The sequence below is a fragment of the Lutra lutra genome, chromosome X (assembly GCF_902655055.1).
Source record: "Lutra lutra chromosome X, mLutLut1.2, whole genome shotgun sequence".
NCBI classification, from domain to species: Eukaryota; Metazoa; Chordata; class Mammalia; order Carnivora; family Mustelidae; genus Lutra; species Lutra lutra.
In genome coordinates this window covers 16,497,870-16,568,236 of record NC_062296.1, presented here as the reverse complement: position 1 = coordinate 16,568,236, position 70,367 = coordinate 16,497,870, and the positions used below count along the sequence as shown (strand labels likewise).

General features: G+C 48.5%; 2 protein-coding genes and 1 non-coding gene across 4 annotated transcripts; 2 read left to right on the top strand and 1 right to left on the bottom strand.

Moving 5' to 3' along the window:
- Positions 1-33,342: 33,342 nt before the first annotated feature.
- Positions 33,343-36,931, bottom strand: SMIM10L2B (small integral membrane protein 10 like 2B). Of its 2 annotated transcripts, none has more exons than XM_047716548.1 (2): positions 36,055-36,931; positions 33,343-35,232 (listed from the first exon to the last, which is right to left on the bottom strand). In XM_047716548.1, the coding sequence occupies exon 1, from the start codon at positions 36,690-36,692 to the stop codon at positions 36,456-36,458; it is 237 nt and encodes a 78-aa protein (XP_047572504.1). In that variant the 5' UTR covers positions 36,693-36,931; the 3' UTR covers positions 33,343-35,232; positions 36,055-36,455. The 2 variants fall into 2 exon arrangements, with proteins under 2 accessions (XP_047572504.1, XP_047572503.1); XM_047716547.1 differs by having other exon boundaries at positions 33,343-33,547; positions 36,471-36,931.
- A 7,209-nt stretch (positions 36,932-44,140) lies between these two features.
- Positions 44,141-62,783, top strand: CT55 (cancer/testis antigen 55). The gene is made up of 5 exons (XM_047716705.1): positions 44,141-44,301; positions 46,780-46,961; positions 54,243-54,387; positions 61,435-61,547; positions 62,505-62,783. The coding sequence occupies exons 1-5, from the start codon at positions 44,208-44,210 to the stop codon at positions 62,694-62,696; spliced, it is 726 nt and encodes a 241-aa protein (XP_047572661.1). The 5' UTR covers positions 44,141-44,207; the 3' UTR covers positions 62,697-62,783.
- LOC125092483 (U6 spliceosomal RNA) lies at positions 47,948-48,054 on the top strand. Its single transcript, XR_007124945.1, has one exon. It is a non-coding gene; the product is annotated as a U6 spliceosomal RNA (small nuclear RNA).
- Positions 62,784-70,367: the final 7,584 nt, after the last annotated feature.

Here is a 70,367-nt window from a genome sequence, read left to right as displayed (position 1 = left end):
CTGAGGACTCACGTGTATTGAGCTCCTACTGTGTATAAAGAAATGTTAGATGTGCCTTGTGCACTTGACTTTATTTCATTATCAACTTAAGAGGAAGTCCATGTTTCTGTCTACTCTTTTAGAATAGCAAAGTTAGAAGGAGAAACAGGGATTGACAAACAAAAGAATATACTCCAGGGGCAGCTGGGTGGCTCAGTGGGTGAAGCCTCTGCCTTCCACTCGGGTCATGATCTCAGGGTCTTGGGATCGAGCCCCACATCGGGCTTTTGCTCAGCAGGGAGCCTGCTTCTCTCTCTCTCTCTCTGTGTATGTGTGCCTGCCTCTCTGCCTACCAGTGATTTCTCTGTCACATAAATAAATAAAATCTTTTTTAAAAAAAGAATATACTCCAGGTATTTTAAGCAGGTGTATTTGAGTACTTAGAGCAAAAACTACAGGAAGGGCTGGAAAGCTATAGGAAGAGCTGTCAATATTATTTGTCATGGTCTTAAGACATGTATTAAGAGCATGTCATATTATTTGTCATGTATTAAGAGTATTAAAACTAGGGCCCACTGAAGCAGATGCTATTAACGTTCTGTCTCTCTCCCCCTTGGAACTCTCGACCACGTTCGTGCACATCAGCTTCTCTTGTGCTTTTCCACCCAATAGCCCGTATTTGTGGCTCCTCGTCTGCCACAGGCTACCAGCATCCCCTTTGTTAGCAAGCATAGAGAGCCGGAGGCTAGTGATTTCAGTTCTCCAGAGTGCAGCCTTTAGCTAACGACCGATAGATGTGTAGTTATAAAAAACCTGAGCTCTCAATGGGACAAGTCTGAGGTGTGACCCACATGGTCTGCAGAGTTCCTCTGTTGGATTTTGTCAAGTGACCCTCTGTGGGACTTTGCTTGATATCGAGATATTGCTTTGATTTCTTCCCTTACTCCCCATCAGTGTATTTTTGGGGGGGACCACTTCTTGATGCATTACTTTTGCATGAATTCTTGGTCAAAATCAGCTTACAGGGAATCCAATTTAAAAGCACTGCCAAGTTGTTTCCCAAAATATTTCTTGGGGCGCCTGGGTGGCTCAGTCGGTTAAGTGTCTGTCTTCGGCTTAGGTCATGATCCCAGAGTCCTGGGATCAAGCCCAGCATCAGGCTCCCTGCTCAGTGGGGACCCTGCTTCTCCCTCTCCCTCTGCCCCCACCATTCGTGCTCTCTCTATTGCTCTCACTCTTACTCTTGGCCTATCTCAAATAAATAAATAAAATCTTTAAAAAAAATAAAGTCATCTCTACCCCCAACATGGGGCTCAATCTCACAACCCCAAGATCAAGAGTGGTGTGCCCTACCACCTGAGTCAGCCAGGCATCCCCATCTATTGTTTTTAATCTTTAAATGAAATATGTGTACTATTCCTTGTGTATATTTGGTCACATATTTACCTCTTAAAAATTTTTAAGACTTTTTAAAAAAGATTTTATCCATTTATTTTACAGACAGAAATCACAAGTAGGCAGAGAGGCAGGCAGAGAGAGAGGAAGAAGCAGGCTCCCTGCTGAGTAGAGAGCCCGACACGGGGCTCGATCCCAGGACCCTGAGATCATGACCTGAGCCAAAGGCAGAGGCTTTAACCCACTGAGCCACCCAGGTGCCCCTAAAAATTATTTTTTTAAGATTTATTTTTTTATGTTGAGAGAGAGACAGAGAGAGCACAGGGTGGGGAAGGGGTGGAGAGATGGAGGGACATGGAGAAAGAATTTCAAGCAGGCTCCACACCCGGTGCAGAGCCTGATGTAGGGCTTGATCTCATGACCCTGAGATCCTGACCAGAGCCGAAATCAACAGTTGGAGTCTTAACTGACTGAGCCAGCCAGGTGCCCCCAAAGTCATTTTTGAGTCTCTCATTTATAGAATCGCCGAGATCTTTGATTTACCACATAGTAATCCTGTACGTGCCCAAGATGGTAGTGATGCAATGGTTCTTAGGAGACTATTCTAGTTTCATTTTCTGAGACTTTTTTCCTTCGTTCATGGGTATCAGTTCTGCAAGTTCTGATCCGGGTGCTTGAGCTCTGCACATGAGCCAGCAGTGAGTCTGTCACAATGGCCACCTGGCCAATGACAATTTATAAGACTATGACTTATTGAGGTACCTGGGTGGCTCATTGGGTTAAGCCTCTGCCTTCAGCTTAGGTCATGATCTCAGGGTCCTGGGATTGAGCCCAGCATCAGGCTCTCTGCTCAGCGGGGGGCCTGCTTCCCGCCCCACCCCACCCTCCCCCCACCCCCCACTCTGCCTACTTGTGATCTCTGTCAAATAAATAAATAAAATCTTTTTTTAAAAAACTACGATTTATTGTAATTGTTAGAAACACCCAGCTATCAGAGAGGTCAAAATGTGAAAAATTTGAGTCATAGAATTGATGAAAACAGTATTATTCTGTGGTCTTCCAGCTTCCATTTTGACTGTTCATAAATCAGCTATTGGCCTAATTTTGTGTTTCTTTGTTGGTTGTTTTGAAAATATTCTCTTTGTATTTGATGTTCTGCTTCTCTTCTATTTATCTAAATGGGCATTCCTTTTCTCATATTTGAAACAATTGAGATATAAATTACATCCAGTAAAGGATGAAAATCTCAAGTGTACAGCTAGATGAATTTTTACATTTGTACACATCAGGGTAACCACTGCCCACATCAATGTATAGACTATTTCTGACATTCAAAATGGTTTCTCATGTCCCCTTTCAGATGATGCCCCTCAAGGGTAAACTGTCTTCTGACTCCTATCACCAATGGTAAGTTTTACCTCTTTTCGAACTCCTCATAAATGAATTTATATAGTGTGTATTCTGTGTGTCTGTGAGATTCATCTGTACTGTGTATTTCAAGGATTCATTATTTATCAAAGTGTAGGCTGATGGTTCTATGGTGATATCTCATTGAATTTTTTATTTGCATTTCTATTATTACTAATGATATTGAGAACCTCTTTATTAAGATATTATTTATTTATTGGGGGGGGGCCACAAGCACGGGGAGCAGCAGGCAGAGGGAGAAGCAGGCTCCCTGCTGAGCAAGGAGTGCGACGGGGGACTCGATTCCAGGACTCTGGGATCATGACCTGAGCCAAAGGCAGATGCTTAACCAACTAAGCCACCCAGGCGTCCTGAGTACCTCTTTAAAAAAAAAAAAATTTAGGGCACCTGGGTAGCTCAGTTGTTAAGCGTCTGCCTTTGGCTCAGTTCATGATCCCAGAGTCCTGGGATCAAGTCCCACATTGGACTCCTTGTTCAGCAGGGAGCCTGCTTCTCCCTCTCCCTCTGCTGCTCTCCCTGCTTATGCCCTCTTGCTCTCTCTCTGTAAAATAAATAAATAAAATCTTAAAGAATAAATTAAAAAATTAAAAGATTTTATCTTATTTTTTTAAGGAATCTGTACACCCAGTGTGGGACTCAAACTCGAAACTCGAGATCAAGAGTCACTCGATCTACTGACTGAACCAGCCAGGCACCCCTCGAGTACCTCTTTCTATGTTTATGGGACATTTTGTTACCCTCTTTTATGAAATGTCCATTCAAAAATTTCACCTGTTCTTTAAATTGGTTTATCTTCTCAGTGATTGATGGCAGTTCTTCATATATTTTTGAGGTTAATACTCTAGCCAAAGACCACGAGGAACACACATAATTGAACAATTTGGGTGTGTTACTCATTGCAGCAAAAGGGGACACAAACCATAAAGAACCATGGGCTATCTCAGTAGGAAACTTACTGAATGAAGTATTTTAGCTTGTGTTAGGTGATTTGGGAGAGGGTTTTAAAAAAGTGGGGCTTTGTTCTGGATTGGATGCTATCAGGAAGTGGGGGAAATTCTATGATTGAGCATCTTAATAAATTTTATCAGTAAGGAGGATAGACTTGGAATTCGTGCTTTTTACGTCTTATTTAAGAAATCTTTGTCAAACCTAATATCATAAAGATATTCTCCTGTATTTTCCTCTAAAACCTTAATCGTTTTAACTTTCACTTTCATATTTTGTTTATAATCCATACTGAATTAATTTTTATATGTTGGGAGGTGGGGGCCAATGATTATTTCTATAATATGGATATCTAATTGACCTAGTAACATTTATTATTGAGAAGACCATTCTTTCCCTACTTAATTGAGGTGGTGTCTTTGTCATAAATCTGGTGATCATATAAGTGTGGATTTCTCTTTTTTAAATTATTTTTATTTTTAAAGATTTTATTTATTTATTCACCAGAGAGAAAGAGAACACTAGCAGGGGGAGCTGGAGAGGGAGAAACAGACTCTCCACTGAGCCCGGAACCTGACGTGGGGCTGGATCCGAGGACCCCCTGGGATCTGACCTGGGCTGAAGGCAGACCCTTCACCGACTGGGCCACCCAGGCGCCCCTATTTTTATTTTCTCTAAGATTTTTTATTTATTTGTTTGAGAGAGACAGAGAATGAGGGAAACCACAAGCAGGAGGGAGGGTCAGAGGGAGAGGGAGAAGTGGACTCCAGGCTGCGTAGGTTTCCTAATGCTGGGCTCGATCCCACATGACCTGAGCTGAAGGCAGACGCTTAAGCAGCTGAGCCATGCAAGCGCCCCTAAAGATTTTATTTTTAAGTAACCCCTATACCCACCATGCGACTCGAACTCACAACCCCAAGATCGATAATCATCTGCTCCACACACTAAGCCAGCCGGGCACCCAACTTTTGTGAATTTTAAAATTATCATCTACACTTTAAAACGAAGACAAGAGGGGGGAGAAGGACCAGTGGAAATGTATATATCTGTGCATATGCGTATTCATTTAACTACTGCTAATACTTACGTTGTTTCCAATGTTCGGTTACTACAAACAGGGCTACTGCTTACGGTCCTGTAGTTACTCAATTCTGGGGTGCCTCTTACCGAGCCAGTGACTGACGCTGCAGTCTAGCCCCCAACCCGGCCTATCAAGCCAAACAATGGGACTGCCTCCGTCCGCACTTACTGAGGGCGACTCTTTTTTTAAAGCATAAAAATACTATGCGTTTGCCCCGCGGTGCACGCATGAGGCTGCTTCCACCACCAGGGGGCACCTTTTATTAATGTCCACCAAGGAGCCATGCGGCTTAGTAGAGGCCTCAATCATATACACATTTTTTTTTTTAATGCTGCAGTCAACATCGTACTGAATTGCTGGTCGCTCGGGCCTGTATGTCATAAACTTTACAAGGGATTGCCACATTCATCGCCAATTTCGTTGTACACCGCCACAAGCATTTTATGAGAATTCTCATTGCCTCATATCCCTTCCACACTTGATGTCATTATGTTTACTTTTGCCAATCTAATAGCTTTGAAGTTGGACCCCATTTTTCCCCTGTTTCAGATCTGTCTGGGAGCTTCCTGGTTGGCGAACACGTGGCGATTTGGTGAGAATGCCACACTCTGAGAGGGCCTGGAAGTTCTTGGCCCCTTCCCACACACCTTGCCCTCTGCGTCTCTTCCCTCTGGCTGTTCCTGAGTTATAACGTTTGACAATAAACCAGTGATGTCATGCTCAGAAAAGGCCATGTGAGGACACAGCAAGATGGTGACCCTCTAGAAACCAGAGAGAGAGCCCTCAGGAGAAACTGAATCTGCCCTCCCCATGATCTGGAACTTTCAACCTCCACAACTGTGAGAAATAAATATCTGTTGTTTAAGTTAAAACACACACACATTCACAGACACACACACACACACACACACACACACACACACACACACACTCTGATTACCAATGCGATTGTGCACTTTTTCAAATGTGCCTCATTTGGAACTGATTGTCCATGAATCTTTTGGATATCCTTGCATTTGCCCTTGTGTAACTCCTCTCCCCCACCCTACTCTGTGTCCAGGAGGCTGACCTTTTGGGACTGCATGAATGACTCCCTTGTCCTCTGGCTTCTGTTGAGGTTGTTGAGTTGTTAAATTGTTGAGATCCTTGGGTTCTGGTTGAGTCTGGCCAATGAGAGAGCTTCGTTTCTATCAGATGGAGAGTGGGCTGTGGCTGAGTTTCTTAACCAAAGACCACAAATGCTCTCCAGCAATTCTCTTTATTTTCAAATGATTATTTATTGTATTGAAGGACGGTTGATACACAACGTTACATTAGTTCCAGGTGTACAACATAGTGACTGGACAAGTCTATACGTTCTGCTGTGCTCCCAACAATCTGTCCCCGTACAGCGCCATTACAATACCTCCGACTCTATTCCCTATGTCGTGCCTCTTGTCCCCATGACTTATTCATTCCTAGATTGGAAGCCTGTACCTCCCACTCCCCTTCACCCATGTTACCCATCCCCCACCCCCCTCTCCTCCGGCAACCATCAGTTTGTTCTCTGGATTTAGGGATTTCTGCCCTTTTTTTGTTTCTTTGTTCGTTCTTTGGATTCTGCGTATATGGGGGATTCTATGGCATTTGTCTTTCTCTGTCTGACTTATTTCACTCAGCATAATACCCTCCGGGTCCATCCACGTGGAGGCAGGGGTTCTAATAGTTATTGTGTTCCAGTAACTACTCCTGGCACTTATTCCTTCATGCTTTGCTGGGAGGTCCCAGCTCCCCACCATTGCTAGCCCCAGGGCGTCTCAGAATGTCTTGTTGGTGTCAGTTTTCGGCAGCCCTTGCTCCTACAATGGTGTAATAGTCACTTGTTCTCCTTGCTCCTGTGCTCTGGGCTGTCTGGGGAGTTAGGGGGTGTGCTTGGCTCTGGGCTGCAAATTGTGTGCATATTTGCTCCCCGTGAGTCACTGCGTAGTGCAGCGCAAGGGATCAGCGACTACCAGGGGTCAGCTCTTCTCACGGCACTCACAGAGGGCAAGAGGACCAGCCAAACCACACAAACATGTTGACATTCTCTGTTTCGCTCAGGTCTGCTCACATTGCACTGATAAAAACAAGTGCATGACAAAGCCTAGGTTTGGAGGAACAGGTAGGCACACTCCTTCTGGAGAGTGGGGGTGGGTAGTGCAAATTTGCAGAACAATGATACAATCACAATTTCCTCCAGCCATACCCACTGCCATCTCACAGTCCCCTCATTTACTTCTCCGCTCTGATCCACTTGCGTGTACCATGTTTCTCATTGGGACCCAGATTAACCCCCTTTCATCCTTGAAAGTTTCTGTAGGTTTTTCCATTTTTCAGGGACATGCAATACCTCTCTCCCATTTTAGTTCAGCCTTTTTGCTTTCCTTTTTTGGGTGGGTCCTTCTCCCCTACCCTATGCCCTACCCTATCTTTGGCACCAACCCTTTCCCACTTCTTGTGACTCACGCTAACAACTTAGCATGTTTATTGCTATAGTTTTCTTCATACCTAGCGAACTGTGTGTGTGTGTGTGTGTGTGTGTGTGTGCATTCATATGCCAGCTTTTTTAACATACAAAAACGTTTTGCAATTTTAACAAAAGAATAATGCAATTTTCCACCTATTCTGTTCCTTGCTTAAAACCTTGCAAGATCTCCCCAAATCATCTGGCATAGATCTTTCCTATTCTTTAAAATGCTGAATTATGGGGTACCTGGGTGGATCAGTGGGTTAAAGCCTCTGCCTTTGGCTCGGGTCATGGTCCCAGGGTCCTGGAATCGAGCCCTGCATCGGACTCTCTGCTCAGCGGAGAGCCTGCTTCCCCCCCCACTTCTCTCTGCCTACCTCTCTGCCTACTGGTGATCTCTGTCTGTCAAATAAATAAATAAATAAAATCTTTTTTAAAATGCTGAATTATGTTCCATCATGCTGGCCCCATTCTCCTATTGAGGAGTGAAGTCAGTGTTACTAAGCACTGCCCAGACCCCACCTTCAAGACCAAGGTTCTCCTTCCCCCGGCTGCTAGGGACCCAGGCTGCTGAGAGCCACAGCTCAATCACTTCCCAGGAATTACTGTGGGTTGAAGGGAGCTGCCTTGCCCAGGGGTACCCTGTGGCCTTCAGGTGAGACCTTATCTAATGACTAGACAGTGTAAGCGTACCAAGGCCTCGGCCTCAACTACTCAATCTGTAACTTTTCTGAACGGCTCTTCCAGCTTTAGATATATCCCCATAGAATCAGCCGAATCTTCTGTTTTAACAGCGGTGTCTCTTTGAATTCTCCCTCTGCTCAATCCTGCTTCCCTCCCTTCCTCACGAGTGTTATGAGATCTGTTTCTGAGGGTATTTCAAGTGTGTTTGGAGCTGGAAGTGGACCGAAGAGCAGATTATGAAATCGGATTTGGGAGCACAGTTACCTGCCTGCTAGGTCGGAGGCTCCATCACTGTCCATAGGTGAAGTGCTGCTAACCCACGATGTCAAAGTGATGCCACTGTCAAAAAACTGTCACTAGGGGTGACCACAGATGGGACACAGATGGAAGGAAATTTACTGGCAGGTGCAATGTCTCAGGGGTTGACTGATTCAGAGGAAGTAGTAACTGTTCACAATTGTTCAAAGACATGGTTGTAACAAGAGGCTGCTACAGCCCTGGAGAAAGACAAGGAAGTGCTGGGGTGGTTAACACCAGTCTAATCTTGGCTCCAAAGCCAAGGGTCCCACCTGTGGGCAGAAAGCAGTCTGAGGACTGGCCTGTAAGCATTAGTCCTCTTTGCAATGCTGCCCAGAATCCAGTTTGTTTTCTACAAGTCAGGCCAATGCATGCACAAGCGAAGCACAGCCCTTTCCTGCTCCCTTCCCACGTTCCGGAAAAATCACCCAAGTCAGAAATAAGAGGGTTGGTTCTATGAATCTTTAACATCATACCAGAGTGCTGCCTTGTAAGCCCACCTTTTCTCAGATGCTAACGGGATACCTAACTTTTCCAGCCACAGACAAGCAGGCTGAGGCTTTTCTCAGAACTGCGGATTTCAGGGGTTAGCAGGCCGACAACAGTAGGAGGTTATAACCATTTTCCTTTTCTGCAGCAAAAGAGAACTTGCAGTTCTATTGTCCTGTAGTTCATCAACCAGGTTTGTGCTAAATTCGCAATCACACTTCTGCATTCCCTTCTCTACTCACACAATCAAGGCTTTATAAATGTAAACGCTTTTTCTAAGGAACCTGTCACTCTGCTGATTCCCTGAATAATGCATTAAATAAAATTTGACGGGTGTTCAGCAACATATGTGTGGGATTCCTGATTTGTCACAGAAAGGTGTTGCACCTTCAAGCAGCTTTTTGGAAAGGAGGAAAGGTTTTCCAGAAGCCTCCCGGCTGCCTTTTCCTGATACCCCCTTGGCCAAACTCAGATGGAGGTCCACTTCCTGAGGGGCATGGAGCTGACTGGATTGGAAGGGTCAGCATGTGGGCCCCAACGACGGCGGATGGGGTGTGCTTCCCCAGGACCACCACACGACCCCCTGCTGTGTTTCACCTTGTCAGATTCAACCTCAGCCACAGAGCAGCTGGGGACACGCCTGCTCAACGACACCCACGGACCCCGTGCACCGGCCCCGGGAGGCAGGGGTGCCACATTCACCGAGACTCAATTTCTTTTTAATAGCGTCTGACATTTATTGAAAAGAAGGAAAAGACGTTTGTCCAGGTAGTGTAGAAGAGCTGGGCAGAGTGCAGGGCTTAACTACTGTGTGGAACAAAAGGCACACATCAGAGAGACAGCTGCGAACTGAGAAGAGAACTGGGTTCTGGGCAAAACGAACAGGTCCACGGGAGAAAGAAAATGAGCGGCTGGATCTGGCTGCCAGGCACCCCTGGGACCCGGCCGCCATCTGGCAGGAGCAGAAGAGGTCTCTGGGAGGAGGGGGCGACGGGTCCCGCCGCAGGTGAGAGGCCGGCCCGCCCCTCCGGGGGGTGGGGGCGCGGTGGGTGGCGAGCTGCTGGAGTCACTGTCCAGGGGCCGCGGCCGGCTCAAGACACTTCTTGGCTGAGCCCACATCGCTGGGGCCCCAGGCCGTCGAGGGCGCGCGGTGGACCGCGGTGGCAGCGCCGGTGTCCGGGCGGCGCGCTGCAGGCCTGGCGGTCAGTCTGGCGGAGGCGGCCCGCGGCGGCCGGGCTGTGGGTGGTCTGGACGGTGTGTAACGGGAGCCCGGCCCGCAGCTGGAGCGCGGGCTCGAGTCCAAGTGCGCACGGGAGGGGCCCGGCTGGCGGCCCAGGGCGGCGGCGCGCTCCGGAGCCAGGCCCAGAGGCAGCGGTGGGGACCTGGAGCGCTATTCCTGGAACAAAGGCAAGCACTACGCGGGAGGGGACAGCAGCGTGGGGGAGAACGCGGCCACTCGAGCGCGGCGAAGGTGGGGGGGCGGGAGGCGCGGCGGGGCGACGCCCGCTGCCATCTGGGCTGCGGCGGCGGTGGCGGGCGCGGCGGACCCTCCCCCGAGCACCGTCCCCAGGCCCGAGGGGCTCCCGGCCTAGAAGTCCTCGTCCTCCACCCAGCCAAACACCCGCTTCATCTCGGCCAGGAAGCCCCGGTAATCATTGAGGAGGGGGCTCTCCTTCCTGATGTAGGGGATCACCCACTGCAGGGCCGGCCCGGTCAGGCGGGTGATGAGGAACGTCACCTTCAGGGCGTCGCTGGAGAACAGGGTCTCGTCCACCAACATGTAGGCGCCCGTCTGCACGATGAACTCCGGCAGCCGGTCGGTGTCGCCGTCAAACGTCTCGGGGAAGGGAATCGGGTTCCTCCACCGCCGGGTCTGGGGCCTCAGGGGCAGGGCCAGGAGGGCCTTGATCAGCTGCACCCTGCCGTCCATCGCGCCGCGCTCGCGCTGTCTGGGCACCTCTGGGAAGGACTGGGTTGAGGTGGGCGGGGAGGCGTGGCGGGAAGTGCGTGTGCGCGGAGGCGTACCCTGAGTAGGGGGCGTGGCCCAACGCGGTCCCCGCCCACTTGTCCCGGTGGTCGCTAGGGCGCAGGCGCAACACAGGGTGGGCGCCCCAGGTCAGCGGCGGACGGGCGAGGGTCAGGTCCATTGGTCGCTCGAGGAGGCGGGGTCAGAACCGCGGGGCGGGGCCGACAGTCCCCAGGCGGGCCAGGGGCCGGGCCTTGGGCACAGCCCAAGACATCTGGCTCTATCTAGCTCAATCTGGATGTCTGTCCCTATTTGGTGTAGGAAGTCCTTAGGCATGTGGGCCTCAGTGGGGCCCCGTTTTGGGGGTTGAGAAGTCCTTCCTTCTCACGTTTATTGACCCTCAGGCTTAGCGTATGTTTGTGGACTCCTGCATCTGGACACTGCTTGAGGGAGGTTACTCCAGCACAATTTCCTGCTTAAGCATACATTTCTCAGCTAGAGAGATTTTGCACAAGAGGTTAACATGTGGTTGCCTTGCAGTGTAATGGGAAAGCCCCAAATATTAGCAAACATCATCCAGAGCTCCGTATTCAAAGAATAATGCTCTATGACCAGTTAATGTAAAGAGGGTTTAATAATAAGAAATCTCTTAATTTGAGGTGCTCGGATGGCTCAGTCAGTTAAGCCTCTGCCTTTCGCTCAGGTCATGATCTCAGGGTCCTGGGATTGAGCCGGAAGTCAGCCTCCCTGCCCAGTGGGGAACCTGCTTCTCCTGCTGCTGCACTTGTGCTCTCTCTCACTATCTGCTTGTGCTCTCTTTCTCGCTATCTCTGTTGCTATCTCTGTCTCTCTCTCAAATAAATAAATAAAATCCTTAAAAAAACAGAAAGAAGGAAATCTCTTAATTTGGTATATAGGAGATCAAAAGAGGATCATCACTATAGAAACCAAGAGACAAAACTAAGAGGTATTGAATGCTTTCCAAACATGATGTTGTACATTTCCACACTGAAAAATAAAGGAAAGGAATAACAGAGATTAATCTATTTTTAAAAAGACTTTATTCATTTGAGAGAGAGAGAACAGGAGCAGGGGTGGGGAGAGGAGCCCCATGCAGGACTTGATCCTCAGACCCTGAGATCCTGACCTGAGCCAAAGGCGGCCACTCAACCATTTGAGCCACCCAGGTGCCCCAAGATTAACCTATTGAAGGAGGGGACATTATTACAGTTTAAATCTGAATTCCTTTGTATGGCTGAGTACAAATTAATATAAATGCATCACAAGCTTTCAAATATGGAGAAAATTTCAGTTAGGTAGTGTTGTGTTGATGACTCAGTTCAGAAAAAGCAATTAAAAAGAAACAGTGCTTTGGAATATGCTTGAATAATTATAAAAGCCACTTAAAGAACATTTTTAAATGCTAAGAGGTCTACAAAAGAATATTCAAGCCGAAAAGCAGGCCCAGGTCTGATGCAGGATAGTACAGCATCTTAAAGATGTTAATTTTCTCTGCATGACCAAATTTGGACTGAGGTGGCACCCCAAGAGTGGCCTCAGGAGTGTTCGAGAAGGCGGAAGAATTGACCCAGCTGGAACTAGATGAACTATAGACCCCACTGCTGCCCCATACCAAGAAGGGGACAGCCAATTTGCCTCCATCTGCTTGAGCTGCAACAGTGCCTAGAGCCCCCATGACCTTTCAAGGGCAACATATCTGTTGTGGACCTAGCTAAGCCTGAATTACCCACAAGTTTTAAAAAAAAGGCTTTAAAATATATAAAACAACAGTTTTCTGACATTGGATGGCAAGCAGCCAGGGTAGTGTTCCCTAAGAGTGAAACAACACCTTGGATGAATCCTTGAATGAACCTTGGCTTCCTGTCGGGAGCAAACACCCAGGTTGCCTGTTTTATCTGTTTGTTTGTGTGTATACGTGTGTGTCTGAGGGGGACTGTTTGTTTATACCTGCTGATCCCACATGGAAAGCAGATGTGAGAAATCCCCATGTCTCCCATAGTTTTCTCTGGCTTCTTTCCCTGCAGATCTTATCTTTCTATCCATGGCATTTAATAACACACTCCCTCCCCACCACCCCCGAGGTAGGGTCTCTTTCCCCAGGCCCTGACTCGCCCATCCCCATCCAGGCCAGGACTTCTCCTTTGCACTTAGAATCTCTCTGGGGGAGTAACGGCAGGGGGATCCAATGCCAAGCACTCCCTGGTATGTGGATGGGAACAGCTCAGAGAATCTCTAACAGCTGAGGGAAGACACTTGGTGCGTGTCCACACAAAATGAACAAACCTGCAAAATTTTTAAAGAGAAAGGAAAAGAATTTTATTCAAGCCCAAGTTTTAGGACACCTGCCCTTCTTCACAAAGGACAGAGTGCTCCAGGGAAGGAACATTTGGTGCAGAGTTATATGTTTTTTTTTAAAATTTTTTAAAATTTATTTGTTTGACAGATTACAAGTAGGTAGAGAGGCAGGCAGAGAGAGAGAGAGGAGGAAGCAGGCTCCCTGCCGAGCAGGGATCCCGATTCAGGGCTCGATCCCAGGACCCTGGGACCATGACCTGAGCCGAAGGTAGAGGCTTTAACCCACTGAGCCACCCAGGAGTCCCTTATATGTGTTTTTTACATAAAGAGTTACAAGTCATCAGGAGGAAGGACTCGCCAGAAACTTATAGACTTTATCTTAAGGTTTTCAGGCTGTTTGATGGAATAGCTTATGGGACCAGGGAGGGATATTTTTGTTGTAGTTTTTCTTATCTTTGTGTTTGGAATACTCCTTTTTGTTTTTTTGTTTTGTTTTGTTTTGCTTTTTGCTTTGTTTTTATTTTTTTTTTAAAGATTTTATTTATTTATTTGACAGACAGAGATCACAAGTAGGCAGAGAGGCAGGCAGAGAGAGAGAGGAAGGGAAGCAGGCTCCCCGCTGAGCAGAGAGCCCGATGCAGGGCTCGATCCCAGGACCCTGGGATCATGACCTGAGCCGAAGGCAGCAGCTTTAACCCACTGAGCCACCCAGGCCCCCGTTTTTTTTTTTTGTTTGTTTGTTTGTTTTGTTGTTGTTGTTTTTTTTTTTAAGATTTGCTTTGTTTTTAAATGAGGCAGGCATACGATGTGTGCTCAGGGCAGAAATAGGTTTTCTGAGGTTTTGCCAAGTCATTTTGACCTTGGTAAATGTTCAAGTACAGCTTCCCTGGGAGCCCAGGAGCAGGACCCGCAAACATTAAAAGTTGCAAATTTCCTTTATCACTGGACAGCCGGTGGAGCCAGGCATCCAAACCACAACTGAGTTGTGACAAAGGGTCATTACAGGATCGCCCATCACTAGCTTGGAACGGCCATCTGTTGCCACCTGTGGCTGTGTCAGGGCCAAAATGGAGTCTTGTTGGTATTAATACCCTACATGTCACCGGCCATCTGCTCACGTAACCCCTAAGTCCCTTACAAACTGCTCACCACCCGGAAGAGGCTTTCTGAGACTCTCTGGGGAGAGGGACGCACACTGTGGGGACAGGGTACTGTCAGCGGTGAGGGCGAGTGTAGCTGGGGAGGAGTGGCTCCCAGCCCCATGGACAACCCATTCCTTGGCACAGAGAGGGTAACAATGGGGATATTTATCAATTGGGTTCCAGCTGCCATGGGAGACCGGGAAGGGAGGTGCGTTGCCCTCTGCATGCTGAGGAACCCCTCTCACAGGACAGGAGACGCTGCAGCCGGGGCCCCTCTTGACTGGACGCAAGAACACAGCTGCTCACACGCACAGCCCGAGATCCTTATGAAATCCCAGGGAGAGCCCCGTGCCCCACTGCCCCCCGGGGGTGGGGGCGCATCTTCAGGCAGAACAGATGGCCACAGTCTTGCTCTCCCTTCCCCTGGCGGTGGGGGGGGGGGGTGGTTTGCGGGTGGGATTTTAATGACGACAGCCATAAGGCTCTTTGACGAATGTTTGAATCACGATAAGCTGCACAGAGGACATGCAATTTTAGTTCATCGGAAATGTTATACAAGTAGTGGGGAATGTACTAATCTTTTTGAGGGACAATGCCACAGATAATGGTCACTGACCTGCCTCTCCGGATTCTGCCCTCACTAAGGCTTTCTAAGACCAGGTTGTGTAGCACACTGAGAAATGCTTCATATTTTTAAGGGACCAAGATTCTAATAGAGGCTTGAGCAGGAATTAACTGCAGGCTTGCTGCCTCCAGTTTTGACTCTCATGACTTCGGAATGGTGCTTGGGCAGAGCCAGGCTAGTCATGCTGCCCCTGCCTTATTCCAGCATGAACAGAAGATGCTCCATCGCTCCACAATATCTGAACACGTACTTGCAATTTTCATCAAGTGGCCACTTTTCATAGGAACTAGGTGTCAGATTATCTACTACCTTTCTTGCCTTAAAAGGGGAGAATTTGGGGCGCCTGGGTGGCTCAGTGGGTTAAAGCCTCTGCCTTCAGCTCAGGTCATGATCCCAGGGTCCTGGGATCGAGCCCTGCATCAGGCTCTCTGCTCAGCGGGGAGCCTGCTTCCCTCTCTCTCTCTCTGCCTGCTTGTGTTCTCTGTCTGTCAAATAAATAAATAAAATCTTAAAAAAAAAAAAAGGGGGAGAATTTCAGGTCTGGCCTGGAGCCCCTCACCCTGCCACCAACATCCCACCACCCGACCCCGAGACATTAGTGCCTCAAATTACAGAGCTCAGAGCCCTGCCTGGCCTGGTATACACACTTGATGGCAGAACCACATGCTTCTTGATCACGGTTGCATACATTGCAAATAGTAAAAACCTACAGGTGGGAGCTTCTTCAACAACAAATTTGATCAGAAGAACGCAAATGTTTTACAAAATCCAAGAAACCAAAGCAACGAACAAGTGTCACAAGGACAGTGACAAGGGTAGCTTGGGAGAAATCAACTGTAGGTCATCTAGGTAAAATTCTCAAAAGAAATTGCATTAAAGAGGAACACCTGGGTGACTCAGTGGGTTGATCATCTGCCTTTGGCTCAGGTCATGATCCCAGGACCCTGGAATTGAGTCCTGCATGCAGCTCCTTGCTTGGCAGGGAAGCTGCTTCTCCCTCTCCCTCCCGCTCTGCTGCTCCCCCTGCTCCTGCTCCCTTTCATTCTCTCTCTCCCTCTCCCTGACAAATAAATAAAAATCTTTTTAAAAACATTGTTTAAAAAAAAGAAATGACATTAAAGAGACTTAGCAGGAAATCACTCAGTCTTGGGAGTCTAGTTCAATACTTTAAGATTCAGGGATGCCTGGGTGGCTCAGTGGGTCAAGCATCTGCCTTCAGCTCAGGTCATGATCCCAGAGTCCTGGATCAAGTCCAACTTTGGGGGGTAGGGGGTTGCTCCTTGCTCAGCGGGGAGCCTGCTTCTCCTTCTGTCTGCTCTGCCTGTTCTGACTGCAGCTCTCCGTGCTTCTGCTCTCTCTTTGACAAATAAATAGGAATCTTTTAAAAATATTTTTAAAAATATTTAAAAAATAATCTAAGATTCATGGGACAAAGACTCCGATTGCCTCAACTAGGGTGAGGCAACCAGGATCAAACCAAGTCACTCTGGTCAGGGGACACTGTCACACAACCAAGAGAAGTGTGTATTTGCAGTGGACGGCCCTCAAAGAAAAGGTGCCTGCCAGATAGTCCCATCAGCCTATGGCCATTGCCTTCACCCTATAGGATACAAATACAGGACAGATAAGTTTTGACATCTTTCCATACATAAAATTCCAAAATCTTTTGTGTAAGCACAAATGCACATATTGGGTTTTTTTAAAGATTTTATTTATTTGACAAATAGAGATAGCAAGAGAGTGAGCACAAGCAGGGGGAGCATCAGGCAGAGGGAGAGGGAGAAGTAGGTTCCCCGTTGAGCAAGGAGCCAGATGTGGGTCTTGATTTCAGGACCCTGGGATCATGACCTGAGCTGAAGGCAGATGCTTAACCAACCCACTGAGCCACCCAGGCATCCCACAAATACACATATTGTAAACAATGAAAGCAACTGAAAGAGACAAAGCCAAAGGCACAGCCACCAAAGACAAATCACATCAAACCTATCAAGAGCTGTTTTAGCGGGTTTTCTTAAATAAATATTTCTTCATTTACTGCATTCCCTTAGCACTATTTTCAGGGACTTTAAATGGCTGGTTTGGAAATAATTGCCACCGATTTCCCTCGGGGACAGGCCTGTGGAGCTCCCTCAAGCCGCCATGCCCAAAGCAGACCTCTGACTTCACTATTCTGGCTCTTCCCTTGCAAAGATTTGGTAAAAGCAGGCACTGTGATGGAATGGCAAATTCTTCTGAGTTAAGGGACCAAGATCCCGCTACCAGTTTAAACAGGATTTAACTGTGTGCCCACTGTTTCCAGTTCTGGGCCTCCTGAATGTTTTTTGCTTTGTTTGTTTATTTGTTTTGCATTGAAGTGATCCTGTAATCCTGTGGCTAACTGACCAGATTTCAGTGGGAGTCTGGGCTCTGGTTCAATGCCATTGCCTGAAGTTAGATCTGAATTTACATGCATCTAATAACAGCTGAGCAGGGTAAACTGTGTGTGTGTGCATGTGTGTGTGTCCAATATATAACCTAGAATATACACTATCTCATTATAAAAAAGAACAAATAGATAGACTGAAAGCATTTGCACAGAACAGCATTCCTATTAAGATCTTAGAAAGAGTTATACTGTCCGAAGAGAGCAGCAGAGCTTGCTAAATTTGGTTTTGTTATGCCCGAGTTTTCGCATCCGAGAGACTACCAAGGAGCCCAGCACCAATGCAATCTCACGAGGGTTTATTTGACAAGCTTAAGCTTGGGCCCAAGTATACCCGACGCAGCGGAGTAGGGACTTGGACCCCGAACCAGATTACAGTCAGAGTTTTAAAAGGCAGAGTAGGGGTGGACTCGGCGATGGGTGAGGACAAGGGGGATGATGTTAGTCTCTAAGGAATTTTGGAAGCAAGGTCTCCAGGACCTAGAGGGGCTAGCTATTGTTGGGGGAAAGGTTATTTATTACTAGTAATAAAAATCTTCTCATGAGACCCTTTAGATGTACATCAGTGGTTCATATGCTTTGAAATGATTGCTGACACTATCTTGGAGGTTTAGAGATAAAGTTTCATACTTCTCCTATCAAGTGCCCTTGTTAGTGAAATTTGGGTTTAGAAGAAATTTAACTTTATTTCCATTTCCTTCTGCCTCAGCCTCCTTCAGTTTTATGGTGGGGAGGGCGACATTAGGGCTTGGGGAACTGAGTTATTTGCCTCTGGAAATTGTGCTATTGTTAAATCTCTAGGACATTTGTAAACCAAGGGAGACTCCTGTCTTGCAGAATTGTGATCTCTGCAAGTTAACTATTTGTTTTTCTTTTAGGGCAACCAGGGGTGGCTGAGGAATGTCACACATACTACCGAGGGGAGGGGAGCGGGTGGAGAGGGGGTGGAGGGTGCCAGCTTTTGCTTTGCCAAGATGGCTGTACTGATGTCAGGGCTAGACTCGAGGTGGGTACAGCCTTGTTTTCCTTAGCCTCCACAGTTTCACATGGCAGTTTCCTGATAAGGTCTGGCTGCACGGTCTGATTTACATGATTGGCTTCAGTACATCCTTGGACTTGAGTAATATGCACTTATTAAATCCACTACCCACTTTCATTCCATAATCAACACAAGCCTCCTCATTCCATGGTACTGTACTTACATTAAAAAAAATCCAGTTCTTTCATGGAGGGAAGATATTGGAGATTGGAGAGTGAGTTTTTTTTTAAGATTTTATTGATTTATTTGAGAGAGAGAGAGAGAGAATGGGCAGGAGGGAGGAGCAGGGGAAGAGGGAAAAGCCAGCTTCCTGTTCAGTAAGGAGTCCAACACCTGGCTCCCTCCCAGGACCCTGGGATCATGACCTGAGCAAAGGCAGATGCTTAACCTACTGAGCCACCGAGGTGCCCTGAGGGTGAGATTATTTAAGTATAATTAACATAAAACTTTATATTAATTTTAGATGTTTTCTTTTTCCAAGAATGTGGAGAACAAAGCGAAAAAACAAGGTAGATTTGACCATGAACTGAATCCAAGTAATGGCTGTGAATATGTTCATGCATGTGTGTGTGTGTGTGTTTAATGGTCCTAAGAATGGCTATATAAAAATACAAGAAAAATAAATTAAGACTCTAGAAGATTAATGATAAATAATGTGTTTCTTTTTGTTTTTTTTTTCAATATTTTATTTATTTATTTGACAGAGAGAGAGAGACAGCAAGAGAGGGAACACAAGCAGGGGGAGTGGAAGAGGGAGAAGCAGACTCCCCTCTGAGCAGGGAGCTTGATGCCGGGCTCCATCCCAAGACCCCAGGATCATGACCTGAGTGGAAGGCAGACGCTTAACCCACTGAGCCACCCAGGCTCCCCTAACTGTGTTTCTCAAGGAGCAGTTTGTAAATCTTCAGGAAGCAAGAAGAGAGTCTTTCAGGCAGAAGAGAGTCTGCCTGAAAATTGTCGTGACGCCAGCCACTCTGCCTGATTCATCTGGCCCCGCGTATACTTGCTCACGTAATATTAGTCCCAACTATGCCGTGGGAGCTGCCAATTTGGATGATTTTATATACAGCCTCAAAAACAAACTCCACTTCTGCCAAACCCAAGGGAAAACCACAGTTGTGTCTACATGACAAGTTAGAGTTCAGAAAATATCAGTCGGTTCAATTTTCCAAGGCTTGTCTGTGCGAGCAGAAGCAGGAATCAAAGAGGCCTCACTGGTCGGAGGGCTCTCTGGACCGGGCGGTGAACTGCGCTGCGCCAAATCAGTAGACATGATGACCTTAAGAGAGACCCAGAAAAAGGCTGCTTTGCATCAATTCAAGACAGAAAATAAAAGCCACACCCTGACATCCAGGAATCTGTTGTAAAATTTAATAATGATAATAATGATACAAGTTTTAGCCATTCCAATATACACTGCTAATAATCATCTGAAGTCAAGGGCCACCCGGGTGGCTCAGTGGGTTAAATGTCTGTTGATTTCGGCTCAGGTCATGATCTCAGGGTTGGGGGATTGAGCCCTGCATAGGGCTTATGCTGGGTGTGGAGCCTGCTTAAGATTCTCTCTCTTCCGCTGTCCCTCCTCCCCCCTTCTCTAAATAATAATAATAATAATTCAAATTTAATTTCCTCAAGATAATTAATCCCAGTTATGGCATTTCCAAGATTTTCTTTTTTTTAAGATTTTTTATTTATTCATTTGACAGAGAGAGAGAGAGATCACAAGTAGGCAGAGAGGCAGGCAGAGAGTGAGAGAGATGGGGGAAGCAGGCTCCCCGCTGAGCAGAGAGCCCGAAGTGGGGCTCCATCCCAGCACCCTGAGATCATGACCTGAGCCGAAAGCAGAGGCCCAGCCCACTGAGCCACCCAGGCACCCCAGATTTTTTTTCTTTCTAATGAGAATTATCTAAACTCATACTTTCATGTTCATCAGCGCAGTCTTGTATTTAATATTTTGCTCCTGGTTTATGGTGCTTTTTTTTTTTTTTAAAGATTTTACTTTTAAGTTATCTCTACACACAACATGGGGCTTGAACTCACAACCCTGAGATCAAGAATCACATGCTCCACTTACTGACCCAGCCAGGTGCCCCATACTTATTTTTTTAATCGAAATATAATTGAGGATTGGGGCGCCTGGGTGGCTCAGTCGGTTAAGCATCTGCCTTCAACTCAGGTCATGATCTCAGGGTCCTGGGATCAAGTCCCACGCCTGTCTCCCTGCTCAGAGGAGAGCCTGCTTCTCCCTCTCCTTGCTCCCCCTGCGTGTGCTCTTTCTCTCTCTGTCAAATAAATAAATAAAATATTTTTTTAAAAAAGAAATATAGGGGCGCCTGGGTGGCTCAGTGAGTTAAAGCCTCTGCCTTCGGAAAAAAAAAAAAAAAAGCCTCTGCCTTTGGCTCAGGTCATGATCCCAGGGTCCTGGGATCGAGCACCGCATCCGGCTCTCTGCTCATCGGGGAGCCTGCTTCCTCCTCTCTCTCTCTCTGCCTACTTGTGATCTCTGTCAAATAAATAAATAAAATTAAAAAAAATAAAAGAGAAATAAAAAGAAATATAATTGACACCCAATGTTATATTAGTTTCAAATGTACCACATATGGGTTTGATAATTCTATACATTACTTAAGGCTCATCACAAGTGTAGCTACCATGTGTCATCACAAAACATTATGAAAATATGATTGACTATCCCCTATGCTGTACTTTTCACTTCTGTGACTTATTTGTTTTATAACTGGAAGTTTGTGCCTCTTAATCCCCTTCTCTGCATTTGCCCATCACCAGTTTGTTCTCTGTATTTGAGCCTGTTTTTTTGGAATGCGCTGATCTGTACGATTACTTCTCATTTGCATGGTATTTAGTGCTGAGCAATGCTGCAAAGAACTGTGTTCATCTACATTGTAGGCTGCATCAACTGACAAATCAAAGTATTTGTTTAACTTTATCTCAACTGTCCACACCTCAGGAGGTTCCTCTGATAATATAGCTGCCTTATCAACAAATGCAACTAATTAAGACGGGAAAGATAAACAGATGGAGATCCCCTTTGGAAACGACTGAATTCAAATGGTGCCCTCCCCACCCCCCCACCCCGGCTCACTAAATATGGGGTAAAGAAAAATATATATGCTTATAAAATGCAAATATATATATATATATAGATAGATAGATATAGATATATATATATATACATGCTTAGGACTTAAAAAAAAAAGCCCTCTCATTCTCTTTTGTTTTCTTTCATTAACACAGTGTTCATTTTACATTTTTTTAAGATTTTATTTATTTATTTGACACAGAGAGATCACAAGTAGGCAGAGAGGCAGGCAGAGAGAGAGGAAGGGAAGCAGGCTCCCTGCTGAGCAGAGAGCCCGATGTGGGGCTTGATCCCAGGACCCTGAGATCATGACCTGAGCCAAAGGCAGAGGCTTAACCCCCTAAGACACCCAGGCGCCCCTCATTTTACATTTAAGACCTTAGATTTATTTATAAAAGCAACTTTGTGATGAATTCTCATCTATGAGGAATCTAAGACAACTATCTAGAAGAGAGTGCATGAGCCTGGAGGCCCCAAGAGGTGACACTGATGTGCGTGAGACCTTCTGACACTCTCCTTTAAATTGTCACTGCTAAGTTATTGTATTCTTTTCTCTTCTTTTCAAGATTTTGTTTAGTCATTCATTCATTCATTTGTTTATTTAGAGTGTGTGTGAGCAGAGGGGGAGGGCAGAGGGAGAGGGAAAGAGAATCTCAAGCAGACTCCCTGCTGAGTGCAGAGCCCAAATATTTATTTATTAATCTAAGAGAGAGAGAGAGAGATATCAATTGCAGGGGAGGGGCAGAGACAGAATCCTAAGCAGGCTCCATACCTAAGGCAGAGCCCAGTGTGGGACTTGATCTCATGACCCTGAGATCACGACCTGAGCCAAAATCAAGAGTTGGTCACTCAACGAACTGAGCCATCCAGGTAACCCTTAAGTTATTACATTTCTAAATACCTATTGTTTCCTTTTTTTTTCAGTTTGTGCCAACTAAAAAATAACCCCAAAACAATTGACCCATTTCTCCCACCCCAGTCCCCTGCTTCTGGCAACTACAAATCTGTTCACTGTATCCATGAGTTAAGTTTTGTGTGTATGCATATACAAATACATATACAACTACATATGTTATATATGCATATATATGTTATATATTTTTATACATATATATGTTTAGATTCCACATGTAAGAGAAATCACATGGTATTCGTCTTTTGCTCTTTGACTTTTTTCAGTCACCACAATGCCCTGGATGTAGGTTCATCCATGTTGTTGCAAATGACAGGATTTCCTTCCTTTTTATGGTTGCATAATATTCCTCTGTGTGTGTGTGTGTGTATGACGATTTCTTTATCCATTCATCTGTCAGTGAACACTTAGGTTGTTTCCGTATCTTGTCTATTTTATTTTATTTTTTTTAAAGATTTTATTTATTTATTTGACAGACAGAGATCACAAGTAGGCAGAGAGGCAGGCAGAGAGAGAGAGGTGGAAGCAGACTCCCCGCTGAGCAGAGAGCCCGATGTGGGGCTCAATCCCAGGACCGTGGGATCATGACCTGAGCTGAAGGCAGAGGCTTTAACCCACTGAGCCACCCAGGCGCCCCTATCTTGTCTATTTTAAATAATGGTGCAATGAACATGGGGTTGCATGTATTTTTTTTGAATTAGTGTTTTGTTTTCCCAGAAGTGGAATTGCTAGATCATATGGTCATTCTATTATTAATTTTTTGAGGAACCTCTGTACTGTTTTCCATAGTGGTTGCGATCTACATTCCAACCGACAGTGTGCAAGGGTTCCTTTTCTCCACATCCTGACCAACACTTGTTATTTCTAGGCTTTTTGATGCTAGCCCTTCTAACAGGTGTAAAGTGATATCTAATTGTGGTTTTGGTTTCCATTTCCCTGATGATAAAATGATGGATGGTATCTTTTCATGTACCTGTTGGCAATCTATACACCTTCTTTGCAAAAACATCTATTCAGATCATCTGACAATTTTTAAATCAGATTGTGGGGTTTTGTTTTTTTGTTTTGTTTTTTGGTTATTATTATTATTATTTTTTTTGCTATCGAGTTGTTTGAATTCTTTATATATATTTGGATATTCATCCCTTATGAGCCATATGATTTACAGATATTTTCTCCCATTTAGTAGGTTGCCTTTTCATTTCACTGATGGTTTCCTTTACTGTGCATATGCTTTTTAGTTTGATGTGGTCCCACTTGTTTATTTTTGCTCTTGTTGCTTTTACTTTTGGTGTCAGATACTCCTGTCTACTTACATGACCTTCTCTAGGACCATACTAGCCTTCCTCTTAGCAGGGTCAGGAAATTTCCCTCAATACCCTTTCAATCATCAAATATGCATCTGTGACCTTCCAGTAGTGACCCATAGGATCCTTTCTCACAGGGAGCTACTAATTTACCTGCTGCCTTCCTTTCCTTAATAAACTGGTAAACCTCTGGCATCACCAGTCAAGGAGGGCAGCTTAGGGCACCTGCTTTCTCAGGATGGGGCATTCAGTGTCCTAGTAGCAGGGTCTAGTGTTGATCCAAGGAAGGAAATGTAAAGGTAAGGAGAGCACAGGCTTCTCTTAGACGTATGCAGGGAGTTAGGGAGCTGTCTGGGTGGCTCAGCCAGTTGGCTGTCCAACTCTTGGTTTTGGCTCAGTTGATGATCTCATGGGTTGTGAGATTGAACCCCACGTCCAAGCTCAGCACTCGGCTGTGAATCTGCTTGACATTCTTTCCCCCTTCCTGACTCTCCCCTCTAATCCTCCCCACCCCCTCTCTTAAATAATTAATTAAAATTAAATTAAAATTACAAAGTCAGCCACATTCCTGGTGTTGGGGATGTCCGAACTATTTTACAAGCCAATAAAATGGATGAATGCAACAGATCTGAAGATTTTATACTTGGAGTCCCTCATAAGGCTTTTGGGTTCCCTTTTTGAAAGCTATTTTGTATACATACTCATATATAATGTATGAGATTCATTTAAAAATAATCCCATGGTAGGGGCGCCTGGGTGGCTCAGTGGGTTAAGCCGCTGCCTTCGGCTCAGGTCATGATCTCGGAGTCCTGGGATCGAGCCCCGCATCGGGCTCTCGGCTCTCTCGGGGAGCCTGCTTCCTCCTCTCTCTCTGCCTGCCTCTCTGCCTGCTTGTGATCTCTCTGCCTGCTTGTGATCTCTCTGTCAAAAAAAAAAAAAAATCCCATGGTAGAGGTACCTGGGTGGCTTTATCTGCCTTAGGCTCTGCCTTAGGCTCGGGTCATGATCTCTGGGTCCTGGGATCAAGCCCCACATCGGGCTCCCTGCTCAGTGGGGATTCTGCTTTTCCCTCTCCCACTGCCTGCTTCTCCCCCTCTTTGTGCTCTCTCTATCTCTCTGTCAAATAAATAAGTAAAATCTTTTAAAAATTAGAGATAAAAATAATTCTGTGGTAGGAGGAAAAGGAAAGGGGCAGAGATCAAGCCTCATCGACTAAGGGGTGATACTTACTATACAGAAATGATGGCAACGTGCCGCTTCTGGTATTATTTTTCAACTTTCCCATGTTTGGTCATTTCCATGATGTTTCTGCAATGCAGTCTGCCATGGAGAGCCACCGAAAATCTAGGTCCTCTTGAACGTCAAGTGCTTTACTAAGCTTGTCATTCTCTGGAGAGCAGGAAAACAAACCGAAGTGTACACTCTGTGCATTGGAAATTGGGCTCAGAGAAAAGGGATCAGAGACTCTGGAGAGGTGTGTCCCACTCCTAAATGCCGAGATTTCTTTTTTTTTTTTTAAGATTTTATTTATCTATTAGAGAGAGAGAGAGAGATCACAGGCAGAGAGGCAGGCAGAGAGAGCAGGAAGCAGGCCCCCCGCTGAGCAGAGAGCCTGATGCGGGGCTTGATCCTAGGACCCTGAGATCATGACCTGAGCAGAAGGCAGAGGCTTTACCCACTGAACCACCCAGGTGCCCCCTAAATGCTGAGATTTCTTGAAATGTGTTTGAGAGGAGAGTGGCAAGGCCATATTTGTGTTTTCCATGAATCATATTATTGGGGATGGGAATGAATTTGGCACTGGCACAGGGTGGGGCTGAAAACCTGGGAAGAGGTAGACAGTGACAGGAAACTTGCAGAGAAGCAACAGGGAAATAATCTGTATCTAAACCAAGGCAGGGCTGATGGGAATTGGAAAGTGGGGATGGATTCCCGAAGCCACGGGGAGTGGAGTCTTGCTACCTAGATACTTGAGGGAGAAGGATACAGTCGACTCAGGTCAGACATGACTCCTGATTTCTGGGTGGATAGCTGGTAAGCTAGGGAGCCAAGGAAGAAAAGAAGGGCATTTTTAGAAAAGACAATTGCCACTTGGAGCATTTTGAATTGGAACTTTTGAGTGTGCCATTAGCAGTTAGATCTGTGCCCCCCACCCCTCCACAAAAAAAAAAAAAAAAAAGGTCTGTGGTCCCAGCCTGCTTGGTTACCACAACTACGGCCTGGTCCTCGGCATTGCAGGGTAATGATTGCATTTTTACAAGAGTCAGGAGTTGAGGTAAACTCATCAGAGACTGATCTACAAACTAGCATGTCAATCACCTTTCATGATTGAGAACTACAATGGTCACGATAAACTACTAGCAGGAATTTAGAAAGCAGAAGTTATTCTTAAAGGAAGGGGTTCCCAGGACAGGTGTATTTTAACTGAGTAGTCAGGACATAAGGACCTCAGGAGCTCCTGGTCAGTCATATAGTCCTCTAAAGTTATATGAGGGTTTGGGGCACCGGAGGCCTCAGTCCTTAAGCAGCTGCCTTCGGCTTGGGTCATGATCCCAGCATCCTGGGATCCAGCCCCCTATCAGGCTCCCTGATCAGCAGGGAGCTTGCTACTTCCTCTCCCACTTCCCTTGCTTGTGTTCTCTCATTTTCACTGTCTCTCTCTGTCGCAAATAAATAAAATCTTAAAAAAAAAAAAAGTTATGTGAGGGTTCCAGAGAAAGGAATGTGGCTGACTTTGCAATTTTAATCCTATCTGCTGAAGAATTTGTTGTGCTCCTTGGAAGACCTCCTGATGGAAAAGCATAGAGAGGGATGAGTGGAGGCTGGAGGGCAGATCAGAACAGGGAGGGATGTGGCCAGGCTCTTGTGCTTCAGATCTCCCAGAGGCACTGCTGAGAGAGAGAGACAGACAGACAGCACCCAGAGGCTTGCTGCTGTGGCTGCTGGGGGCCAAGCGGTCAGGGATGCTAGGACGCAGGACGTTTCCAGCAAGGCCGGGCGCAGAGGAGACCTGGGAGCTTCTGGGACGGGAGCTGCAGGACAGCCATCAGAGTCACAGGCGGCTGTCTTTCCCAAAGGGGGACACGTGTGGACAGATAGAATGCCCTCTGCTTCAGGTTCTCCTACTCTCCTTTTCCATCCCTGCTGTCCGCCCCAGTCCTCCCACCCCGCAGCCCAGGGCTGGCCGAGGAAGAGGGGACAGACAAGGTGCGGACACGGCCAAGGAAAGGAGTCGTCTCCGGAACCAGAGCGCTAGGGACGTGCTCCCGGTGTGCAGGGCGCCCCAGCGGCTGTGACCTCCACGGCCCTTCCCCTGCGCCCGGCACCCCCGCAGCATGGCGGCATCTGCACCCCGTGACAGCCTGCCTGGAGGATGTGGCCCGTGCTCCTTTCACCGGCCACGAAGCTGGGGCTCAGGGAGCCCCCGGGCTCTTCCCACGGCCACTGGGAAGCGGTACCGCTGCCGGACCCAGCGACAGAGTCCATGGCCTTGACACTGACACGGGGCTTCCTTTTGGCTTCCCGGAGAAGGAACAGCTCGTATGACCGGCTACGAAGAAGGCTCCGAGCCGATGGAGACTAGTCCTCCCTCCCCAAGACCGCTTCCACGCGCCGGGCTCCGTGCCCAGTGTTTATTCCCTGACCTGCCTGACTTCCCTGATTGCTCACAGGACCTCGGAATTACTAATCCGTGTGCCCAGGAAGAAAGTGAAGGGCGGAGAGTACGAACGAGGGGCCTGGCACCCGCCTCGTAGCCCGAAGAGCCGGGGTTCCCACCCGGCGGCTCTCCCGCTCCCAAGCCGGCTGGAACCGCAAGGCGCCTCCTTTCAAGATGGGACTGACCGGCTCCCGGTGTTAGTGGTGTTCTGAACAGACCCTGGGGACACCGGGGCCCCCGCTCCCCACGCTGGGTCGGAAAATCACGGTGCTGGCATGCATGTCATCGGAGGCACATCGTCCGTTCCTGGGTTTTCTTTGCTCGAGATCTTGCGTCTCGGGTAACTCGAAAACCTACACATGTCAGCCTCGTGTTTTACCCATTTACAGGAAGCTAACACTGCCCAAGCGGGATGGCCGGCTCTTTGCTCGGGGCCCGGTCTGGCCTGTGCTACGAGAGCGGCGCCGCCTGCTGGCGACTCCCTCGAACTACAGCAGAAAGCCTGGACGGGGCGGGTCGGCTGGGGTGGAGCGGGGGTGGGCGGGGGCGGTGGCCCAGCCCTGCAGAGCAGGTTTTGATAAGGGGAAGGGAAGGAGGTCTTGGGGAGACTAAAAGGGGTGGGGATGTGGGTATCAAGGTGATCCTGCAGGGCATCTGCTTTAGCCGGTTCACTGTGATGCACGGGCTGATCGAGTCTGACTTTTTCTGAAATTTGACATCGGGGAGAAGCCGCCCGGAAGTTCAGCTGAGCGCGGCAGTCCCCTCAGGGGCGTAGGTGGTGGTTTCCTCTCTGACACGCATGGCACGGCTTTGAAGTAAGTGCTCTCTGTTATGTGAGTTTAGGGTCAAGTTGCATTTTTACGGGCGTGTTTTTCCAGTGATGCCGGAACTTTCTTGAAAATACGATCGTCCATGGGGCGCCTGGGTGGCTAAGTGGGTTAAGCCTCTGCCTTCGGCTCAGGTCGTGATCTCAGGGTCCTGGGATCGAGCCCCACATTGGGCTCTCTGCTCAGCAGGGAACCTGCTTCCTCTTCTCTCTCTCTCTGCCTGCATCTCTGCCTACTTGTGATCTCTGTCAAATAAATAAAATCTTTTTTTTTAATTTTATTTTTTATAAACATATATTTTTATCCCCAGGGCTACAGGTCTGCGAATCGCCAGGTTTACACACTTCACAGCACTCACCATAGCACATACCCTCCCCAATATCCATAACCCCACCCCCCCTCCCAACCACCCTCCCCCCATCAACCCTCAGTTTGTTTTGTGAGATTAAGAGTCACTTATGGTTTGTCTCCCTCCCAATCCCATCTTGTAAATAAATAAAATCTTAAAAAAAAAAAAAGAAGAAGAAGAAGAACAGCAAGTGATACGTTTAAAAAAAAAAAAGAAGAAAATACGATCGTCCCTCTATTGGACTGCCTGGGTGCTTCAGTCAAAAGCCCGTCCTCCACGCAGTTCCGAGCATATTCTGAGCTCTCGGTTCTGTCCATTGATCCCTATCTTTCCGCAGCAGCACAAGGCCCGGATGAAGGCTGTGAGTCTTGAAACCACGTACTGAAAATCCCAAAACTCGATTCACTTTCCAAATTGTTTGGCTCTCCTCAGCCCTCTGCATTTATATGCAAACGGTGGAATCACCTCGGTCATCTCTTTAAGAAGCCCTGCTATGACTTTTCCTTTCCAATCAGAATGCTTTTATTTGGGGGGGATGAAGAGCTTAGTGCACTGGCTTGGATCTCCCCTATAATGTGGAATAGAAATGGCAAAAGTGCACAGCCTGCATTGTTCCCGAGGGCAGAGAAAATCTTCATTCTTTCACTATTAAGTGCTATGTGCATGGTAAGATTGTGTAGACCCTCCTTACTAGGCTGAGAAAATTCCTTTCTATATACCAATTTTGCTGGAAATGATTATCGTGGACGGGTGTTGGATTTTGTCAAATCTCCCGGCACCTACTGTAAGGGTCAGGTTTTCCACCTTCTTTCTTTTATTTTTTTTAAATATTTTATTTATTTATTTGACAGAGTTCACAAGTAGGCAGAGAGGCAGGCAGAGAGAGAAAGAGAGGAGGAAGCAGGCTTCCTGCTAAGCAGAGAGCTCAATGCGGGGCTCGATCCCAGGTCCCTGGGATTATGACCTGAGCTGAAGGCAGAGGCTTTAACCCACTGAGCCACCCAGGTGCTCCCAGGTTTTCCCCCTTCTTATATTAATATGGAGTAAACCGTGAATTGACTTTAAGATGAAACCAATATTGCATTCCGGGAGAAATCCCACTTGGTCCCGGTACTTATCTCCAGGGTGTTTGGACCAAGCCTTTCCTGGTCTCCCCACTTGCCATTCACACAGCGTGTGGTCTCAAGGGCAGAGAAAAGAGAATCGCATGGTTGGGGGTGAAGAGCCACCAGCATGTTCTAGGGCCGCAGCCCTGCTCGAAAGCCTTCCATGACAGGCTCTCATCTTCCCAAGGGCCCCACTGAGGAGCCCCCTGTCCCCCTCAAGCGCACACAGGGGTACCGGCCCCAGCCCATTTCTCTATGGCCACCATATTGGCTGTCTCAGCTGGGAGCGGAGGAGACAGACCCTCCTTGCCCTCCACCTCTCAGTGGCCACGAGAGCCAGTCTGCTGCCTCCCCGCTGCCTGGATGGTGGCAGGGGCGGGCCCTACAGGAGGCGCGCTTAGAGGTCTGGAGCTTGGGGTCCCTGCGATGGCAGCAGTGATCCTTGTGGGTACAGAGGCTGAGGCACAGAAGCAGGAGGCACGGGCCCTGACAGGCTGCTGTGACCACAGAACATCCACAAGGCTGAGACTGTGAGAGAGGCAGGCCTTCTGCTTTATTTTGTGTGGCGGGCCACGTGGGTGCTGGTGACCTTGGGACCTTGCTCAGCCTTGGGACCAGGGCTGTGGCCTTCCTCCACGGGAAGGTGGACCCTCAGAGGGCAACAGCCTAAGGCAGCTCGATGCCCTGCCAGGGACTATCTCAGTCCTTCTGCCCCCCACTCAAGGATCTTCTCCAGAGGGGCTCCCCTAACCTGGTCCAGGCTACAAGGGTGGCTCCATCTCGTGGTTATGGGGGAGCCCTGTGCCCCAGTCCCCGACAGCTGGGTCTGCATTCCCCTAAGCCTCTGATTCTCCTGTCCCACCCCAGTGCTGACAATGCTGGCATAGAAGCCTGTGTGGGGAGGACTTTCCCTCCCCTGCATTTCCCCAGCAGCTCCAGCAGACTCCTTCCTGAGTCCCCATATGCTGGGTCTCCCTGATTAGAGGGTGCATATGACTTCGTTTCCCAAACACACATGTATTTGACGCCAAGTGGTCAAGTCCTAGGTCAGTTGCTGGAAGGAGGCCCGGGGCACATGGAAGTGGCTGCCCTTTGTATCCTGAAATCCTGCCCCAGAGTTGGGAACTGAAGGGGGCTGACTCAGGGGACACCAGGGCAGGCATCAGGATGTTAGGGGCACCCATGAACACCGAGAAGTTTTGCTGGGGTAGACGGCAGTCCTACCCTGACGCATGGATCCGATGAGCCGAGCCTGTGTCTCTGCCAAGCAGCGGACTCAGGGCCGGCCAAGCGTTACTGCCACATGGCCCTCAGAAAACCCCACAGGGAGGTGGCAGTGTTGTCATGTCCCCGTTACAGCCGGGGGCAGGAGACACATGCCCAGGGGTGAGGGGGCACCCAGTGGAGTCACCCAGACCCCGAGGCCCAGCAGCCATTGCCTGCTGTGGGCCTCCACCTCCTTCCGCAGGATGAGCACACGGCAGGCTCCAGAGCAGAAAAGAGTCCGCTCTGTGGTCGGCGTCATCCCCACAGCAACGGCCTTCCTGGTGCCTGAATCTGCCGGCAGCTCCTCTGCCCCAGAGTGTGAGGGCCGCAGAGGAGGCCGAGTCAAGGGCAGTGGGCCGTGGAGCACTGCTGCTTAGCCCTCTTCTCTCCCCTTCCTCCGCGGTGGAGTGGCGGGGGCAGCGCACAGAGGGGACATGGGAGGGGGGCTGCAAGCCTGCCCAGAAAGGGTGTGAAGGTGGCCCGTGGAAGCTGGGACCCTGAGAGGAGCGAACGGGAGTCTCTCACAAAGGCTGCCCACAGAGGGTCCTCAGCATGACGGCGCGAAGCAGCCCAGAGACCGGAGATACTGCAGGAGTGCTCCCCATGGGGGAAGCCAGCTGCAAACACGGACAGGTGGAGACAGAGGGGACTGTGGGATGAACCCTGTGCTCCGCATGGGAACCACACAGACCCTGTCCTCTCATGGTTGGTGACAGACATGGGAATAAGATCTTCTAAACTCTGAGCTCGAGTTTCTCCAGTAACGGGGGGCCACGGAACCTTGGAGGAATGGCGGAAGCAAAGGCAGTTCCCATTTGCAGCCAAGCAAACCAAAGAGCCGCACGTGGAACAGGACAAAGAGGGGCTGTGGATTGTGGGAAAGCCTGTGCACCAGGGAGACGACCTGTCCCAGCTGCGCGTGCAGCCACAGCAGGGAGCACTGGGGAGGAGGACACAAGACAACACGGAGGCCAAGCGCTGCAGACAGCCGGGAGGCAGGTGCACTGCGCCAGGAAACTGACCCACGAGCCTGTCTTGTCGGCGTTCGCGTGAGGACGTGTCCATGCACCCACCTGCCGGGGTCAGGGGTCTGCACGAGGCCCTCACTGGGGTCAGTCCCATGTGCTGTCCAGGTGGGCTCAGCCACACCACACTCTCTCAAGGCTGCGACCTGGGTGGGAACCGCTCCTTATGGGGGGTGAGGGGTGGAAGGTCGGCTCCAAGGACAGGGCAGGAGGTGAGGAGCCTCCGGTTGCTCGGGTCAAGCTCCTGGGTCATCCTGGGACCACAGCCTCACCATGACCTCCTCCAGACGTGGCCGTGGGAGTGATGGGGAGGACCCGGGAAGAAAGCCCCCAGCAGGGCCCCGGGGACTGGGCAGGCTCTCCACACCTGCCAGTTCCCTCTGCTTGCTTTCCTCTCCTCGTACACACGAGGCTGCTCCGCGTGAGGCCCGAATGGATGTTGAGCAGCCACCGGCTCCCTGAAGGCCCACGGCCACCCTGAAGTCTCCCTACTGGCGACACGAGAGTGCACATGGCCACGCAGCAGACCGAGGAAGAGCTGGGCTCAGAAGGCCACCCTGAGCCAGAGCGGAAGCTGCCTGCCTTCCTCCGTGGCAGGGAAGGGTGGTCCTCCCTCCCCAACGTGCCTGGGACCCCGAGCTCCGGTCTGACCCTCCCCTCTTGATGGCGCCAGGCTGCGTGACCCTTGGGCTGGGTTTGGGACCAACAGGGACTGAACAGAACCATCTGCACTAAGCAGAGGGAAGCTCAGGGCGTGGGAGGGACCGGGGTCCGTCCCTCCTGTGGTGACAGGTTTCCAAAGGCTCTGCCTTGTCAGGGTGCTTTGGCCCCTGGTAGTTCCCAGCAGGCAGAGCATCCCCAAGGCCCTTACCCCAGGCTGTGAACCTCCGGGGACCATGACCCTGCACCCTCAGGAGCCCTCCCCCGTGGGGATGGGATGGGGGCTTTCCTTCTTCTAGCTCACCCCTGGGGCCCCCCGGGCACCCTCCCCATGGCCAGGCTTCTCTGGGGACTCACTAGGCTGGGGCTCTGAAGGCACAGTTCGGGTCTCAGCCGGGGGCAAGGGCAGCAGGCTTCTGGTCCCCAAGATTTTATCTTTTCCAAAACTGGGCGCCCACCTCGCCAGCAGGGAAGCCAGGGGCACCTTGCCACCTGCTATGGCAGACGGACCTCCGGGTGACCCAAAATGATGTGCAGGCAGCTTCCTTCACCCCATCGCCCTGAGCCCACCCTCAAGCTTCCACTGTAGTAAGCACTTTCTGAGGCCCGGCTCTGAAACGGAGAGAACACCTAGGTCTCGGGTTATTCAAATAAAGGTTGAGAATGAGACAAATCGCCACCGTCTGGCCAGGCCCGTGCCACGGCCTTCTCCTCCGGGGGCCCTGGCCATGCAGGCAGTCCCCCAGTGTCTCTGGCAGGCCTCCATCCTGCAGCCCTCCCTGGCTCTCCCTCCCCTGCTCCTGGCCCCCCAGGGGACCCCACACCAGGAGAGGAGGCCTCCAATTTGACTGGATTTTATTGAACTCAGGGAAGGGTGTTTCTTTTTAACTTAGAGGGACAAGATTTGACAACAGCAGGAACGCGAGCGTTTCTCTGAGCAGCCCATGCTGACCAGGACAGTGAATCACACACAGGAAAGAGACAGTCATCTTCTTCAGCCCGTGTCTCCGATTTTGCAGAAGCTCTGCTGTCTGGAACACAGACTGCAAATAAATAAAGTGCATGGAGAGCCTGTTAGGCAGCCAGGGCCCAGTGCGGGCGGGGGCGAGGGTGGGCAGCTCAATAACTACTCAACGCCAAACCCTACTGAAGGCCAATCCTGTCCGAAGAGCAGGGGCAGGACCACAGGCCAAAGAAGTACAGCCCCTGCCCAGTCCCTCGGGGGCCGTGCTGAGACTTCCCAGGCCCCAGGGGCAGGTTGGCTTGGGCTGGGGTGCCCCGCAGGGCAGGCGTCTTGGGCCAGGGCCCTGGGGCTTCCCACTCTCTCTGTGGGGAAGAGGTGTCCCAGGCCCCAGGCAGCTCCAGCTGAGCCCCAAGGCCCCAGCCGGGGAGCGGGTCACCCCGAGGGTGAGACGAGGCCTTGCAAGGGCACATCTGTGGATCAGTCCTAGGGAGGCCCCGCAGGGCTCTCGCACGCTGTCCCCAGACATCTGTGGATGGAGTCGGCAGGCCGGCAGGCTCCCAGACGTGGTCCTGGGTGGAGAGGATTGGGGTACAGGAGGTGCCACCGGGACCCGGGACCACAGAACCCTTGGCACGAGGTGAGAGCCATCACACCCTGTCTGTGGGAAGCTGCAGGGCACACATGGAGGCCTCATCGGGCCTCGGTCCCCAGGGTGAGGCAGGCAGAGCTCTTCACTCAGGACCCGTCCTCTAGAGCGGCGACTAAGGAGGGCGGGAGGGTGACACAGGGCCACTCTGTCCCTGGGGCTGGACAGACTGCTTGGGTTTTCAGTCCCAGGAATTTGGAGCCTGGGGGCCGAGAGCAACCAGGGACAGAGTGGCTGGGGGACCGGGGTCTTTCCTGGCCCCCTCGGGTTCGTGGCTGGCCATCCTGGTGGGCCAAGGAGCCACACATCTGGGGCCTCAGGGCCAATCCAAGCCCCTCCAGAGGACGTTCTCCGGCAGGATCCCGGACTGGGGGGTGACGAGCCTGGGGACCCATCCCAGGTTTATCCCTTCACCCTCCTGGTTCCAGCCTGTGCCCAGGGGCCCCGCCACCACCCCAGCCCCACCCCGCCACCCAAACCGAGAGGCCCGTGCCACTCAGCTGCCAAGGAGCTCTTGGTCCAGCCTGGGGTGGTGGGGCAAGGGAGGCCAGGCTCTGTGGGTAAAGCCCTCCGCTCTGCGAGGCATTCTAGGACTCTCTCCTGTGTCCATCTCAGCTCTGACGGTCTTCCCTGTGGCCTCCCACACCACCCCAAGAAGAGCCAGTTCCCCACATTCCCTACCCTGGACCTCGTTCTCTCCCCCTAGGTCCCCCAGGGGGCCTTGAGCTCCCCTCCCCCACAGAGCCAGGTTTTCTCAAAGACAGGGCGCAGATTCAGCCCCACTCCTTCGTATCTGTAGGACAAGGACACATCTCTCCCAGTCCCAGAGCCAGCTCTTCCAATCATCAGGTGGGGAGCACAGAACACCCTCAAAGTGTCGCTAGGAGATGCAGTGCTGAGGTGACAGGGTCACGTCCTTCCCCATGCCAGAACGGGACCACCGGCTACCCCAGCACCCGGTGCCTCTGCCTGGAAGGTCCTTTCTCTCCTCCCGGGCTAGGCCCTTTGCCCAGCAGCTGCCCAGGCAGCACTGGGCCCAGGGGCCGCCCCTGGGCAGGGATTGCAGTCTCTCGACAAGGCCACGGAAGGGGTGGGTCACCACCTACGAACACTGGTTCCTGAAAGACAGAGAGATGGAGACTCCACAGTGGTCCCACGGAGTGTGGGGCGCCTTTCCCCAAGGGCTGCCTCCTCGAAAGCCGCTGCTCCACCTGCTCTCCACTCCCCAGCCTGCGAGCTGCCCTGGGCTCAAGGAGACCCCCATTTCCCCGGCTCCTCTGGGCACACAGGGACTGCTGGAGGCAGCCTTTGGTGGCACCGGGAGGGCAGACCTAGGGGCAGACCTAGGGGCCGGAGGGAGGGTGGCGGCAGGGATAGGGCAGAGCGGCCTTCCCACTCCTCTGGGTCTCCAAATGGCCAAGTGCCCAGCGCCAGAGGACGCCCCCAGAACGGGAGGGGAGCCCCAGGCACAGAAGGAGCAGGCCCCCAACACAGGGCCAGAGGCAGCTGCCCAGACCCCAGGGGCCTGAGGGTTTAGAAGAGGCACCCACCAGGGCTTTGGCCAAGAACACAACCCCCCTCCCTGTCTGGCTCCCCAAGGGGTTGAAGGGCGGCAGCATCTTTTCCTTCTGGAGCCTTCCCTGGCGCCTCCCCCAGCCCATTTCCCTCCATTCCCTGGGGTTCAGGTGGCAGCACCAGGGCCTCTGGGGAGAGCGCGGCGGGGATGGGCTGACGCTCCGAGATGCCCCGGCCGCCGCCGCCGCCGCCGCCGCCCCACCCCTGTCCGGGAATGAGGACCAGAGAGTATAGGGAGCCTGTGGCCTCCCGCCTGGGCAGCTCAGGGGCTGGCTTCCTGGGGACCCGTCCACACTGCCCCCTGCCACCGAGACGTCATGACAAGCGCCGCCGCCAGCCCGCGGGTCCAGCCTCTGGCCTCCTACCTTGTGGATCGGGGCCAGTCAAGTCCCTGCTGCAGAATTTTTCCTTGCGGCTTCCCCGGCTCTGGCCAACGGGAGGCAACAGGTCGGCCGCCCTCAAATCGTTTTTTGGTTTGTTTGGTTTTTTCCCCTCGAGCCCGACAGTAAGGGCCCGTTGGCAGAGTTTCTGTGCAATAGGTCACCGGCCACGCCGCGGGCGGGCGGCCGGTCGTGGCCGGGGCCCGGCCGGGTGGCTGGGCGGCCGGGTGACCAGCGCCCCCCCGCGGAGGTCTAGGGCCCGGGGGGCCCGGGCCGCCCCGCCTCCTGCCCCCGCCGCGTCCCGCCGGCCATCCTCCATGCCGGCGCCCCTGCCCGGCGCGGCCCGGCGCGCGGGACCCTCCGGCGGGGGCTGCGGCGGCGCCGGCTCACTCGATCCGCACCTGCAGGCGGACGTTGAGCATCACCGAGGCCACCACGTAGAAGTAGGGGAAGTTCATGCGCAGCCGCCAGGCCAGGTCGAAGAAGGTGATCAGCGTGCGCGTGAGCCCCTTGCAGAAGGCGCCGTACGAGCCGCGGGCCGCCGCCGACCGCGACAGCCGCACCGCCAGGCCCGACAGGGCCGCCGCCGCCGCCGCCGCCGACAGAGCCGCCGACGCCGCCATGGGTCCGGGCCGGCGCAGGCCCCGCCGACCCAGGGGAGAGCGTGCGGCCGGGCAGGTGGACGCGAGCCTGAGGCGCCCCGCCGGCCGCCGGTGCCCTCCCGCCCGCCCCCGGTCACTCCTTCCCTGGCTGGGTCGGGGATGCAGCCTCCGCGGCTGCCTCCACGCCTCCGCCGCCGCCCCTCCGGAGCAGCCTAGGGCGAGCCCCGCCCCTCGCCGGCTGCCGGGGCGGCCGCCGCCAGCGTAACCCCGCCCCTCGTGTGGCCACGCCCCCTCCCGGGCGCCCAAGGGCAGAGCCCGAGGGCAGGAAGGGGTTGGAAGGTGGTATCCCCAGGGATCGCTTTTGGGGCGTGTCCTTGAGAGGAGCGGTCGGAGGGGGCGTGGGGGACGGAGTGTCTGGACTGCCAGGCTCCTTCCTTGCAGATGGCCTACTGGGAAGGCCCCTCCTGTTTATGGTATCCCCCTTCCCCACTGTCTCCGCACAAAACCCGGCCAGGCAACCCATTGTACCTTTCTTTAATTCACAGATCTCTGCTAATTCAGCGGCACTGAAGAGTTTCAGGAAAGCAAGGGCGCGTTTTTTTCTTTTTGGTATATTTGGTGGTAATGTATATAATTATCCCATTGTTCTAATTTTACCTGTTAAGGAGGAAAACTTTCCCTCTATACTCTTAAGATTCTATTTGTACACACATCCTAGGTGTTTTTTTTAAAGATTTTATTTATTTATTTGACAGAGGGAGAGAGATCTCAAGTAGGCAGAGCAGCAGACAGAGAGGGAAAGCAGGCTCCCCGATGAGCGGAGAACCCGATATGGGGCTGGATCCTAGGACCCTGAGATCGTGACCCCAGCAGAAGGCAGAGGCTTAACCCACTGAGCCATCCAGGCGCCTCTACATCCTAGGTTTTGAAAGAAATCAACAACAGGCAGATTAACTGCGGAAAAGATATACACATCTATTAATTTTTGATATTACCTGCATGGAGACATCACAGGGAAAAAATAAGTGAACACCTAGAGAGGCAGTGAGATCTGAAAGCTTATATACCATCTTAATAGGGGAAGGGGAACAGAGATGTTGGCAATTTAGCGGAGACTAAATACCTTTAGGAAACACTAGTGTGTCCTTAGTTAGAATAGATAGGAGATATGATAGTTTGTGACAGAATTTGGATGTGGTGTGGAATTCTCATTTCCCGGCCTGTGGTCAGAATCAGTTTCCCCGGTTGATGAAATTTCTAAGGAGGGGTTTTACGACAATTGAGTTCCTTTTGGAAGATCTATCTTCAGGCCCATAAGGGGATGTTAATCTTAAAATAGTGTTTACCAGGAAAAATATGTTTATGTGGGAATAGGAGAGAATTACAATGAAGGTCAAGGAAACAAGGGCTTAATGGTAGGGAAATCTGGAGAACAAAAGAAAGGAAGGCTTTTTAAAAAAATATTTTATTTATTTATTTGAGACAGAGTGAGCAAGAGAGCACAGGAGCAGAGTCAGAGGGAGAGGAAGTAGCTGACTCCCCTGCTGAACAGGGAGCCGGACTTGGAGCTGTATCCCAAGATCCTGGGATCATGACCTGAGCTGAAGGCAGATGCTTAATTCACCAAGCCACCCAGGTGCCCCAAGAAGGCCCTTTTATAGAGGAAAGGGGGAGACTGGGATTGCTGTTGGAAACAAAAAGTCCGTTAGAGTAAGCTTGGAGTTCCCAGTATAGTAAGTAGCTTTTCATCGCCTTGAGTTATGACTGCCTCCCATTGGCTGGGCTGTTGGGGGAGAGGGAAGGGAAGACACCTTTATTTTTCCCGCTGGGATAGTAGTAGCTAATGCAGTGTCTTATTTGCAAGATATGTCTTTTCTGTTGGCGTCTGCAATGCATAAGGAATGGTAGGACCGAAGAGCTCCCCTTTCTGGTCTCCTGACTCTACTTAGTTTTTACTTATTTCTTTATTTTTAAGATTTTATTTATGCATTTGAGAGGGAGAGATAGAGCACCAGCAGGGAGAGCACCAGAGGGAGAGGGAGAAGCAGGCTCCCGGCTGAGCAGGGTGTCTGACATGGGGCTCAATCCCAGGACCCCAGGATCATGACCCAAGCCGAAGGTGGAGACCCAGCCACCTGAGCCACTCAGGCGCCCTTCCTGACTCCACTTCAGATGAGGTTATTAATTTTCACAGGGGCTTCAGAGAAAGCCTCTCCCTGTGTTTGTTGTTTTTCAAGTGCTTTTTTGGCTTGAAATAATATACCAAAGTGGCATATTTTGGCGTGGCATATCCTGAACTCCTTCAAACCACATAGTCATTTCTAAGGACTCCTCTTAACCCATTGTTGGCCCTGGACACTGTAAGGAGTCTTCTCATGTTTTTGTCGGCCTTTGTTCATAGCATTTCTTGCTGTTGTGCTTAGAAGCACTTCTATGGTTTCATCTAATCTTTATTCTAAGCCAAATCCAGCTCAAGCTTGATCATTTTTTTAAAGATTTTATTTATTTGACAGAGAAAGAGAGAGCACAAGCAGAAGGAGCAGCAGGCAGAAGGAGAGGGAGAAGCAGGCTCCCCACTGAGCTGGGAGCCCAGTGTGATGCAGGGCTCATTCCCAGGACCCTGGGATCATGACCCGAGTCGAAGGCAGACACTTCACCCACCGAGCCACCCAGGCGCCCCAAGCTTATCATTTTTAAGACCATTTAATAAATTGTGGAAATACGCAGGCTTGCTTATACATACAACTTTTAAAAAGCTGTCTGCAAGAAATAGATTCCTTTAACAGGGAGAGCTGGCTTGAGTATTTAGACTCTGAAAATGCACTTGAACATCTCGGGGGCCTCTCCAGAACTGTTTAAGGAACTCAGCAAAGTCATGTATACTGATCTGGCAATTCCTTCCGACTCGCTCAAGGGGAAAAAGGCAAACTGGAAGCATCAAAGAAACAGAAGGAGGTGGTGACACGCAGAACTAATCAGTGGTTCACTTTACCACCTGAACACAAATTCCATCTCTGTGCATACATCCTTCTGAAATGAAGCAGAAATAAAGCCATTCTCAGATGAAGGAAAATTAAGAGAAATTTTGACCAGTAAACATACCGTGAAAGAATGGCTAAGAGGGGGCGCCTGGGTGGCTCAGTCAGTTGAGCGACCGACTCTTGTTTTGGCTCAGGTCAGAGTCTCGGGGTCAAGAGACCAAGAGCTGCATATCAGGCTCTACACTCATCAGCTAGAGATTCTCTCCTCACCCTCTGGCCCCTGACGCTCCCCCACTGTGGGTGCACACTCTCTCAAAATAAGTAAATAAATCTTAAAAAAAAAATAGCTGGGGCGCCTGTGTAGCTCAGTGGGTTAAGCCTCTGCCTTCAGCTCAGGTCATGATCTCAGGTCCTGGGATCTGAGCCCACATCGGGCTCTCTGCTCAAAAGGGAGCCTGCTTCCCGCCCCCCTGCCCTGCCTGCCTCTCTGCCTACTTGTGATCTCTCTCTCTCTGTGTCAAATAAGTAAATAAAAATATCACAGCTAAGAGAAGTTTCCTAAACAGAACGGAAGTGATCACCCAAGGAGGATGGCACTAATTTAGGAAGGAAAAAGACTAATTGGAATGCATAAAAATAGGAGAAAATATAATAAACCAGCTTCCTCTTGAGTTTTTATAATGATTTTGATGGTTGAAGCAAAAATTATGTTATCTGATGTGGAGGAAATACTTGACATTTATATTTAAAAGTGTAAAGATTGGGGTGAGTGGGTGGCTCAGTGAGTTAAGCAATGGGCTCTTTGGTTTGGGCTCAGGTCATGAGATCTGGCCCTGCATTGGGCTCTGCCCTCTGCATGGAGCCTGATTAGGATCTCTCTCTGCCACTCCCTTATGAACGCTCTTTCAAATAAGCAAATAAATAAAATATTTTTAAAATGTGCACAGGGTTTATTTTTTATTTTTTTATTTTTATTTTTTTTAAAGATTTTATTTATTCATTTGACAGAGAGAGAGAGAGAGAGAGAGAGATCACAAGTAGGTGGAGAGGCAGGCAGAGAGAGAAGGGGAAGCACGCTCCCTGTTGAGCAGAGAGCCCGATGCGGGGCTCCATCCCAGGACCCTGAGATCATGACCTGAGCCATAGTCAGAGGCTTAACCCACTGAGCCACCCAGGCGCCCCTATTTTTTATTTTTTATTTTTTTAGATTTTATTTGACAGACAGAGATCACAAGTAGGCAGAGAGGCAGGCAGAGAGAGAGGGGGGTAAGCAGACTCCCCACTGAGCAGAGAGCCCAATGGGGGGCTCAATCCCATGACCCTGGGACCATGACCTGAGCTGAAGGCAGAGGCTTTAACCCACTGAGCCACCCAGGCACCCCTGTGCACAGGTTTTTTAAAAAAGTGAAAAGATTCAATAGACCTAAATGAAAGCAAGATTTCTACACTTCACTGGAAGTGGTTTAAATTGTCAGCGTTAGTGAGCTATGATCAGATATTATGTGTAAAACACACCATTTTCTTACTGCTGCTTTTTACCTTATTTTCTCCCTCTCATTCTTGGGAAAATAACACTCTTATCCAATCTATTGTAAAAACAGGAAAGCTTTCAGACTGCTGGATCTGTTCATGGTGTCAGAGACCCCTTGGTCTTACCCATCACCAATGTGTCCTTAGTCCCAAATGTTACTTCCAATTATACCCACAGGCTTATGGATGTTACCTATCAAGTTACACTATCATGGCCCACTGTCCCCATACCTTGTCTCCATCTTTCTTCAGCCATAACTGTCCTGGTTCAGTTAAATCCCTCCATCTTTGCCAATTGTATAATCTTCACCATGTCATGCATGCCCTTTTCCTTATCTAAGTGTGTCCTGTATCCCTGCACCCAGAGGAAATACAAATTAGCTAGTTCCTCTCTGCAGGATTTTTAGAAAGGACTCTTTGAGGATGGGATGGCCTTTCATAGGACGTCATCCCAACTCCTCTGATTCCCAGCTTGAAAGTGTCAATCAGGAAATTCTGACTCATGGATCTATCAATAACCAGACCCCAGACCCCAGCTAGAGTACTCTGAGCTCTGCCTGGTTTCATTTTTGTCTGGCTGTGGATGGCATACCCCATGGACATATAACTAGATAGTTGGGAACTGGAGGTCAATGTTTATTGGGTTGGTTAGCCATCCCTGTCCACATCCATAATAAAGCAGAAGCTTCCCATTGGCCCATCCCATTAAACCTCCACACTTGCCTTAAATGGACGCTTCCAAGAGATGTATGTGACTCTGGGTTCGCCTCTGTAGGGAGGGCCTTAGCTCCTTGGGTCAGAGTATGTGCCCATGAACACATGGTCAGAAATCTCTCCCTTCCATTAGGAGAGGTTGCTGACTCCACAGCCAAAGCAGTAGCAGCCCAGTGACAATCACTTGACTCACTGGCTAAAGCCCTTGACCGTCTACTTGTTGAACAAAGAGGTGCTTGTGCCATAGCCAATACCGCCCGCTACCCTTGCAGAAATCCCTCTGGAAAAGCACAAACCCAATTGTGTAAAACGAGAAAGGAAGATTATTGGCTACAGTGAATTTCACCTAAAAATCCATGGTCCTTTGATCTCTTCAGCTGGCTACCCACAGACTGGGGCTCTAGGTTTAGAACCATTGCTCAATCTGGATTTGTCAAGGTGATTTAATTCTGCTTTATTTTTAAGCTTTGTATATGAGCCTGATAAACCTCCGTAGAAACAACATGCCTAACAGGGTGATGCTAGCCCAACACTTTGAGACAATCTCCAAAGCCTAGAAACCTGATAAGATACACACATTAGTTTATTATTTTTTAAGATTTTATTTATTTATGTGAGAGAGAGACAGAGATAGCAACAGAAAGCACAAACCAGGGAGGAGAGGGAGAAGTAGACTTGCAGGCTTCCAGCTGAGCAGGGAGCCCTACATGGGGCTTGATCCCAGGACCCCAAGATCATGACCTTAATCTAAAGGCAGCCACCTAACCGACTGAACCACCCAGGCTCCCCAAAATAAACACTTTAGATGTGAATGCCTGAGAGCTCTCCCTCCCGCCCTTCCTTGTTACTAAGTGTGATCTCAATGGTTGCCCTCCGATGTTAGATATGGCAACGAGGGAAGGTCCTCCCTGTTACTGAGGGACAAAACCACTAAATGTGGCAAACCTGACTCTTGATCAGTGATGCTTTTGAGGGAAGATCTTGATCAAAGGGGAAATATAAAAATGAATAAAGGCAACCTCATTTAAGAAGAAGTGGGGAAGCCCTAAATGGGAGCCCTCACTCACTACCACTTCTCAGCAGCATTTTCGGCCCCCAACAGGCAGGAGCCTGCTTTACTATGGCAGCAGGAGGAAGGAAGATTTCCTCCGGGCTCAGCAACAGCCCCACCAATGAGAAACTGCCACCACTCAGCCAACCAGAGGCCATCACAACCTTGGATTCTCACTCTCCCCTAATGAGTTTCTTTCAAAACCACCCATCCCAACTTCCTCTCCTCTATCAAAGAAAGCTTTTTGTTGTACTCTGTACTGGCTTAAAGTTCACCGTGGTTCGTGTGCCCTGAATTGCAACTGGTCTGCTGTTCCCAAATAAACTCATTTTGCTGTTACAATATTTATTTTTTTTTTCAACTAACATTCTTAATGTAATGTCTGCCTGGTCCCCCAAAGAAAAGACTAGTGATGCGACCCAAACTCCCTGCCTCGTGCTCCATCACCCGGCCCTCCTGACTCAGCCATCCTCATCTCCATATTGTACTTAAAAGTGGCTGTCGGCCCCATAGTGAGTGTTTTGGCACCGTTGGCTCCCTTCCAAGGAGAGCAAGACACAGCCTATGGCTTGGGACCCATGCAGATGTGCAAGTTCGGCTTTTCCACCGTATCTGTGGTATCACTGAACACTGAACTGAAAGCCTTTGCTTAGAGCTGACCACTGACCTCCCCGTGGAATGCGTGCAGGGGTGAGGAGGTAGGGCTGACGGGGGGCTGGTGGTGCAGGGGGCTTAGAGGCCAAGGAAGAGAAAAGCCTTCATGCAGCGACGAATGGGGGCCCCACACCCGGGAGCCAGAGCCTGGGGGCCTGCCTCCAACTTTGGGGTAAGTTGCCTGGCCACCTTCCAAGACAGGCATCAGGCCCTCCCCGCAGCAGCGCACAGAGACCCTCTATTCTAAGAGGTGCAAAATAGGTCGCATTGGAGGTGATTCCTGGTGGGCCACCCCATTTCCGCCCTCGCCTGTGGTGGGAGGAGCCACGAAGTCCCGCCCATCGGCTCACAGCCTCTGGGTGGCTTCCACTGAGCACACTACGCCCCCATTGGCTGGGCGGTGGGCACGCGGCAGGTTGAGGCCCTCGGGTCTCTGCCCGCATCAAGGTTCGCGTAGACCCTCCGCTAGACATACGGTGGTGTGGAGGGCTGGGCGCGGTGTCTGACCAGCCGCTGTGATCAGAGTGCGACCGGGTGGCAGAGACTTCCACAGAAGCGAGCTTGGCGCTGTGTCTGAGGGGCCTGGGCTGCCCTGACGAAGCGACCATGCTTCGGTTTATTTCCAGAGTTCTTGCCTTCTTCCGGAGGAGGGTGGACTCGTCGGAGGCCGAGAGGGAGCAGCATATGAGGCTCTTGGAAGGTATTCATTTTCGTCTTCTCCCTCTCAGAGGCCTGCACCTAAGGGTGCTCCCCTCCCCTGATTCAGAGCCTCAGGCGCTCCGAAGGGGGCTGCATGGGCGTAGCAGCGCCTCCTTGTGGGAAGAGGCATCCCCGAGTTCCTGAGCATACCCAGAACCCTCCCGTCCAAAGTGATCGATGGTGGTGTAGACAGAGAAGGCCCCTGGGGAGCCGTGCCCCACCCTTGCACTTCCCCCCGTGCCTTTGGAACTTAACGTTGTGCATATGTTATGTAAGGTACAACCGATTCCTTTTCATATTTCCACTAGCAGTGGATCACCCAGATTAGAGGGTGCATTCAATTTCGTTTCTTAAACACGCATGTATTTGAAGCCAAGTGGTCAAGTTCTAGGTCAGTCGCTGGAAGCAGGCCTGGGGCCACATGAAAGTGGCTGCCCTTTATATCCTGAAATCCTGCCCCAGAGTCGGGGACTGAGGGGGTGGTGACTCAGGGGACACCAGGGCAGGCATTGCTGTATCGGGGGCACCCGTGAACACCGAGAATTTCGCCGGGGTTGGCGGCAGTCCTGCCCTGAAGCATGAATCCGATGAGCCGAGCCCGTGTCTCTGCCAAGCAGCAGACTCAGGGCCGTCCGACCATTACTGCCACATGGCCCTCAGAAAACCCCGCAGGGAAGTGGGAGCATCCTCACGTCCCGGTTACAGTGGGAGGCAGGGGACACACGCCCAGGGGAGAGCGGGCACCGGGCTGGAGTCACCCAGACCCCGAGGCCCAGCAGCCATTTCCTCCTGTGGCTCCAATCGCCCGCCCCCCGCCTCCTTCTGCAGGATGAGCACGGCAGGCTCAGGAGGGTCCCCTCTGTGGTCGGCGTCATCCCCCCCACCCCCCAGCAGTGCCCCGTCCTGCCAGGTGCCTGAATCTGCCAGCAGCTCCTCTCCCCCGGGAAGCTCTCGCCACTGCATCCGTCAGCCACACTTATTTTAAAGATTTTATTCATTTAACAGAGAGAGAGGGAGAGGGAGAAGCAGGCTCCCCGCCGAGCAGGGAGCCCGGCACGGGGCTCGATCCCAGGGCTCCAGGATCACGACCCCCAGCAGAAGGCAGATGCCCAACCTGCTGAGCCGCTCGGGCGCCCCTGTTTGCCGTATTTTTGCCCATGGGGCAATACAGAAGAGTTTCTGATATATTTTCTTGAGCCTAAGGGACAGTTGTCAGTCACTCTTGGCCCTTTCAATTTTCTTGTGTTTTATGACTTGACTTGACGAATTTGACCCATTTTAAAAGAGGTTTCAGGGGGCGCCTGGGTGGCTCAGTAGGTTAAGTGGCTGACGTCAGCTCAGATCGTGAGGTCGGGGTTCTGGGATCGAGCCCCCACTCGGGCTCCCTGCTCACGGAGTCTGCTTCTCCCTCTGCCTCTGCCCTTGTCCCTCATCCGTGGGCACAGTCTGTCTCAAATAAATAAAATCTTTAAATAAAAGTTCTCAGATTTTTTTTTTTTTTTGGCTTCTTGAAACCATAATCAATTTATAATCAGTGTTTCTCCCAGCCTCCTTGTCTGTTTCTCCCAGTCTCATTTTTGGGCAGGCACCAAAGCTTTGTGGTTCGTAGTGGGCTCTGCAGACTTACTCTCTAGGTTCAGATCCCAAATTATGGCTTACTAGCTGTGTTCGAGGAAAAAAAACAATAAACCTGAGTGTTTTGGATGTGGGTTTGAGCTAGATTTAAACCCTCAGATCTCTTTATGTGCTTTTGTCTGGTGAGATGTTTGCATAATCTCCCCCTGCTTCTGCTGCTCTTGTCGATAAGGATAAAATTCAGTAACAATAATGGCTGTTTAAAGACTCTCTAGATGCAGAAACCATGACAACAACTAACATGTAAGCTCTAACCGGAGGGAGGGATTCACAGTTTTAAGCTGTTGACACAGATGTGTCAGTTCCTAATTAAAACAACCCTTTCCCCCTCCACTTTACTGAGACATAATTATGTATAACACTGTAAGTTTAAGGTGCCGTCCATCACCTTATGTAATTATCATGTGTGTGTGCGCAATGAGAACATTTAAGATGCGCTCTCCTAGGCAGACATTAGTAATGCCCTGGTTTTACAGATGAAAACAAATTCTGGGAGGTTAGGAAATGTGCCCAGGGTTACACAGATGGTAAAGGGAAGAGCTGTGTTCACGGCCAGGCAGGCAGGTTCCAGACTCTGCCTTCTCCAGCAGAGCTCCTCTACTGAGGGCATTGGGCCACTGTGCCATACAGAGAAATGGTGGCACCAACCTTTCAACGTGAGTGTTCTGCCTCCCAAACACTTAATCACTATGTTCCTCTGTCACAGTCATCTGTATCTCAAGCTACATCTAATTTCTTTCTCGATTTAGATCGTCGTCTACCAGGACTTCCTGTGGTAAGGCTTACTTATGTGTAATTCGCTTTGGACATTAACTAATGGAATGTTTTGTTTCCCCATCTTTAGGTGGCACCAGGTTGAAAACTGTGCAAGGAGTTGTGACGAATATCTGTAGTGATTATGGTTTGATTGATGAATTGATCTACTTCAGTAGTGATGTTGTGACTGGCGATGTCCCTCTGAAGGTTGGACAAGAAGTCACTGCCATTGTGGGAAAAGATAAAACACATGGATTGAAAGCAATCAAAGTAAGATTAGTATTAGTTTGGGGACCGGCTTTATCCCTTGGGGGACTTTCAGCCTTGCTTCTGGTTATTCGGCCTCTCTGAGATGACCTGGTCTGGCAGGTAGACACTGGGATTTGAAGTCTACTTCACTGCCTTGTGTTGGATACTTGGTCTTAGCTTTGTAGTGGTTTCTGCTTACAAAAGTTTAAATTATATATTTATTCTTCAGCGTTTAAAAATGTGGTTAGCGATAATAATTTACTAGAGTCTATATTATTCTTTTTTAAAAGATTTTATTTATTTATTTGACACAGAGAGCGAGATCACAAGTAGGCATAGCGGCAGGCAGAGAGAGAGGGGAAAGCAGGCTCCCTGATGAGCAGAGAGCCCGATGTGGGCTCAGATCCCAGGACCTGAGATCATGACCCAAGCCAAAGGCAGAGGCTTAACCCACTGAGCCACCCAAGTGCCCCTAGAGTCTATATTATTCTGCAACTTCTTTTTTTCAGCCGTGTAAAGGATTGTTGATTTTGTTGAACTGTAATTGCTAGGTGAACAGACATGCATTTTAACCAATTTTTTTAAAGATTTTATTTATGTACTTGAGAGAAAGTGTGAGAGAGAGCATGAGAGGGGAGAGGGTCAGAGGGAGAAGCAGATTCCCTGCTGAGCAGGGAGCCCTATGTGGGACTCAATCCTGGAACTCCAGGATCACTACCTAAGCTGAAGGCAGTCGCCTAACCAACTGAGCCACCCCAGTGCCCTAACCAATTTTTTAAAACATTTTATTTATTTATTTGAGAGAGAGACGGGGACAGAAAATGGGGGGGGGGTGCGGAGAGGGAGAGGGAGAAGCAGGTTCCCCACTGAGCAAGGAGCCCAAGGGAGGGTCGATGTGGGGCTCAATCCCAGGACTGTGAGATCGTGACCTGAGCCAAAGGCAGATGCTTAACCCACTGAGCCACTCAGGCATCCCATTTTAACCATTTTTTAAAAAGAGCAGTATTGTGCTCACTTCAGCAGCACATATACTAAAATTGGAACGATACAGAAAAGATTAACATGGCCCCTGCACAAGGATGACACGCAAATTCGTGAAGCGTTCCATATTTTTTAAAAATAAAATCTAAAAAATTTTTAAAAAGAGCAGTATTGAGGTACAACAGACATACCATAAGATTCTCTACTTTTTTAAAATTTATTTTATTTATTTATTTATTTAATAAACAATATATTATTAGCCCCAGGGGTACAGGTCTGTGAATCGCCAGGTTTACACACTTCACAGCACTCACCATAGCACACACCCTCCCCAATGTCCATAACCCCACCACCCTCTCCCTACCCCCCTGCCCTCAGCTACCCTCAGTTTGTTTTGTGAGATTCAGAGTCTCTTATAGTTTGTCTCCCTCCGGATCCCATCTTGTTTCATTTATTCTTTTCCTACCCTCCAAATCCCCCGACTCTCCACTTGTTTTAAGTAGGCTCCCCATGGGGCTTGAACACAACCCTGATATCAAGACCTAAGCTGAGACCAAGAGTCACATGCTTAACCCTCTGAGCCACCCAGGGGCCCCAAGATTCTCATTTTTAAAGGCATAGTTCCTGGATGTTTTTAGTAAATGCAGTTGCATTTAGTCATGCAACTGTCACCTCAGTGAAGATATTTACCATGGTTTTTTTTTTAATTTTTTAATTTTTTATTACCATGTTTTAAAGATTTTATTTATTTATTTATTTGAGAGAGAGAGACCGCAACAGAGGGAACACAAGCAGGGGGAGTGGGAGAGGGAGAAGCAGGCTTCCCCCTGAGCTAGGAGCCTGATGCGGGGCTCCATCCCAGAACCCCAGGATCACACCCTGAGGCGAAGGAAGATACTTAATCACTGAGCCACCCATGTGCCCTGATATTTACCATTTTAATAGATATCATCATCAAATTATGCTTCAGCTTTATTTTACCAATTAGCACTGTCAACAGCAGGCTGTGGAAAATGCCTGTGCCAATATTAAGAAGGATGGAAATATTTCAATCTTTGAAATATTTGCCAATCTTGAAAAAGAAAGCAGTCTCACAATTTTATTTTTGCATTTCTGTAAGTGTTGGGGAGAGTACAGCAACGTTTCTCTTTTGAGAGCCATTTCCACAGTAGGAGCATTAGAGCTGTTTATGTTATGGGAATGAGAGCTTTGTTGGGAAATTTCTCATATGAGCTTTTGTAAATTTTATTTTTTAAAGATTTTATTTATTTATTTGACAGTGAGAGACATAGCAAGAGAGGGAACTCAAGCAGGGGGAGTGGGAGAGGGAGAAGCAGGCTTCCCACTAAGCAGGGATGACCCCCTGCAACATGAGCTTAATCCCAGGACCCCAGGATCGTTACCAGAGCCAAAGACAGATGCTTAACCAGCTGAGCCATTCAGGCACCCCTCATATGAATGTTTTGCCAGTATTTCCTCCAAGGCTGTCTTTTGACTTTGTGCAGTTTAATTTTTTTTTAAGATTTTATTTATTTATTTGACAGAGAGAGATCACAAGTAGGCAGAGAGGCAGGCAGAGAGAGAGGAGGAAGCAGGCTCCCCGCGAGCAGAGAGCCGGATATGGGGCTCCATCCCAGGACTCTGGGATCATGACCTGAGCCGAAGGCAGAAGCTTTAACCCACTGAGCCACCCAGGTGCCCGTGCTGCTTAATTTTTATATACTGGAATGTGCCCATCTTGTGCAGGTGAGCGGACTTGCCATTTTCTGAGTTGTAGAAGATGGGGGTGGAGTGCAGTTTTTTTTCTGGGAAGTTCAGAATATATTAAGTTTTGTCCATGTTAGGCTTGAGATACTGACGGGACACTATGTCTGTAACTTGGTGTATTCAGTTCAAGGACAGGAAACAGGAAGGGAGTGTTAACAGAGGAGGCTGAGATGGAGCCTCTCCAGGAGAGGGGGGTCACATCGAAGCCAGGCAAGGTTTTCCAGTTGGATCAAATGCTAAGAGGTTGAGTGATGGGAGCGGAGAAAATGGACTGTTGGATTTGGCAACCTTGCTGGTGTTTTAAGAGCAGTTTCAGAGGCATATTGGGGATATAAGGCCTGATAGGAGAGCAGTGAGGAGCTGATGGGAGATGGGGAGGTGAGTATAAACGAATCTTTAAATGTCTTTTGCTGGGAGGAGGAGCAAAGAAATGAGACTGAAGGAGAAATAGGATCAAGGGAGGTTTTTTTTTTTTTTTTTTTTAAAGAAGGACTAAGAGTACCCTTATGATGAGCAGTGAGTAATGTATGGAATTGTATCACTGTATTGTATGCCTGCAGCTCATAGAACAGTGTAGATCACCTGTACTAGAATTAAGAAAATAAAAATAAAACAAAAAAAAAATGAAGACAGCTACAAAACATTCCTGATGGCAATAAAAAGAGAACTGATTGAATGGAAAGCCAGACTGCTTCTGGATGAAAAAGGTATTTAAAAACTTTGGTTTTTGAGTTGATCGTAAGTTTAAGGTAAATGCGATAAAATTCACAAAGATACTTACCAGAAAAAAAGAGGAAGGTCTAGAGAATGTTTGTATATGGATTCATTAGAAAGAGAAAAATTGGGGCGCCTGGGTGGCTCAGTCTTTAAGCGTCTGCCTATGGCTCAGGTCATGATTCCAAGGTCCTAGGATCGAGCCCCGCATCGGGCTCCCTGCTCAGCGGGATGCCTGCTTCTCCCTCTCCCATTCCCCCTGCTTGTGTTCCCTCTCTTGCTCTGTCTCTTTCTGTCAAATAAATAAGTAAAATCTTAAAAAAAAAAAAAAAAAAAAAAAGAAGAGGAGGGGCGCCTGGGTGGCTCAGTGGGTTAAGCCTCTGCCTTCGGCTCAGGTCATGATCTCAGGGCCCTGGGATCAAGCCCTGCATCGGGCTCTCTGCGCAGCAGTGAGCCTGCTTCCTCCTCTCTCTCTCTGCCTGCCTCTCTGCCTGCTTGTGATCTCTCTCTCTGTCAAATAAATAAATAAAATCTTAAAAAAAAATAAATAAAAATTAAAAAAAAGAAGAGGAAAAATTGTTCATATAGAGGGAAGACACAGAGACAAGACAGAGTGGTACCATGTGCCCAGCTGGGGGGTTGGTCTTGGGTAAGGCGCTTGGGTGACCCTCCACTTGTATGAGGGAAGGCAGAGAAATCCAGGATAGGTGCCAGGAAGTTGATACTGGAAGCCTTGTCCAGTGGCCTTTATTTGCTCAGAGAAAATATCTGTGTTCACTGTTTCTGCATTAATGAACATAAACTATTAGTAATTTAAAAAATAACCTACCAGTGTTCTAGTTGTGGGGTGTGGACAGCTAGGTTCAGATTGTGAGAAGGCATGTTTACTCCGTGTGGTGGTTAGTAGAGAGTCAGGAACAGAGAGGACGGGGTCTTCGAGGTCATCCATTTGGATATTGACAGAAGTGGTTGTGGGGCCGTAGTTGGGAGCCTCGTGCTTAATTCCTCGCTGAAAATGAATGAGGGGGAACTGACCATGAGATTGGCCTTGGCAGCTGGAAATGCCTAGACAGAGAAATGGAAATAGGCCGTGACTTAGGCTATTAAAAACAAAAACAAAAGCCCCATGAGAATGAATTGACACCTCCATGGATCAAGTTTCCATTAGAAACTTCATGAAGGCGCCTGGATGGCTCAGTGGGTTAAAGCCTCTGCCTTCAGCTCAGGTCATGATCCCAGGGTCCTAGGATCGAGCCCTGCATCAGGCTCTCTGCTCAGCTGGGAGTCTGCTTCTCCCTCTACCTCTCTCTAACAAATAAATAAATAAAATCTTAAAAAAATAAAATAATGTTTCAACAGTCTATCGACATATTTACAGTCATTTGGTAATAAATCAATAATACATATAATACTAAATTTTCCCTTAAAACAGTGCATTGGGTGCCGCCTGGGTGGCTCAGTCGTTAAGTGCCTGCCTTCGGCTCAGGTCACGATTCCAGGATCCTGGGATCGAGGTCCACATCGGGCTCTCTGCTTGGCGAAGCCTGCTTCTCCTTCTCCCACTCCCTCTGCTTGTGTTCCCTCTCTCACTGTGTCTCTCTCTGTCAAATAAACCAATAAAATCTTTTTTTAAAAAGTGCATAGATGGGGTGGCTCAGTGGGTTGAAGCCTCTGCCTTCGGCTCAGGTCATGATCCCAGGGTCCTGGGATCGAGCCCCGCATCGGGCTCTCTGCTCAGCAGGGAGCCTGCTTCCTCCTCTCTCTCTGCCTACTTGTGATCTCCGTCTGTCAAATAAATAAAATCTTTAAAAAAAAGTGCATAGATATTTATGCATAGTACAGACATCTGGAGCAGGGTCAGTACCAGAATGGGGTCAGTGTTTATCTTTAGGTAGGTAGTAGATTTGTGAATTATGTGTAGTTTTTTTGCTTCTTTCTCTGTCTCATGTATTTCTATAATGAATATGTATTATTTGCACAGTTAGAAAAGCAACGGGATGCCTGGGTGGCTCAGTCACTTAAGAGGACAACTCTTGATTTCGGCTCGGGTCATGATCTCAGGGTGGTGGGGTCCCAGCCCTGCATGAGGCTCCGCTTCAGGCTCCACGTGGGGCTCTGTGCTCAGGGAGGGGCCTGTTTGAGAGTCTCTCTCTCCCTCTCCCTCTGCCTCCTGTCCCCACCACATATACACACGCGCTCTCTCTCTCAAAAAAAAAAAAAAAAAAAAGAAGAAGAAGAAGAAGAAAAACAAAATACAAAATGAAGGCACTGTACTTCCAGTAATAAAGGTTTTGAATGCCTCCCTATTGTAGATAAATTAAGTCTTTGTCGTTTTAGAGCGTCTCCCTTCCCCTGTTATTTCCCCAACTGTATATTTCATGTTTTGCCTTCTGGGTGCACTGATCTGGAATCTTAGTTTTCTTCCTTGTTCCTCTAACTTGGAATGTGTTGTGTCTCTCCCCCTGCCATCTTCCTATCCCTGTCCTTAACCCTGCCTCCATTTGCCAGGTAAAAATCATTCTTTTCTCTCACAGCCCATGTCAGATCCCACTCTCTCCAAGACTGTGTCCTATGTTCTTTCATCTGAAATTCTCTCCCTACTGGGAATTCCCAGAAGCCTACATTTGCACTTGGTTTTATCATTTGTCATAACTTACACTGAATAAGTGATTTTTGTCTTTTATTCCCCTTGGATTGTGACATGCTGGAGGGCAGGAACAGTGTATCTCCTACCTTTGAATCTAGTACTATCAGTGCATTGAACTTGGTTGGTACACAAAGTATGTTTTTAGACACATTTAAAAAATATATGACAGGGCGCCTGGGTGGCTCAGTGGGTTAAGCCGCTGCCTTCGGCTCAGGTCATGATCTCAGGGTCCTGGGATCGAGTCCTGCATCGGGCTCTCTGCTCAGCAGGAACCCTGCTTCCCTCTCTCTCTCTGCCTGCCTCTCCGTCTACTTGTGATCTCTCTCTGTCAAATAAATAAATAAAATCTTAAAAAAAAAAATAAAAAATATATGACAGAACAGGGACGCCTGGGTGGTTCAGTCAGTTAAGCATTAGACTCTGGATTTTGGCTCAGGTCATGATTTCAGGGTCGTGAGATTGAGCCCCACATCGGGCACCATACTGGGCGTGGAGCCTGCTTAAGATTCTCTCTCTCCCTCTGCCCCTCCTCCAGCTCGCTCACTCTCAAAATAAATAAAATCTTTAAAAATATATATGAAAGATAACACTAAGAGTGAACCTTCATTTAAACTATAGACTTTAGGGACATCTGGGTGGCTCCGGGGGTTAAGCATCTGCCTCAGGCTCAGGTCATGATCTCAGGATCCTGGGATCAAGCCCCACATCAGGCTCTCTGCTCAGCGGGGAGCCTGTTTCCCCCTCTCTCTCTGCCTGCTGTTCCCCCTGCTTGTGCTCTCTTGTGCTCTCTCTTTCTCTCTCTCTCTCTCTCTGGCAAATAAATAAATAAAACCTTAAAAAGTAAACTGTGGACTTTAAAGATATGGTATCAGTATCGGTTCATCAATTACACAAATGTACCAGTCCAACAGTGCAAGGTGCTAGTAACAGGGCACACTAAGGACAGAGGGGCAGAATGTATGGGAAATTTCAGCTCAATACTCCTAAACTGCTCTAAAAAATAAAGTAATAAAAGATAAAAAGCTCATTCATTATTTTCATCATCTCATGCCTGTGATAATTTGTCAGGTGAACTCTGTTCACCACTGTTTATTATACTTGTTTCAACCACTTCTGGAACGACAGTGATTTAAGCATGTTTCTGCTTTTTCAAACTGCGTTATGTTTGCTGGAATGGTTTCCTTTTCTCACAGGTGGATGCACTCTGTGACAGTTGCCATGGCTATGGGCCCCGGGACTCCTATGCCAGAGTTTCATTTGGCTGTGTTTCCACTGTCGTGGAAGGCGCTAACTACATTGATCACACAACCTACTTCTCTCTAGATGTCGTTTGTAAAGGTACGGTTTACATGGTTCAACATTTAAAATTCGGTTTTGCCTTTTAATTTTATCGACTGGCTTTGGAGATGGTTTCAGGCACCATTTCCAGGGTCAGATTTGGAACATGCCATTTGGCAAGAGGATTTTTGGATTAGAACTACTTCTCTAGTGTCCTCGGCTCCAATCAGAGGCTCTTTGGTACTTGAGGTGGGCCTTAGGAATCGAAAATAATGTGCAGCAAGGGAAAGATGACATAATGTTCTTAGAAACTGAGGCTGTCATTTGTTGACACTTCATTTATTGGATGTGGTTGCTAGTTTTGTGTCATTTTTCCATTCATATAGGCACTGAATTTCTAATCTAACTGAAAAATAATACAGGTACACAGGGATATTCTTGTTCTTTTATTTGAATTTTTAAAAGATTTATTCATTTATTTTAGAGAGAGAGCAAGTGGGGGAGAGGGAGAGAGAATCCTGAAGCAGACTCCCTATTGAGTGCGGAGCCCCATGTGGGACTCATTCCTAGGACCCTGAGATCACAACCTGAGCCAAAACCAAGAGTCAGATGTCCAACCAACTGAACACCCCAGGTGCTGCACAGGGATACTGTTTTTTAAAAATTATTTCAGGGGCACCTGGGTGGCTCAGCGGGTTAAGTCTCTGCCTTCAGCTCAGGTCATGATCTCAGTGTCCTGGGATCGAGCCCTGCATCAGGCTCTCTGCTCAGGAGGAAGCCTGCTTCCCCCTCTCTCTCTGCCTGCCTCTCTGCCTACTTGTGATCTCTGTCTGTCAAATAAAGAAATAAAGTCTTTTAAAAAATTATTTCAAATGCCTTAAAGCCAAGTTTGGAGTTAGCCTTATACCTTTCTGTTCGCTTGCAAACTCTGCCTTCCCCCCTGCCCCACCCCCAGCACCACACATGGAGGGCCCAGAGAGACCAAGGAAAGAGGCAGGCCACTCCTGATTGGTAGGTGGCCGGTGTAGTAGTCAAGGGAACTTACAAACGAAGCTTGTCTGGTGGGGGCACAAAAGGAGTAGATCTTGGCACCCATCTGCCGGAATATTAGAAGTTTACATAGATGCCTTAATTGGGTTCAGTCACCTATACGGTCCAGATGGTCTCTGCCACACCTTACTCTCTACAGGCTTCGACTTCCACCTGCGAGATTTGGGGGGCAGAACATACATTCCCAGGACAGGGCAGGGGGTGAGGAGCCCCCAAGCTCCCAGGCTCCTCTTCCTGGGTCAGCTGGTGGTCACATCCTCTTGATGACCTCCTCTAGCACTTGCCGTGTGTGTGTGTGTGTGTGTGTGTGTGTACTATTGTTGAATTCTGTTTGTAATTATCAGGTCTAACTGTGTTGTTTCATGCCTAAAGCGATTATTTCTTAATTTGTTTATGCTACTTGAGTTTAACTCAGCTCGTGATATAGTGCTTGGTAGTGGCAAGACAAGACAAGTAAGACTTTATTAAACCCTGTGTGTAAAGGGTTCATAGTCTAATTGGGAGAGATGGACGTGTGGGCACATTTTTTAAAAAAGATTATTTATTTATTTATTTATTTAAAGATTTGATTTATTTATTTGTCAGAGAGAGAGAAAGAGCCAAGCATAGGGAGCATCAGGCAGAGAGAGAAGCAGGCTCCCAGCCAAGCAAGGAGCCTGATGTGAGGGGCTCCTGGGTGGCTCAGTGGATTAAGCCTCTGCCTTCGGCTCAGAACATGATCTCGGGGTCCTGGGATCGATCCCCGAATCAGCCTTTCTGGCTGCTTGTGATCTTTCTCTGTCAAATAAATAAATAAAATCTTAAAAAAAAATAAGATCTTAAAGGAGCCTCATGTGGGACTCGATCCCAGGACCCTAGGATCATGACCTGAGCCAAAGGCAGACACTTAGCCAGCTGAGCCACCCAAGTTCCCTAGGACGTGTGGGTACATTGAAAGAACATGATGAAAACAACATTACTGAGCAGGGAAGATAGAATGACCACCTGCTGTGGGGAGACTTGGGGAAGTCTGCCTGGGTGAGATGCTTTCCCAGCCAGACTCTATACCTTGCCACCCTCTGCCAGGCTAGCTTTGGAAAGACAAAGAGAAGTAAAACTTTGGTAGCTGTTTAAGCCCAACCAGCTGTTGTGTAGTCGAATACCAAAGGGGGAAGTTGGTTCAGCCATACCAGGCAGGTTTCCACTTCATTTTTCTGGGATTTAAAAGTCAGGACTTGGGGCACCTGGGTGGCTCAGTGGGTAAGGCTCTGCCTTCAGCTCAGGTCATGATCTTGGGGTCCTGGGATTGAGCCCCGTGTCGGGCTCTCTGCTCAGTGGGGAGCCTGCTTCCTCCTCTCTCTCTGCCTGCCTCTCTGCCTACTTGTGATCTCTCTCTGTCAAATGAATAAATAAAATCTTAAAAAAAAAAGTCAGGACTTGACTGTAGTTGGTAACCGTGGAAGTCCGTAGAGATGATTACTGGTGACAGCTGGGATTTTAAGACACTTTTAGTTAGAAATAGCTCGTTCAAGGAGAAAAGCCCCCTGGGATTGCTAAACTCTGAAGTCAATTTCCCGGTCCGTGTAACCATGCCAACAGGAAGGCGCCACCAATGGTAGCCCTCGCTAGGAGAATTCATCTCAAGATGGGAAACACTTGAAAGTGTTTTTAATGCCAAAGGTAGTGATGGAAGGTGCAGGAAAGAGTGGGAAGGACTGATGGAACCAGGGCCCTGAGGCATAAAAGAGAGGCCTGACCCAGAGCACAGACGAAAGTTTTTACTGCCGCAAAATTAAATTGAGTGAATCAGCATAATAGACCTCTGGAGAGTGGAAAAGAAGAATGTATTAGAAAGGCCTGAGCATCTAATCAGTCATACTTAGCATTGTCAGAAGAGCTGCTGTTAATCTGATTATGAAACCTAAGGAAAAAGACCAAAGATAAATTCCGATTTAATGTAATGGGAGGGGCTCAGTTGGTTAAGTGACTGACACCCAACTCCTTTCTTTTTAAGATTTTATTTATTTATTTGACAGACAGAGATCACAAGTAGGCAGAGAGGCAGGCAGGGAGAGAGAGGAGGAAGCAGGCTCTCCACTAAGCAGAGAGCTCGATGCGGGGCTCGATCCCAGGACCCTGGGACCACGACCCGAGCCGAAGGCAGAGGCTTTAACCCACTGAGCCACCCAGCCACCCCTGACACCCAACTCTTAATTTCGGCTCAGGTCACGATCACAGGGTCGTGGGGGGATCACAGGGTCGTGGGGGTCAAGCCTGTGTAGGGCTCCCTGCTCAGCGGGGAGTCTGCTTGAGATTTTCTCCCTCTCCCTCTGCTCCCTCCCCCACTCCCTCTCTCTAAAATAAATAAATAAATCTAAAACCAAATACATAATTGGAATTGAGGTGTCTGGGTGGCTCAGTCGGTTAAGGGTCCAACTCATGATTTCAGCTCAGGTCATGATCTCATGGATCCTGAGATCAAGCCCCGACTCAGGCTTCACCATCAGTGGGGAGTCTGCTTGGGATTCCCTCCATCTGCCCCTGCCCCCAATCTCTTTTTTTTCTCTCTCTCTCTCTCAAATAAATAAATAAAAACTTTTAAAAAAATAATGGGAATCTAAAAGATGGAAAAATTGTTAAATTTTCTCATCCCACACGATGGGGACTCAGTGTATATTCTTTTCTTATTGATGTTCTTGCAACAGAATATTTGAGTTCCTGGCCCTGTCCCAGGTACTGTTTTCCTAATATTTGCATTCTGATGAGGTAGATCTTAGATGGGCAGCAAGTGAGTGAGTCCCCCCACCCCTGCCAAAAGAGAGAGAGTTCCAGAGTGTTTTCTCTGCTCCAGGACTTGAACCAGGTGCTGTGATAGTACTGGGAGTGGGGTGGGGTGGGGTGAGGTGGGGTTTGCTATTGGTAGCACATTAGGGAAGGCCTCATTGAGGAAATGACTTGGACCTGAAGGAGGAGTTTGGCTGGGGAAAATACTTAAATCAGGGGAGAGTCACTATAAAAGTCCTACGGTGGGAAAACCCATGGCCTGTCTTAGGAACTGAAGGGTGGACAGGGCAGTGTGGTGAGCATGTGTGGTATGACCTGAACGAGGGGTGGTATGAGATGGAATTATAAGTGCCAGGAGGATCCCTGGGGTACAATGATGGGATACGATGTGGTCCTGTGTTAGGTTCGTAATTTACACTAGAGTTACTCCTGTTGAGAACCTTTTGAGGTAACCCGGATGCAGTTGGTTGTGGTAGGATGGGATAGTGACGGAAACAACTAGCAGTGGGTTGAGGAAGAAGTGGGAAGTGAATCTGTGGAGACCGTGTGGGCCTGGAGCACGGAAGAGGGAGTAGCTGAGCCTGTGTGTTCTTCCGTGCAGAACTTGGAGGTGTTTCTATGTCAGTGGAGGTGCTCGAATGGGTGCTTCCAAGCCCAAGATCCCATTTGTGGTGACCTGCTTCACAGGATGGTGGTGACCTGCCCCATTTTGCAGGCAAGGATGAGAAGGTTTAGGTTCATGAGTGTTTTCTTGTTGGAAATGGTTAACATCAGGAATGGGTCCAAGATTATGATTTTTAGGTAAATAAACAGTAAATCTTAACCATTTTGGTGAAGGATGCTAAAATAGAATAGAGCATTCAGCCTTGGGGGGGTGCGGAGTCTACCAAGTACCCAAGGCTGGAATTTCATTCTCTAGTTTTCAGGGTGCCCAATATCCTACATATCCTTATCTAACCAGTGTGTCTGAGTTAGAAGCCTGGGGTCTCAAATAAGGTTTTTTTCTTTATTTTTCAGAATATACTGGCTTGAGGGTCACCTGGGAGGCTCAGTCGGTTAAGCACGTGCCTTTGGCGTAGGTTGATATATGGGGGGGGGGTCCTGGGATCAAGCCCTGAGTCAGGCTTCCTGCTCAGCGGGGAGCCTGCTTCAGATTCTTTGTCCCTCTCCTACTCACACTCTCTCTTTCATGTAAATAAGTAACATTTTGTTTTTTAAAGAACATATTGGCTTGTGTGCCCATTTGAAAGAGCAAAAGGAAATTCCATGTAACCTTTTAAGACTTTATTTTTACTTATCAAAGAGAGAGAGCTCCAGCATAAGCGGGGGTGGGGGGGTGGGGGGTGGTGCGGAAGGCAGAGGGAGAAGCAGGCTCCTCAGTGACCAGGGAGACCAATGTAGGACTTGATCCCAGGACCCTGAGGTCCTGAGCTGAGCCAAAGGCAGAGGCTTAACCAACTGAGCCACCCAGGCCTCCCTCCATGTAACCTTCTTATCCCTTTTTGGATTTTCTCTTATGCCTTGAATTACTCAATTGCACGGCATCTTACTCCATTCAGAGGTAGCCTCCCTGCTTCAGTCTGCCTCTGTAGTGACCAACAGTCACTAAAAGACCCTGTTCTTCAGCTGCTGACATTCTTATGATTGGATTCGGGAGACTGGAGTAGACCTGGAGATGTTGGAGTATTTATTCCTCTAGATACCTCATTGCCAGGCTGCACGTTGGCAATGACTTTTTATACATCTACCAAAGGCCATAGCTTGTGTAGGGCACCCCGCTCCTAGAGCTATAGCTATAGAGGGTGACCATATCCTCTCTTGTCCAATCTGAGTCATTTTGGGGCTAAAAAACAGTGTTACACTTGCTTAAAGTTAAATCATCTTTTGAAATTATTATGTGTAACTAACAAATTGGTTTTAAGTTTGGGCATTTACAATAGTCAATATATTTTTCTTTTTTTAAGTTTTATTTATTTGAAAGGGAGACAAAGAGCACAAGCAGGGGGAAGGGAGAGGAGCCCAACATGGGGCTCGATCCTAGGACTCTGGGATCATGACCTGAGCCAAAGGCAGATGCTTAACCAGCTTACGGAGTCCTCACATGACCTTTCCTTGGTGTGTGTGTGAGGAGGGGAGAGAGAGAGCACAGAACCCTCAGTGCCCCTTCTTACAAGGACACTAATCCTATCAGATTAGGTTCCCTTTCTTTGTTTTTTTATTTATGTCTACAACCAACATGGGACTTGAACTCATGACCCCAAGATCAAGAGTCACAGGCTCTATTGACTGAGCCGGCCAGGTGCCCCTTCTTAGGAGCTCATTTAATCTTAGTTACTTCCTTAGAGGCCCCATTTCTGATTACAGTCACCCTGGAGGTCAGGGCTTTGACACAGGAATTTTAGGGGGACACATTCAATCCATAGCCCAGAGGAATCATATAATTCGTGTATTCATCAACTTTCCTGGAAAATTATTTCATGACTCATTTTCCCTAAACATGCATTCATGCTTCTCCTCATTGCTGCCAAAAGGGTTTAGTGAAAACTAAAAAAGGGGGGTTACCAAATTATTAAACAAGTAAGTAGTTATAGGTTTATATTATAGCAAGGACATTCAGACTAATCTCTACCCTGCATGACAAGACATCGGAGTTGAGTTTGCCTGTAAATGTTTTGGGTAAAGCTAACCTGGAGTTTCTCACATTTCCCAGCGATCCTCCTGACTTGATAGCCCGGCAGAATCTTGCCAGTTTTAGGCTGTGGCGTGTATTTGGGGCTGACTATGTGCCAGGCACTGTTCTGTGAGTTTTATATGCACTGATTAATTCTCCCTTCAACTCTCTGTGCTAAGTCCTACAGTTAGGCTTCTCATTTGATAGATGAAGGAATCAAGGCACAAAGAGGTTAAGAGACTTGCCCAAGGTTGCAGGTCGAGTAGTTGGAAGCCAGGCAGCCAGAATGACACACGTGCCCTGACTTACGTACTTCCCTGCGTCTCCAGAGGGATTGCGAACTTGAACAGTGGTTTAATAAATCCCGTGCTGCTCCCAAAGAGCTTGGCCTGCGATGCCCAACAGACTCAGTTAAACCAGAGAGAGAATCGATGTCTAGAGGATTACAGACGTCCTTTCTGACAGGAAGAATTTCAGGGTTCCCTGTTTTAAAAGGTTCAAAATGTACTCTCGATGTAATTGAAATTATTTTAGGGTCTCATAATGTCGAGGTAACTGTGAAACTGAGCATTACCAAGACTGAGAGATCCTTTCAACTCAATTTCTCTCCGTGGCTGTTTTAGGTTTCGAGCCTTACCAGGGGGACCAAGTAGAAGTTGAATTTTGCACTCCATCGGACACACTGAACAGAAGGGCCCTGTCGGTGAAGCCTCGGAGACATAAGCATGTGCATGAGGTAGTCCATTGGCATGTAGCTCTTGTTATTGGGTTCTGCTTCTCCTTCCTTGAGTGACCTTTGCTGCTGCCCGGGATTCCATGTGATGTGTTGGCAAAACCATTCTTTGCCAAGGAAGAGTCTCTTTCCTTATTGAACAGACCGTGCTTCTTCTTCTTTTTTTTTTTAAGATTTTATGTATTTATTTGACAGACAAAGGTCACAGGTAGGCAGAGAGGCAGGCAGAGAGAGAGGAGGAAGTAGGCTCCCTGCTGAGCAGAGAGCCCGATGCGGGGCTCGATCCCAGGACCCTGACATCATGACCTGAGCTGAGGGCAGAGGCTTAACCCACTGAGCCACCCAGGTGCCCCCAGACCGTGCTTCTAAATGGACACAATCTGAGGATACTATACAACACACATATAATTAAGATCTAAATTAGACAGTCTACTTGGGAGGTATTAAAATACCCTGAGAGCAACCTGAACAGAAAACAAATCTTGTTGAGGGAATTGTGGAGGGGAAGAAGGGGACCAGAGTTTGTGGTAAATGCTGAGTGTGACTTAGGTATCAGAGAGTGGAAAGGAATGGGAAAGTCGGTCTGCACAAAGGGACAGATGGTACTTGGGATGTGACCCAGGAAGTAGAGAAATGGCCTTCTGTTGGCCACCACATTCCTTTCTCACTCTGCCCCTTTCACTCCCTCAGCCTTCGCTGGAGAGGTTAATGGACATTATGTGGTGTATCTAGTGCAAAGTTTCTAATCCTTGACCGGGGCCAGGTCTGCAGGACTTCTGACTTAGCGCTGTGAGGTAGGGGTCGCCATGGGTAGTTTTACAAAGTGTTCCCGGTGTTTCCAACATGGCGGCCAGGCTGGGAATGGAGTGACCTGCAGATTAAAGTGAGAGCGAGGAGATGCAAGCCAGGTTACAGCGGACGGTGCTTTTACATCAACAGTTCTATTATCTGTAATTACAGGTCTGCATTACTAGCCTCCATGGAAGAAATGGGGTGATAGATGATAGCATCTTTTTCACCTTGGAATCTCTGAAGCTGCCTGCTGGATACACACCTCAAGTATCCGATATTGTTAACGCTGTCGTGGTGGAGAGCATTCAGTCCTGCTACACTTGGAGAGCAATTTCTATGACTCCAGTGAAAAGGTGCTAATAAGAGAACAGCATTTGTGTTCCCCGGGCGCCTTCTCTTTTCTTATCAGCAAAAGGCCTGATTTAAATGTGTTTTGTGAAAAAGAGCTTAGTAAGCCTCAACAGTTAATTCAAGCACAGCCTTTCAAGTTCCATGTGGGCTGGTTAAATGGAGTGTACCTTCTGGAGAGTGGCCAGCATTTTTCATTATTGATTAAAGACATTTTTACCTTAATCCTTTGTTTATTTTTTTAAAGACTTTATTTATTTGAGAAAGAGAGGGAATGAGTAGGGGGTGGGGAGGGGCAGAGGGAGAGGTATATGGAGACTCCTTGCTAAGCAGAGGGCCTGATGCAGGGTTCGGTCCCATAACCCTGAGATCATGATCTGAGCTGAAGCCAGATTTATTTATTTTAAAGATTTTATTTATTTATTTGACAGAGAGAGAGACAGAGCACAGGCAGGCAGAGTGGCAGGCAGAGGGAGAGAGAGAAGCAAGGCTCCCTGCTGAGCAAGGAGCCCAATGCGGGACTCCATCCCAGGAAGCTGGGAACAAGACCTAAGCCGAAGGCAGCCAGCCGCTTAATGGACTGAGCCACCCAGGCATCCCTGAAGCCAGATTTACTTGAGAGAGTGCGTGCGCGAGAGACACAGTGCACTAGTGGGCATGTGGGGTAGGGGCAGAGGGAGAGGGAGAAGCAGACTCCCCGATGAGCAAGGAGCCTGACTCAGGGCTCAATCCCAGGACCCCAGGATCATGACCTGAGATGAAAGCAGACATGTAACCAACTGAGCCACCCAGGCACCCCTAAGAACCTTTACCTTTTCTTAAAAGATTTTTATTTATTTATTTATTTGATAGATCACAAGTAGGCAGAGAGGCAGGCAGTGGGGGGGTGGGGGTGGAAGCAGGCTCCCCGCTGAGCAGAGAGCCTGATGCGGGGCTCGATCCCAGGTGAGCTGAAGGCAGAGGCTTAACCCAGTGAGCTGCCCAGGCACCTCTAAGAACCTTTATTTATTTTTTTTTTTAAAGATTTTATTTATTTATTTGACAGAGCGAGATCACAAGCAGGCAGAGAGGCAGGCAGAGAGAGAGGAGGAAGCAGGCTCCCTGCTGAGCAGAGAGCCCGATGCAGGGCTCGATCCCAGGACCCTGAGATCATGACCTGAGCTGAAGGCAGCGGCTTAACCCACTGAGCCACCCAGGCGCCCCTAAGAACCTTTATTTTTAAAACTCGGTGTCCACCATAAGTTTTTTTTTTTAAAGATTTTATTTATTTATTTGACAGACAGAGATCACAAGTAGGCAGAGAGGCAGGCAGAGAGAGAGGAGGAAGCAGGCCCCCCGCTGAGCAGAGAGCCTGATGTGGGGCTTGATCCCAGGACCCTGGGATCATGACCTGAGCCAAAGGCAGAGGCTCTAACCCACTGATCCACCCAGGCGCCCCAAGTTTTTTTTGTTAATCTGAGTTTGCATTACAGGTCCATGAGATGACCCAGGCACGTAGTGGTTAGTTCCTCCATGTTATGCTCAGTAGGTGGAGTCAGTGTCTTCTAGATTTTAGGTATCACTCATTGATTCACTCTAGAAATAGTGATTGCCTTCTATGTGCTAGCTCCTGGGGTTACAGCCTTGAATGCAAGGCCCAAATCCTTTGCCCTGATTGAACTTGCCTTCTGTTCATGCCTTCTGTTCATGTTCAGGCTTCCTGAGCCATGGAGTCACGGGACAGGATGGGGCAAGTGGGACACTGTCAGCTCCGGATCCCCCTGAAACTCATCCTGCTGAAGCAGCACCAGCCTATGGGAACCCCAGAGAAGCCCACCACTGGACAGGACAGATGCAGGGGCCATGGATTCTCCCACTTCACCCCGCAACCCCTGTACTCTCTAACCGGGTACCTGTAGGGAGGGTGATCTTGAGACAGACGGTGGCTCACCACTGTCTTTGACCATCTGTCTCGCCCCCGTCAGGGCATCACCCTGGCCTCCCTGAATGGATGATGTTATGGCGCCAGGACCAGGGGGCCGGAAGGATCCGTCTGGGCTGTGTTAACAACGAAGTTTTAACAAGTTGCCTGAAAGCCCAGGGACCCAACACCCCCTGTTTCTGAGCCTGGGAGTTCTGCGGTAGAGCTTCCCAACAGGTGTGCCAGGGGCTGGTGTGGTCCCAGGATGTCCCGGGCTTTTTGTGGCGATTGACATGAAGGTCTCAAGATCGACCGTGGTGGTGAGGCAGGGAGTGTTGGGTGTAAGGCAAAGGTGGGAGTACTTGCCAGGAACATTCAGAGTTCTTGGGTGTCCTGCTCACTGTCTCAGGGGCAGAGCAGAACTTCTCTGGACAGAGTCAATTCTTGGGGGGACTCCTACTTCAGCTTCCCCTTGGCTCCCAGGAATGGGTTCGTAAGGGATTCAAACACGTGAGCCTGGTGAAAACAGGAACTGTGCCTTTTCATCTTTTTCACCAGCATTAGCTGAGCATATAACAATACTGCTTTAAAAAGTTAACAGATGAGGGGCACCTGGCTGGCTCAGTCAGTGAAGCATGCGACTCTTGATCTCACGGTTGTGAGTTCAAGCCCCATGTTGAGTGTGGAGATTACTTACAAATAAAATCTTTTTAAAAAATATCTTGTTTGTTTGAGAGGAAGAGTGAGAGAGAGAGAGAGGGAGAGAGCACCAGAGCGGGGAGGTTCAGACAGAGGAGACTCCCTGCTGAGCAGGAAGCCTGACATGGAGCTTGATCCTTAAAAATAAACCTTAATTCAAAAAGCGCCAGGGGCCTGGGTGGCTCAGTCAGTTAAGCGGTTAAGCAGCTGCCTTTGGCTCAGGTCATGATCCCAGAGTCCTGGGATCCACTCCCACATCAGGCTCCCTCCTCATCAAGGATTGGGCTTCTCCCTCTGCCTACCGCTCCCCCTGCTTGTGCTCTCTCTCTTGCTCTCCCACTGTCAAATAAATAAAATCTTTTTTTTTTAAAGCGTCAGAGAGACTCCTTAACCTTGACCATGATTTTGAGGATTAAATGAGATAGTGGATCCAAGTTGCTAGTCCAACGTGAGGATACTGGGCAGTCAAAATTCATGACCATTTTTCTCTCTGTTTTGCTGAAAGCAGAGCCCCAGTACCATTCTCATAGCAAATAGCCAGCATTCCTAGAGCCTTCGTCCTACTTACTTTCTGGCTGATGCAGTGCAAATAGTGCTTTTCGACATTATAGGAAGGCAATATATCATATGGAGCTTGGAACTAATGCGCACTTACTTTCCTAATGGATACTCTGGTTAAGCCTCTTTTTCACATTTAGGTTTGCCTTTGGCCTGAAATGGGATTTTTACAGGCACCAGTGGAATTGTAAAGAATATAGAGATGAAATTCTGGAAAAGAGTGAACAGCATTGACAACAATAAAGCACAAGGAAAGCAGCAGACACGTTGCAAGGGTAGTTCATGTCCCTTTGGATGAAGGTAGCTGGTCCTAGTGACTAGGACACAGAATACAGTGAGTCCGAGGTATAGTTCCAGACACGGACAGTGAACGGTGGTCTTATGACACTTGAGTTTGGGCTCGAGACAGATTGCAGTAGGCAAATGGTAGGACTCTATATATCCTCTTTTCTAAATCCATCTTCTAAATGCCTCAACTCCTATAACGCTTCCACTGTGTTTTCTTCCACTGTGTTTATGGAAAGACTAAGAAAGACGTTAATTTCAAAGACGTTTATTTTTTTTTTAAAGATTTTATTTACTCATCTGACAGAGATCACAAGTAGGCAGAGAGGCAGACAGAGAGAGAGGAGGAAGCAGGCTCCCTGTGGAGCAGAGAGCCTGATGCGGGGCTTGATCCCAGGACCCTGGGATCATGACCTGAGCCGAAGGCAGAGGCTTCAAAGACGTTTATTAAGGAAAACATGGAAGAAAGGACCTTGAAGTACAGGTAGGAGTTTTGTGGTGGGGCATGGAGGTCAAGTGCATTCCACACAATGGGAATACAGTGGTTGTGTCTTGGGGAAGTGAATGCATACACCCAAGTGTATGATTTGTATTTTAGCGTCAAGGATTGACTCAATAGTTTTAACCATATTCAAAGTGTATGAAAAGCTAATTGACATGTGTATTATTATACCCACCTCAGAAATAGTATCAAGTACTGACTGGCTCAGTGGGTTAGGCCTCTGCCTTCAGCTCAGGTCATGGTCTCGGGGTCCTGGGATCGAGGCCTGCATCGGGCTCTCTGCTTGGCAAGGACCCTGCTTCCCCCTCTATCTCTCTGTCTGGTGCGCTGCCTACTTGTAATCTCTCTCTCTGTCAAATAAATAAATAAAAATCTTTAAAAAAAAGAAAGAGGGGTGCCTGGATGTCTCAGTGGGTTAAAGCTTCTGCCTTCGGCTTGGGTCATGATCCTAGGGGATCCTGGGATCGAGCCCCGCATCAGGCTCTCTGCTTGGCGGGAGGCCTGCCTCCCCCTCTTTCTCTCTGCCCGCCTCTCTGCCTACTTGTGATCTCTGTCTGTCAAATCAATCAATAAGTAAAATCTTTAAAAAATTTTAAAAAGAAAGTATCAAAAGCCTACAGATCCTGGCACAAGGGCATTTCCGAGCATTCACGGGGGGGTGGGCGGTGGGCAGTTAGAAGATATTAGTGCAGCTTGCACATGTCCCTTCAGCGATCACCCAATTCAGCCTGCACCTGCTGTGTCTGTGGGGAGGGCACACCGTGTCACAACTCCTTCAAATCAATTGTACAAACAAGGTAAGGATATCCTTATATGCTTAAGGCAAGCTGCAAGTCTGTGTTTCTTTGCATATTCTGCTCCATCAAAACCAAATTATGACTATAAACTCTTTCCTTCTACGATATCGTATTTAGTTTTAGGAATAGTGTCCTCAATTGAAAGGTCGGTTGCATCTGTCCCCAGATGTCACAGGTGACTTCTGTTTTTGTTGTTTTTAAATGGTTTTATTTGGGGCGCCTGGGTGGTGTAGTCACTTAAGCCTCTGCCTTCGGCACAGGTCATGATCCTGGGGTCCTGGGATTGAGTCCCACATTGGGGGGGGTCTCTGTTCAGCGGGAAGCCTGCTTCTCCCTCTCCCTCTGCCGCTTCCCCCGCTTGTGCTGTTTCTCTCTCTCTCTCTGTCAAATAAATAAGTAAAATATTTTTAAATTGTTTTATTTTATTAATTATGACAGCATCTACACAATGTAAAAAAGGTCCATTTGTATGCAAGCCATGTTGAGTTTTCATTCTACGTACAATACTTGGTGCGTGTGTGGGTTCGTTCATGCGGATGAATTTATTGAGTTTCCATATATTGCTTTACAGTATTGCTTTCAGCTTTTATTTTGGACAAATTTCACGAACCGTCAGCCAGGTGGTTATAAGCTTTCAAAAAAGAAATAAATGAATCTTCATTAGGGATTCAAATGGCACAAACAGGTGCCCTCAGATATTGTTTTATTCAAAAGATACAGTTCTCTGCAGCTTTAACCCCACACAAAGACAGATCAGGCATAACAGTGAGAACACAATGAGCATCCACTTAAGCTCCAAGCAAACCACAGAGTGCTGAGGGCACCCATGGATTTTACAATTAGATTGGACATTATTTTCCTTTCTGTTTATACATGTCTGTACTCTCCTTACTAAGATCTTTGTATGTGCCTTGTGATGATTATTTATGGAATGAATAAGGATATTGCAATACATAGGAGATAGAAAAAAAGCTAAAACTAAGTAAAACCTTGGTTTCTGATCCCCGATATTGGGAAAGGAAGCCATCTGGAGGGTAGTACAGTATGGAAAGCACTCAGAAAGGAAAACCATGCATGAATTAATTATATCAGATCAATGTTTACATTTTTAAAAAGGATTTTATTTGATTTTTTTCCAGAGAGTATTTTTTTTAGATTTTATTTATTTATTTGTCAGAGAGAGGGAGAGAACACAAGCAGGGAGGAGGGGCAGAGGGAGAGGGAGCAGACCCCCCTGCTGAGGAGGGAGCTGGAGGCGGGGGTGGGGGGGCGAGGGGGGGTGCTCTCCATCCATGACCTGAGCTGAGGGCAGACACTGAACCCAGTGAGCCACCCAGGAGCCCTGGATTTTATCTTTCTTTTAAAGTAAGCTCTACATCCAATGTGGAGCTTGAATTTGCAACCCTGAGATCAACACTCACATGCTCTACTGACTGAGCCAGCCAGGTGCCCCCTTAATATTCACATTCTTTAAAAGATGTATTTATTTATTTTAGAGCTAGAGAGAAGGGGAGAGAGTGGGGAAAGGGGCAGAGGGAGGGAGAATATCCAAGCAGACTCCTGCTGAGCATGGAGCCCAATGTGGGGCTGGAAATCAGAAACCATGGGATCAGGACCTGAGCCAAAACCAAGAGTATGAGGCTCAACCAACTGAGCCACCAGGGCGCTCCAATGTTTACATTTAAATGACTATACTATTACCTCATCCTGAAGGATGATGTGAAAATTAATAAAAGGAAATCTCATTTAGAATGGAGTCTGGAAGTCTGCAGGGAGAGGACTCTTAGGCGTCACCGGTCAGTCACAGACCCAGCATGAAGAAAAGGACCTTGGAGGTCGGTACTGCTTCACTATCCCAGCAGAAGGGGAAGACTTCCTCTTCCCCCTGGCAACAGCTCAGCCAATGAGAAGCCACTATAGTTAGAACTCCCAGTTTACTCCAATGGACTTCTAGTTTACAACAGCCCTGCCCACTGCCCCCTTTATTAAACAGCCTTCCCCCTCCTTCTTTATCTAGACTTACCTATGGTTTTGCTGTGACTTAGATCACAGTTCTCTTCTATTCTTGAATAAACCTATTTTTGCTGAGAGACTAATTGGTAGTTTCATTTTTAAGGTTGACAATGGTTATCACAGTACAAAAGATAAAAGAGCAAAAGTAACATTCAGTTTATAATCAACATACTCTGGAAGTTAAAACACGTTCTTGAACACTGTTTGTAAATTTTGCATATAATAGGATAACTATATAGGGTACAAGCAGATTCTCCCCTCCTGCACTTCACCTCCAAATTTCCTTAAACCTTCTCTGGGTCCAAACTGGGTACCCACTCCTTAGGTGATGATGATGATTACTATTATTATTTTGATAACTTTTAGATAGTAAAAAGTTATAAGGTCACTATCATAAAAATGATAATAAAAAAAATAAAAAATTTCAGTAATTAACTGTCCAGTCTCAGCATGCCTGGGTGGCTCAGTCAGTTAAGCATCTGCCTTCAGCTCAGGTCATGATCTCAGGGTCCTGGGATTGAGCCCGATGTCAAGCTCCATGCTCAGTGGGGCGCCTGCTTCTCCCTCTGCCTCTGCTTTTCTCTCCACTCATGCTCAGTCTCTCTCTCTCTCTCTCAAATAAATAAATAAAATCTTAAAAAATAAAAGAGACAACTATTGGGAAATCTGGCTGTCTCAATTAAGCATCTGCCTTTAGCTCAGGTCATGATCCCGGGGTTGTGTGATGGAGTCCCACATCAGGCTCCTGCTTCTCCCTCCACCTGCTGACCCCTCTGCTTGTTCTTACTCTCTCTCTCTCTCTCTCAATCTCTCTGATAAATAAATAAATAAATAAATAAATAAATAAATAATTTAAAATAAAATAAAATAAAATACCCAGTCTCTTTTAACAGTCAAAATCCCAAACTACTGTAGGGGCCAAAGGTGGG

Excerpts from the sequence above, each read along its gene's own strand:
- SMIM10L2B (XM_047716547.1), bottom strand. The coding sequence starts at position 36,692 with ATGGCGGCGTCGGCGGCTCTGTCGGCGGCGGCGGCGGCGGCGGCCCTG. Across the intron at positions 33,548-36,470 it reads TGCTCAACGTCCGCCTGCAG|TCTGTGTTCCAGACAGCAGA; the intron begins GTGCGGATCGAG and ends ATTTATTTGCAG.
- CT55 (XM_047716705.1), top strand. The coding sequence starts at position 44,208 with ATGCTTCGGTTTATTTCCAGAGTTCTTGCCTTCTTCCGGAGGAGGGTG. Across the intron at positions 44,302-46,779 it reads GCATATGAGGCTCTTGGAAG|GTGGCACCAGGTTGAAAACT; the intron begins GTATTCATTTTC and ends CCCCATCTTTAG. Across the intron at positions 61,548-62,504 it reads GACATAAGCATGTGCATGAG|GTCTGCATTACTAGCCTCCA; the intron begins GTAGTCCATTGG and ends CTGTAATTACAG.